Source organism: Syzygium oleosum, unplaced genomic scaffold (assembly GCF_021117445.2).
Source record: "Syzygium oleosum isolate NSW1041296 unplaced genomic scaffold, Sole_v2.1 Sole_v2.50, whole genome shotgun sequence".
NCBI lineage: Eukaryota > Viridiplantae > Streptophyta > Magnoliopsida > Myrtales > Myrtaceae > Syzygium > Syzygium oleosum.
In genome coordinates this window covers 1,207,634-1,279,722 of record NW_026607534.1, presented here as the reverse complement: position 1 = coordinate 1,279,722, position 72,089 = coordinate 1,207,634, and the positions used below count along the sequence as shown (strand labels likewise).

At 37.6% G+C, this 72,089-nt stretch overlaps 4 protein-coding genes across 8 annotated transcripts in view; all 4 read right to left on the bottom strand.

Moving 5' to 3' along the window:
- Positions 1–20,028: 20,028 nt before the first annotated feature.
- LOC115689494 (uncharacterized) lies at positions 20,029–23,547 on the bottom strand. The gene is made up of 3 exons (XM_056307093.1): positions 23,149–23,547; positions 22,833–22,925; positions 20,029–20,392 (listed from the first exon to the last, which is right to left on the bottom strand). Exon 1 carries the CDS (start codon positions 23,446–23,448, stop codon positions 23,188–23,190), a length of 261 nt encoding a protein of 86 aa, XP_056163068.1. The 5' UTR covers positions 23,449–23,547; the 3' UTR covers positions 20,029–20,392; positions 22,833–22,925; positions 23,149–23,187.
- Positions 23,548–27,274: 3,727 nt separating this feature from the next.
- Positions 27,275–32,818, bottom strand: LOC115689493 (uncharacterized). 2 transcript variants are annotated; one of them, XM_030615542.2, is made up of 6 exons: positions 32,671–32,818; positions 30,803–31,027; positions 30,554–30,730; positions 30,209–30,433; positions 28,418–28,546; positions 27,275–27,832 (listed from the first exon to the last, which is right to left on the bottom strand). In XM_030615542.2, exons 1-6 carry the CDS (start codon positions 32,761–32,763, stop codon positions 27,602–27,604), a joined length of 1,080 nt encoding a protein of 359 aa, XP_030471402.2. In that variant the 5' UTR covers positions 32,764–32,818; the 3' UTR covers positions 27,275–27,601. The 2 variants fall into 2 exon arrangements, with proteins under 2 accessions (XP_030471402.2, XP_030471405.2); XM_030615545.2 differs by having other exon boundaries at positions 30,803–31,022; positions 32,671–32,805.
- Positions 32,819–44,320: 11,502 nt separating this feature from the next.
- LOC115689492 (putative acyl-activating enzyme 19) lies at positions 44,321–66,284 on the bottom strand. Of its 4 annotated transcripts, XM_030615538.2 has the most exons (17): positions 65,751–66,283; positions 65,020–65,493; positions 61,658–61,854; positions 60,410–60,601; positions 58,770–59,480; positions 58,017–58,681; positions 57,403–57,478; positions 57,219–57,305; positions 55,188–55,231; positions 51,871–51,979; positions 51,243–51,302; positions 49,143–49,227; positions 48,990–49,054; positions 45,950–46,009; positions 45,382–45,426; positions 44,649–44,740; positions 44,321–44,584 (listed from the first exon to the last, which is right to left on the bottom strand). In XM_030615538.2, exons 1-17 carry the CDS (start codon positions 66,085–66,087, stop codon positions 44,344–44,346), a joined length of 3,540 nt encoding a protein of 1,179 aa, XP_030471398.2. In that variant the 5' UTR covers positions 66,088–66,283; the 3' UTR covers positions 44,321–44,343. The 4 variants fall into 4 exon arrangements, 3 of the variants coding, with proteins under 3 accessions (XP_030471398.2, XP_030471399.2, XP_056163105.1); XM_030615539.2 differs by lacking the exon at positions 45,382–45,426; XM_056307130.1 differs by lacking the exon at positions 65,020–65,493.
- Positions 66,285–71,421: 5,137 nt separating this feature from the next.
- The window catches only part of LOC115689500 (non-specific phospholipase C3-like), a 3,278-nt gene continuing 2,610 nt past the window's right edge, over positions 71,422–72,089 (bottom strand). The window contains exons 3-4 of the mRNA XM_030615554.2: positions 71,976–72,089; positions 71,422–71,888 (exon numbers count right to left, since the gene is read on the bottom strand). The exon at positions 71,976–72,089 is cut by the window's right edge and continues 57 nt beyond it. Of these exons, the coding sequence (XP_030471414.1) occupies positions 71,554–71,888; positions 71,976–72,089 (449 nt within the window). The 3' untranslated portion in view covers positions 71,422–71,553. The remainder of the gene's footprint in view (positions 71,889–71,975) is intronic.

Genomic DNA, 72,089 nt, shown 5'->3' with positions numbered 1-72,089 from the left:
CCGTACAATCTTCCACCCGGTATGTGCATGAAGACACCTTATATTTTTTTGACATTGATCGTAACTGGCCCGCAAAATCCGAAAAAGTTGACAGATGTTTATATTCAACCATTGATTGAAGAGTTACAACGGCTGTGGGATGAAGGTGTCGTTACGTGTGATGTTTCTACTAATCAAATATTTGTAATGAAGGCTGCTCTTCTTTGGACGATAAATGACTTTCCAGCTTATGGAATGTTATCTGGATGGAGTACAACTGGGATCTTAGGATGTCCGATATGTTTGGAGAGATCAAAGTCATTCAGATTAAGACATGGTAAGAAGCCCAGCTATTTTGACTGTCACAGATAGTTTTTGCCGACAAATCATATATTCAGAAGGAATAAAAAAGAGTTCATCAAGAATAAGATTGAAAGAACACATCCACCATTGAGGTTGACCGGTGATCAAATTTGGGAGCGAGTGCAGGACTTTCCAACTGTTGTTGAAAACCCTCATGGCACAATTATTGCGTACGGAAGTACACATAAGTGGACTAAACGCAGTATATTTTGGGACCTACCATATTGGAAGGTCTATCTTATTCATCATAATCTTGACGTCATGCACATTGAAAAGAATGTTTTCGATAATGTCATAAATATTGTGATGGATGTCACTGGAAAAACAAAAGACAACTTGAATGCAAGAAAATATATGAGAGATAGTTGTAATCGTCCAACACTAGATGTAGATGCAAGCAGCAGGGGACCAAAATCAAAAGCAGTTTATACATTGGATAAGGAGAAGAGACGAGTCGTTTGTCAATGGTTGAAATCTGTGCGGTTTCCTGATGGATATGCTTCGAACATCGGAAGATGCGTTGATTTGAACGAATGCAAGTTGACAGGTTTAAAGAGTCATGATTGCCACATATTTATGGAAAGACTAATTCCAATAACTTTCAAGGAACTTCTACCAAACTTTGTATGGGACGTCATTACAGAGTTAAGTAATTTCCTTCATGATATTTGTTCAACAGTGTTAAAAGCATCACACATGGAGAAACTAGAGAGAGACATTCCAATTATTTTTTGCAACTTAGAAAGGATATTTCCTCCATCGTTTTTTGATTCAATAGAGCATCTCTTAGTTCACTTGCCTTATGAGGCCAATGTTACAAGTCCTGTCCAATTTCGATGGATATATCCATTTGAGAGGTAAAATATTTTTTAAAATAAATTTCAAAATACTTTATTATATATTATGTTCTGATAAACTTCTTTCTATTGCAACTAGGTTCTTATATCATTTGAAGAAAAAAGTGAAGAATAAAGTATGTGTTGAAGCTTCAATTTGTAATGCATATATTGTGGAAGAAGTGACAACATTTGCATCATACTATTTTGAGCTGCATGTACAGTGCAAGAGGCGGAGAGTAGGAAGAAATGATTAGGGTCCCATTGATCACAATTGCAAATCATTCTCTATTTTCAATTATCTCGGTCGACCAAGCGGCGCATGTAAGTTTCGTAGCTTAACAGGCGAAGAACGGCAGGCAACCCATACATATATTTTACGGCAAAAGAACACTACAAGTGCCATAACTTGTGTACGGCGCTCACTTTGGTGCCATAAGTTTTTTTATATCACTTTAATGCTAAAAGTTTTTAAAAATGATCACTTAAGTGCTAAATTTTTTGAAAAATGATCACTTAAGTGCCAACTCCGGTGCCGTACACAATTTTTCGCTAGAAATCCGACGTGGCATTTTTTTTATTAATTTCTGAAGCTAACGTGGCTCGCAGGAGATTGGCACTTAAGTAATCGTTTTTCAAAAACTTTAGCACTTAAGTGATCCAAAAAAAACTTTTGGCACTTAAGTGATCGTTTTTCCTCCGATTTGGCATTTAAGTGAGCCGGCGAAAATTTTTGGCACTAAAGTGAGCGCCGTACACAAGTTATAGCACTTATAGTATCCTTTTGCCTATATTTTACTGAACTGTCTAGAAGTGGAGTCATATTTCGAGTAAGTGTACATTTGCAAATATATGTATTGCGTGTCAAATATTTGCTAATATATAAATGTAAATTGTTAATAGGATTTTTCAAACTTCAATATATGGACTACCACCAAATGAGTTTGACCGTTTATGCGATGAACAATTTGCAGCATGGTTCAAAACCTACGTAAGTTACCTATGGACCAAAACCAAGTTATTAATATTTTAAACATTATTTATGAAAATATATATTATTGACTTTGCGTGTGTAACCTTAGGTTCACAGTAATCATGATCAAGTTGAAGAGCAAGGATTGTTATATCATCTGTCATGGGGTCCAAAGTCAAGAGTACGAACTTGGCCAGCATATTTCATAAACGGGTATAATTTTCACACTCAAGAATATGGAATGAGAAAAGCAACAATGAATAGTGGTGTGTGTGTTCGGTCATCCAATGGTAGCAGTTCAAAAGATGATTTTTATGGCTTGTTGGATGAAATCATAGAGATAGCGTACCATGGACCATTAATGCGGCTTGTGTTATTTAAGTGTATGTGATTCGACCCCGTCAAAGGAATGAAGGTGCATACGAAGTTTAATTTAGTTGAAATTAATCACAAGAAAAGGTATATGAAATATGAACCATTTGTGTTGGCACAACAAGCAATTCAAGTATATTATGCATCATATCCTAGTTTGAAACGTGACAAAGCTGATTGATGGGCTGTATGTAAAACCAAAGCATGAAGAAAAATCGAGGAACACTGGAAGGATACAGCATATCAACAAGAGAAAGTTTGTAACACGGTTGAAACTGAGGAATATAACATTTCAATTTTACGAGATCCATGTGGAGCAATGATAGATGTAGATCTAACTGAAATTCGCGAATCAAATTTAGAAGGTGTTGCAAAATCTGATTTTGAGACAGATGATGAAGATGATGATGAAGATGACGATGCTCATGAAGAAGATGAAGATCAAGACGAAGACGAAGGTGAAGATGAAGATGAAGATGAAGATGAAGATGAAGATGAAGATGAAGATTATGATTTTTGAGACTTTTTACTAATTATGTCGTAATTATTATTATTATTATTGCAACATGAGTTTATTGTTGTTGTCATATTTATTATTATTATTGTTGACGTAATTATTAGTATTATTGTTGTTTTTGTTGTTGTTGTTGTTGTTGTTGTTATTATTATTATTATTGTTATTGTTATTGTTATTGTTATTGTTATTGTTATTGTTATTGTTATTATTATTATTATTATTATTATTATTATTATTATTATTATTATTATTGTTGTTGTTGTTGTTGTTGTTGTTGATTATTATTATTGCTATTATTGTTATTATTGTTAATGAAAATTTATTGTTGGGAAAATCGTCGCTAAATGGCGACAAGTCAAATACTATTCGTGCGATGACATTTGCGATCTTTTATTTTCCATTGGATTTGGATCGTCGATAATTGACAAAATTAGCGACGATATTTGCGACATTTTTATTTGTTGAATTGTTAAAAGGTCATCGCTAATTTCATCGGAAAATTTTTTATTTGATGAATTGTTAATATGAAAGATCGTCGCCGTCACTATTCCGTCGCAAATCAGTGACGGATTTGAATTCGTCGCTAATTTGCAACAGAATTAGCGACGAAAATAAAGTCTCGCGGCACTTGCCCGACTATTTTTATTTCCGTGGCTAATTAGTGACGGATTTAGCCACGGAAATGAGTTCTCCCCGCTCACTCAAGCCACGGATTTAGCCACGGAAAGGAAGCCTTACCCGACTAATTTTTTTTCCATGGCCAAACCACGGATTTAGCCACAAAAATGAAGTCTCCCCCGCACACCCGAATATTTTTTTTAATCCATGGCTAATTAGCCACGGATTTAGCCACGAATTTGAAGTCTCTATGCACACCCGAATTTTTTTTTTTAATCCGTGGCTAAATTGCCACGGATTTAGCCGCGAATTTAAGTCTTACGGCACCTTAAACGATTAATTTTTAATCCGTGGCAAATTAGCCACGGATTAAAAAATACAGGTCTGCACGGAGACTTCAAATTCGTGGCTAAATCCATGGCTAATTTGCCACGGATTTAGCCACGGAAAAAAAAAATTTCGAGTGTGCGGGGGAGACTTCATTTCCATGGCTAATTAGCCATGGATTTAGCCACGGATTAAAAAAATATTCGGATGTGCAGGGAGACTTCAAATCCGTGGCTAATTAGCCACGGAAAAAAATTAGTCGGGTAAGGTGCCGAAAGATTCAAATTCGTGGCTAAATACGTGGCAAATTAGCCACGGATTTAGCCACGGAAAAAAAAAAATTCGGGTGTGCGGGGGAGACTTCATTTCCGTGGCTCAATCCATGGCTAATTAGCCATGAATTTAGCCACGGAAAAAAAATTAGTCGGGTAAGGTGCCAAAAGACTCAAATTCGTGGCTAAATCCGTGGCAAATTAGCCACGAAAAAAAAATTAGCCGGGTGTGCGGGGAGACTTCATTTCCATGGCTAAATCCGTGGCAAATTAGCCGCAGATTTAGCCACGGATTAAAAAATAATTCGGGTGTGCGGGGAGACTTCAAATTCGTGGCTAATTAGCCACGGATTTAGCCACGAAAAAAAAAATTAGTCGGGTGTGCGGAGAGACTTCATTTCCGTGGCTAAATATAGCCACGGATTAAAAAAAATATTCGGGTGTGCGGGGAGACTTCAAATCCGTGGCTAATTAGCCACGGATTTAGCCACAGAAAAAAAAATTATTCGGGTAAGGTGCCGAAAGACTCAAATTCGTGGCAAATTAGCCACGGAAAAAAAAATTCGGGTGTGCGGGGGAGACTTCAAATCTGTGGCTAATTAGCCACGGAAAAAAAATTAGTCGGGTAAGGTGCTGAAAGACTCAAATTCGTGGCTAAATCCGTGGCAAATTAGCCATGGATTTAGCCACGGAAAAAAAAAATTCGGGTGTGCGGGGGAGACTTCATTACCGTGGCTAAATCCGTGAAAAAAAATTAGTCGGCTAAGGTGCCGAAAGACTCAAATTCGTGACTAAATCCGTGGTAAATTAGCCACAGAAAAAAAAATTAGTCGGGTAAGACTTCCTTTCCGTGGCTAAATCCGTTTGCCATGGATTTAGCCACGGAAAAAAAATTAGTCGGGTAAGGTGCCGAAAGACTTAAATTCGTGGCTAAATCCGTGGCTAATTTATCACGGATTTAGCCACGGAAAATAAAATTGGTCGGGTGTGCGGGGAGACTTCATTTCCGTGGCTAAATCCGTGGCAAATTAGCCACAAAAAAAAATTAATCGAGTAAGGTGCCGAAAGACTCAAATTTAATTTGCCACGGATTTAGCCACATAAAAAAAAATTAGGATTTGCCGTGACAATTTTATAGTTCGATTCTAATTTGCCGCGACAAATTTAAAATTCGTGGCTAATATCGTCGCAAATTAGCCACGTAATAAAATTCGTGGCTAATTTCCGATGATATTAGCCACAGATTTGAATCCGTGGCTAATTTCGGCGGAAATTAGCAAAATGGTGTTGTCTTCATTTGCGGATACATCATTTGGGGTTTTTCTCCTCTCTCTCTCTCTCTCTCTCTCTCTCTCTCTCTCTCTCTCTCTCTCTCTCTCTCTCTCTCTCTCTCTCTCTCTCTCTCTCTCTCTCTCTCAGAAAATGATCGATTTTCTCTTCTCTGTCTCTTTCTCTCTCTCGATCAAAAAATTTAGGGTTTTCTCTTCTCTGTCTCTCTCTCTCGATCGATCGATTCTCGACGGATTCTAAAGAGTCGGCGACCTTCGGATTCAGCGTTCTTCAGCACGATTTTTTCTTGGACAGAGGAACCCTTTGGCGGACGCTGGGAAGCGCGAGGACCCAGTGCAAGCGCGAGGACCCGGCACAAGTACAAGGACCTAGACCCAATGCAACCTCGACGACCGCAAGCACAAGGACCCAGCACAACCGCGAGGACCCACCGGATCCATCTTACGAGGATCGTCGTCCGAGAGTTTTAGAGGAGGTACGTTCTCTAAATTTTTTGCACTTTAAGTCTCGGGCGAGCGCTGTTTTTAGATGGGTAGGGCGGAGATTGTTCGGTTTCGAATTATGTGGACGTTTGATGATGCTTCTTTTATGTTGTGTCTGCTGCTTCTGCTTTTGCTTCTGTTTTGGTTCTTCTTAAGTATTGTTCTGTTTGTGGTCACTGGAATTAGCTTTCAATTTGCGGCGAATTTGATTCGACTTATCTCGGGTTGAATGTATTGTTCTATTCGTGATAACTAGAATTGTTCTGTTAGTCGTAACTGGAATTTCCGGCAAATTTGTTATGTTCGCCGAGTGAAACGGGCTGAAATTTGGTCGGATTTGGGTTGAAATTTGGTCGAAATGGGAATTTGGTCGGCAAAGTGGAAACGGCCCACTGATCAATACTCACCGCCTTTGGCCGTGACACATGTCATTTTTTGGCATTTCGGAGTCGTTTAGATGAGTTTTTGAGTAAAAAACCATTTTGTGAAAACAGTAATTTCGGTTCGGTTTGAGTTTTTTTTTTTTTTGCGTTTCGGAGTCGTTTGATTATTGTTTTATTTATATCTAGGTTTGAAAATTGAAACCAATCAAAATTAGGCTACTGAGATCATGTCATGTAGGCTACTAAAAATTGAAACCTTCATTTTTCGTGGAATCTAATGTAAGAGTTCAATAGATGCCAGAGATAGCAACAAATAGTTGTTTGTAAAGCTGTAATTTCTTTATGGAAATGGTTGGGTAAAGCTGTAATTTCTTTATAGCGATTAGAATAATGTGATAACGAATGTTGTCAATGTATATAAGCTTGTTGATGTTTAAAATCAACATTAGTGCACATGAGTTTTCTTCTTAACATCATGTTGCTTCACTCATGTTTTCTTCTTAGATAATAATCATCAGAAAAGAGCTAATATTTAAGTGCTTGTTGAATGTTTTTGTAGACAGAGGTAACAACTGTTATTTGTGGCAAAAAAGAGCTAAAGAAGCTCGTAGACATTTCTGGACAGCTTGCTTTTTTTCAGAGGCGATAGCAAGTTTGTTTCATTTTCTCAAGTTTATCTCTTGCTCTCTAAAACAAAACGGTAAGCTTCATGACGTACGTCATTATGTGTCCCTAATACATGTTCATATTTTTTAAGATATTTGTCTAACCTTCCAACTTGTTAGTATAAACGTGGAGGTCACATGCGTGGTGTAGCTTTACAAAGAAGACCGGGCCCTTCCCCTTCCTTGTCCTCGTCCCCGTCCCCGTCCCTTTCCTCGCCCCCATCCCTTTCCTCTTCCCCTGCCCTTTCATCTAACCCTCAACCACTATATGCTGATGGACAACATGGACACATTGGCCCTTCCTCCGACCCTCAAGAACATATTAGGGGACACCTTGGAGACATGCGAACTGAATCTACTTCAGTTCCATCTCCTTCAGTTCCATCGCCTTCGGTTCCACCTTCTTCTTTAGTGCGACACTTGAATGATGAAGAAGATAGCCGATTCATGATATGCCCATGTAGATATTTGTAAATACTTCATTTTTTTAAGTACATGTAAATTATTATGTATGTCAACTGAATTGTCCATGTTGCAAATTATCCGTATGCTTCATTGTCCATATCGTTATAACCTGTTTGCAGATTCACGGATGTGACGTATGTTGTGAGGAAACTTAATAAAATAGTCAATAACTGTTGGATGGGGCAGTATATTAGTTGGAGCACCGCTCCAAAAGAAGTAAAGGACTTGTGGTGGAATGAGTTCAAGGTAAGTTTTGTCCTTCTATTTTCTCACAAACTAAGTTCAGCGTAACATATTCATGGTGCATGGTAATGGATATGTGACCCTCATAATTGATGTAGCTAGCAAGGATCACCTAGAGAGGGGGTGAATAGGTGATTTTAAACAATTTTGATCATTTTTTAGCGGAAATGATTGATCACGGTAGAGTCTGAATAAAATCCAGATTCAAAACAGTTTATATAGACAGTGCTCTTGGTGTGCAGTATGTAAAGCAAGAAATAAGGGATAGAAAAACTGCATACAAGTTTATAGTGGTTCGGCTTATAGCAAGCCTACGTCCACTCTCCCACGCTGACAGCCTACTGGTTGGATTTTACTATGTAATCAAGAGAAATTACAGATTCTGAGTGACAACACTCTTGTGTATAATAGGACTCTCTATCTAACACACTCACTCTTACAAAGTATCCCTTAAGATCTTAGTGTTTAGCTCAAGAAAGACAAGAGAAAGGATCGAAGTATGCTCAGACTTGGACTTGTTGATTCTCGATTTCGTTCTACGCCTTCCGCTCCTCGTAGATCTCCATTTATACTCCTCCACTTCCAAACAAGCCGTTGGACAGTCTTCAGAGGATCATCTTCCAATCTTCATCTTGGACAGATTTGTATAAAATGGATTGAGTAGCCGTTTACTGACAAAATCTGAATCCCGCTGATTCTGGTCGCCCATACAATCAGAATCTTGGTTTCCATAAGTAGAGCTTTGTCCGTTGTAATGCATACTTGTCATAATGTTGGGCTGTCAATCAATTATAGCCTTAGATTGAGACAATCAAAACCTTCCTTCTGTGAAATTCATGCCAGATTATTAGCTGTAATGTTTCGTTCCGAAAGAGTTTTGCTTCTGCGTCTGAAAAACTTCTATGTCTGCCTCTGCATAACTTCTGCGTATGCATTTCTTTCAGAACTTATATTAGTGGGGTTCTTTTAATAAGATATAAACCTATTTCTCATAGGGTCTGAAGTTCTTTGAAGACTTAAAATAGAGTCTGAATGACTTTTGTGGTAAAGTCTGAACTTCTCATTTTGAGTTTGAACTTTTAGTTCTGAGAACTTGTAAAGTCTGATATTTCCTTCTGAACTTCCAGAATATATTAACCTGGAATGGAATGCATGTCAGATTCACAAGATAAACATAGAAAGTTTTGTCAGCTTCAAAATTCATTAGGAGTTTTCCTCAATAATAATAAGTGTACAGTTATTTTTCTATTTATTACAGCGGAAGTTCAAGTGGGATGAAGCGGAAGAGAAAGAAGTTAGAAGAATTTTTAAGAAGAAAGCTAGTGATCACATGCGAAATGTGATGAATAGAGTAAACATAAGTCAAGAAAAGCCGGATTTTATTAAAGCTGACAATTGGACGGAAATTAAGAGAACTTGGGACACCGAAAAGCATAAGCAAATCAGTGAACAAAATAAGAAGAATCGAGCTTCTAGTTCTAGTGAAGGGTCTGCCACATATGCTGGGGGCTCTATCAACATCGGGGAGCATAGAAAAAGAATGGTAAGTCTGTTAAACATGTTGTAAGTTAATTTAATTCAATGATTACTCATTTATGTTTATGTTTTGTAGGCAGATCAATTGGGGACGGAACCGATATTTATAGCTACATTTGAATGCACATTTCAGAAAAAAGATAAGACATGGACTGGTGATCGAGCAAAAGCTATTAAGGTATGTAAGGTTAATATTTATGGTAGTTATATATATGAAGTTATTTTATTTTCATCTATATTATTAATGTAGAAAAAATATAATGAACTTATAATGAGCACTGCTGCTAGTGGTGGTGATGGTGTTGCTACGTCCGAGCCATTGGTTGACAATATGGCATTATGGGTGGAGGCATCGGGTGGAATAAGAAGAGGACAAATATTTGGGATGGGATCCTTGTCAAGGATATACACAACGCAGGCTGCTGCAACTTCATCCTCCAATGCGGCTGTTTCAAGGAGGACACGACATGAGGAGCAAATGACTCAAGAATTGAGCCAACTGAAACATTTACTTGTACAAAAGGATGAAGAAATAAGAGGAACGAAACAACAAATGCAATTGATCTTGCGACACCTCAACCTCGATCATGATGAGGTTCCTCCTGTACCTCCCACTAATCCAGTAGGTGATGGGCACAATGATGAGCGACACAATGATAATGAGATTGCTGATGATGATGATGATTTTGTCAGTCCTTGCTAGTTAAAATTTCCAAACCGGAGGGTAAGCTTGCTTCAGCATTATCTATTTATAGGACAAGTTATTAGTTGTTGCATTTGTTCAATGCATATGTATCGATTCTGTTAAAAGTTTAACAACTGTTCATGTTGAGTTTTTGCACATGTACACGAGAGACAATGGACTAATCAAGCTAATGCTCGGCTATCTCTCTCCCTTGTTCACGCACGCACGTGCATTCAAGAGGAATAGAGAGATCAGTGGACTGTCATAATAGCTTACTTACCTTCTGTAGAAAGTATAGAACATGAGACACTCAATTGTTATCCGTTTCTAACTGATAGGATTTTGTTCTCTGGCAGCTTCTATCTAGGAACAAAGTTGCTGGGATCTGAATTACTTGGCACTGATTCTTTGAAGAATCTTTGGAATCATCAAGATACCATATTGTGTTGTTCATTGAAAGTATCAAATATCTGTTATTTGTATTACTCGAAATTGTTAAAAGTGAATTTTGCCATGTAATTAGGAATGATTAATGACGGTCTTCCTTTTGGTTTGGCAGTCTATTCTAGTATTCGTCTTTGCAAACCAGGCAGGACTTGACATGTTAGAGACCACTTTGGTGGCTCTACAAGATATCACTTTGGATAAGATATTTGATGAGTCAGTCTGCAAAGAATTGTGCCCTGGGTTCACTAAGTTAATGCAAGAAGTACTTCTATCATTCTTTTGCTACATGACGATAAGCGTTCGTTTTGCATACATGCCCTCTGGAATTTGCATGTCGACGATGGGGCGACATGTCTCGTATGAACAAGCAATCGCTTGGAAGGTCCTTTCTGCGGAGGAGAACACCGTCCATTGCCTCGCTTTCTCTTTCGTGAATTGGTCTTTTGTGTGAGCATAGCCTCATCTATTCTTTTTTGAACACTCCTCTTTCTGCTGTTGAATAGATGTGAAAAAATTAAGAGGGGTTAGGAGTTTGATATTGTGATGTCTTCTGTTTGCTCTGCAGATGGACAGGACATCAATTCTTGGAGACACTATAGACTATGTGAAAGAACTTCTTGGCAAGATCAACAGTTTGCAACAAGAAAGCGAACTGGATTTGAAGCAGTTGAATGTGTTGGATCCTCTCAAGGATTTTTCATACAAATTTAGTGCTTTGTTCCATTTCTTTCTTTTTTGTGCTTGTTCTTGTCTTGACTGTGATTCTATCAATGTTAAATATAAATTCTATAATTGCTGTTAATTAGATTTAAAATCGAAATCGTCCCTAAACAACATTCGTCTCAGACTTCGTCGCTAAATAATTCATAAAAATTCGTCGCCAAATTCGTTTCGGAACATTGTTCATGGCAAAAGTCAAAATTTTTCGTGGCAAATTAGTAACGAATTTTGCCACGAATATATTCGTCGCAAAATACTGACCAAAAAAAAAATTGGTGGCAAATTAGCCACGAATTTTGCCACGAAATGTGTTCGTGGCAAATTAGCGATAAATTTTGCCACGAATAATTAGCGACGAATTTTGCCACGAATAGATTTCGTCGCAATTTCGCGACCAACAAAAAAAATTTCGAAAACAAATAGCGACGAATTTTGCCACGAATATTTAGCGACGAATTTTGCGACAATTAAAGTTCGTGGCAAATTAGCAACGAATTTTGCCACTAATAATTAGTGACAAATTTTGCGACGAATACAGTTTGTGGCAAATTAGCCACGAATTTTGCCATGAAGAATTAGCGACAAATTTTTTTTCGTCGCAATTTAGCGACGAAAATTGAAATTTTCCGTCGCAAAATTTTGCGACGACCTATTAGCGACGAATTTTTTTCCATCGCTAATTTCGTCGCAAATTCGTTTAGCGACAAATTTTGCCAAATTTTTCGTGGCAAAATTCGTCGCTAAAACCAACTTTTTTTGTAGTGTTAGGAGTGGTATTGCTTTGATCAATGAATGTTTGATGTGGAAACACCCTTACCGTGCCTTAGGTTAATTTGAATTCCATAGGAGGATTATCCTTGCACAATCCATTGCATTTCATATATTGGGGAATCGGATCTTTGAGTCAGAAGATCGGACCCTCAGTTATATCAATCGTCCATAGCATGTAGTAATCATTAATTACCAAAGTTTTATCTTAGTGATTTTTAATATTACTTGAACAATTTCTTGATTGCATATTCAAATGATTGATTATGTAGTGTCTTAGGCTATGCATGTCATATTAGGTTAAGGTGCATTACATTCGCATGCATACTAAAAGAATACAAAATATAGATTTACATTTCATATAGTCGGCATTATAGAACTAATCTATTGATAATTATATATTATAATAATGTTCATGACATTTAAATGAATGCATGTCATTAGCTTTAGGGCTTGAGTTATAGTGTTGCATATTGATTGGATTTAATTAATTAGTGCACATTGTATGACATTAATTTAGGAGTTTATCCTAATTCATTAATGCATATTGGGATAGGATGCATGTAATCATAACATATTCATATCGCATTTAGGAATTTCGATCTATTTTTTTCATGTTGATACAAGAAAATACAAAAAAAAAATTAGCATTGCGTTTAATTCATTTTAGAATTAATTCATGACTAGATTTATGTTTATGTCTTGCATGCTTGCTAATTAACTTAAGATTACATATTTGATGTATAATCATACATTACTTTAATAATAAAAAGATTTGTCATCTTGCACATAGGATTTAGATAGCATTTTTATTAATCATGTGGTAACTTAAGTTATACACGTTAATTTAATTCATGCATGAATTGGAATTAATGCATGTTTGTTCATCCTAGTCATCTTGCACATAGGATTTAGATAGCATTTTCATTAATCATGTGGTAACTTAAGTTATACACGTTAATTTAATTCATGCATGAATTGGAATTAATGCATGTTTGTTCATCCTCGTCAAGTTTCGTCTAACATATAGACTTTAAGGGTCAATTTGGTCTTTTTGCTAATTAACGAAGAAAAGAACAAAAATGTGCATTAGTGTTCTCATATAGATTGCATTAATTATAAAAATTAATTCTATAATGTTCATATTGCATGGTGCATATCATTTAGTGAGGTACTTGTCATCTAAGACTGATTCATATAAATGACATTTTGAATTAATGCATATTTAGTCTCATAGCATGTAATTTAGAATTCATTATGCATGACATATGGTTATTTTGTTCATTTAGAAATTTAATTAATGCACATATGTTAATTTCGGCACATAGAGTTCTAGAATTCATTTGTGAAATTTTCTTAAATTATGCATGTTAATTAAATGGGAAAAATATAAAAAAAAATAATGTAGAATGCATACTAATTAGTCATTGATTCATGCATAATCATGCATAATATTCATGCGTTTCATATGATTTTGCATATATCATTTGCATATCTCCTTTTTGAGTCTAAGTTTGTACAACCCCTTTTTTTGGTTAATATCACAAAAAATCCTAAATTGGTACACCTGTGACAAATTTACCTCAAACTAATTTTTGACCATCAAAAACCCCAAAATGGTATACTTGTGACAAATTTACCCAAAACTAATTTTTTTACAATCAAAAACCTTAACTGGTACATTTATAACAAATTTATCATCCGTTAGTTTTTGTTAAATTTGATTAATACCACAAAAAATCACAAATTAGTATACCTGCAACAAACAGAGAGTAAAACCCCAAACTAATATACCCGTGGATATTCCGTGATTTATTATTGTGATATTCCATACACGATAGCATATCTAGTTTGGTGAGATATTCCGTGATTTATTTTCTTGGTGTTGTAATTTTGTCCAAGTGTTTAGTAAAGAGGTTTGTAAATCCATTATGGGATCAGTGGAGGGCGTGAGAGCTTTAGAGCTATTACTGGGAATGATGCAGCCCATATTCAAGACCAACTTTTTCGACCAAGAAGGTTAGCAAATCTCGACAACTCTCATCGATAAGCAAAGACCTCATCAACGATTGAAGAACCTCATTGATAAGCGAGAAATCTCATCTTTGACTTCGTCATAAATGCTTTGTCATTAGCCATACATTGGAAGCTTGCAACAAGATTCTTCGAGATAGCCACAAGCATTGGAAATATTGTGTAGTTTCTCTATCTTGTACCTAGCATTGTTGGTTGTTAGTTTTCGTTTTGCCTTGTTAGTGCCCCCTCTTTCGGACTTCATGTAGATTCGGATTCGGGTTTTCTCTTGTCATTTCCTTGTATTTGGTGATTCGAAAAGTAATACAAACTCTTACCTTTACCAAAAAAAAAAAAATTGGAAATATTGTACTTTTAATAGCCTCTAGTTTCTATGTGCTTTTTAATAAATTCTAGTTTCTAGATTTGACTTTACAATCTTGCTTTTCTTTTCTTTTTTAATATGAAAGGCCATCAAGTTTATGTAAAAAGTAGAATGAATTTGATTAATGAAATTTGCTTAGTACAATTCTCTTGAACCTCAAAGGTTCAAACCCTTTGAAAACCTAGAAGAGTTTCACTCCGTCTTTGAATAGTCGAAGCTTTTGAAGTCTACATCCTTGAAGAGTTGCAGCCATCAATCTAGAAGAATTGATGCCATTTCAACTTCCTTTGAGGCCTAGAAAAGCACCCACCGAAGTTCATATCCTTTTCACTTCCTGACCAATCACAACCGTCCCCTTTCATCCAAAATTGACAACCCTACAGTGGTTATTTGAGAAAACTCAAAACACAAAAGTTGTAGAACCAAGAGTCTTCGTTCTTTTGACTTAGGAATCAGGTCAATCCGATCTGAATTGACAAAGTTATGCTTGTTTTTCCGAACTAGCATATAACTGAAATTCCTACTTATTTTTGTGCCGGAGTTTCTGTGTGTGCAAGTCACTCTCCTAATCCTATTGTTTGAGTAGTCAACCCTAGGCTACATTAGGCACTAGCAAAAGAAAGAGTTAATTTTGATGTGGAGCATCTAACGGAGGAATTGCAGGAGAAATAACTTCCGTGCGAAATCATTTTGTAATACTTGTTGATGCAAGTGAATTAGACTTGATTAGACTGCTACAGTTTATGCAAGAGTTAATTTCATTGTGGAGCATCAACAGAGGAATTGCCAGAGAAACGAGTTCCGTGCGAAATCATTTCGTATTACTTGCTGATGCAAGTAGATAAGACCCGATTAGATTGCTAGAGTTTAAAGAGTGGAGTAGGCACAATTAAAGTCAAATCACTAGGAATGTTGTCTCGATACCGTCTATTCCTATCTCTCATCATTATTGCATATACTTGCATATATCGCTTTTATTGTTGCATTCACACAACTGTCTACAGAAGTTTTAGAGTCCATAGTTTTTGAGGTGCTAAAACAAATCCGCACCCACGCTTAAAAATCGATACTTAATTACGTTTCAACTAATCCACCCCTCTCTTGATTTTACATCTAGAACTGACATTCAATATAAGAGCTTTGTATTCTAGTTTTCAGAAAGCGTTTTCACGTTAAAGTCAAAGTTCGAATGGCAATTATTGTCGGACAAGCGTGAACGAATGTAATTCAATCACGCGACCCCCCCTATTCGATGGACTAACTTTTTCGTATCGGAAGTGCATGATGACCTGAGGAAACTGTCACACTAACTTAGGCCAAGCAGAATAGTTAAGTGCCTTCATAGCTAGCTCGAAGATATATCATCTTCTAGTCCAAGATGTGGGTTCATCTAGAGTATTATATAGCAGGGTTTTGACGAATGGGATGATAAAATAACAATTTACGTGGCCAACAAAAACCTAAGTTGGAAAAGTTAGTCTCTCCCAATCATCTGCAATCATTGCCACCTTTACTTCGCCCTCTCTCATCATTCGAATGGGCGACATCCGAGCAATCTCTCTCTCTATCTCTTCTCTCTCTCTATGTTATCTTAACCCTTTTTCCTCAATCACATCATCTTTATCGCCATCTTTTCAACTACCATGTCATCACACGATCTAAGCGTTGAGTTATCTAATTAAATATGTGCCCAAAAAAGCAGTTGCTGTGCCGCAAGTCATGTTTAAACTGAAAGGAGAGTGATGTCGAGGGTTCGAATTTGGACTGGAGCGAGAAAGAAGAAATCAATTAAATTGAAGGTGCGTTCGCGGGAGAAAAGAATTCTTCTTGAGAGGGAGCAAATGACAAGTATTAGGGGTGATGGTAGGTCAACTCGGTCCGGATTTCCAAAAATATATGACCCGATATGAACACAAAGAGCGGGTGCGTATACATGATTGGGTTATCAAGTTTTATTAGTGTAAACACCATTTACTCTGATTGTTTTGGTTTCAAAACAAGTTCAATGACGTGTTTCGTCTCAATTCAGGTTTATAACCTAGAATTAAACTGAATCATTAGAAGCCCGTTGTTTTACTTACTACTCGAACCAAAGAAAAACTCGAAAAGACCCAAAACAATTAGCTCGAGCCAGTTCCGGTTTCAGTTCATACGATTTCCTAGGCTGTGGATACCATGTATGAGTAAGGTTTCTTAGATGTTGCACGGGTGATTAACATGTCATTGGGCAAGCTTCTACCATACACAATGTTTAACATGACACAATTGCGTGTGCGCACGTGATTGTAACTCGGATTATATCCACGATCAGTAAGTTTTCATAGGAATTTATTAGATCTCCTCATAACAGCTACTAACAATTGACCCAAAATCATTGTTGGTAGTAAACATTGTCGAGAATAGGAAACTTTATCGATGTGTTGATGACTAACGTCCTCTCACTAGTAACTATCCTTTAAGGGATGGTAAAAAGTATCAAGTACTGTGCTAAATGTCCTCACATGTATGCTTCTAGTCGGATTAGTTTGGATCTAAACATTATAACCTAAACCTTCATTATTATGAAGTGGGAATAGTGCAACTCTTTTGGACCTAAGCATGTCCGTAAATGGCTTCATCTCGGTTCTCTTCTGGGTGCCGAATCATCAAGATATAAAACTTCTAAAGGATATTCCTTCTCTCCCATGAAGACAAAGATATATGGGGAATTTGGGATGTAACATATGCAAGCACCGGGATGTCAAATAAGGAACGCAAATGTGGAGCTCGCCCACAAGATAAGGACAAGCTGCCGAGAACATCTTCTATTCTTTTATTTGGAAGTAATTATTTATTCTTTTAACTTAATGCAATGAAGCCCTAACATCAAGTGCAGTCAGTTCCTTGTACGGGAAACTACCTAAGCGACAGCCGATATTGCCTACATGGCAACTTTGGAGGTTGGCAAGAAACAAAGAACAAAGAAGTGATAGAAAGATTTAGGACTCCAAAGATCTAGGTTATTGGGACATCACGGATAGGTCCTAAACCTTTTGTTATTCATCCGGAATGTCCTGCAAATCTCATAATTGGCACATCCTGTGAATCAGTTGGGGCAACATTTCAAAACTCTATTACAGTTATTCTTGATTTGACCCAAATTTTATTACTTTGACCTCACCAGATGTTGGATACAACAAGTTTGAACTTCATTAGAATTCAAAGGTCTTTATCTGTAATTGGAAATAGATCCAAAGATTGAAACTTTCGATAAACAAGAGGGGCCAAGACCACCTCAACCCAGAAAGAACAAAAAAGAAGACCATGAACTGTGTACCAGTAGAACGAGGAGTGAGTTTACTATTTGGGAACAAACGAAAAGCATATAGATAAAAATGATATATGTCGTGCAGCACGGCGCGGGTATTTTTCTAGCATATGCATTAATCATAATGTATGCCATTTCCTATGGTGCTTTGGCCGAGATAATTGTTCTCGATTAAGAAGCAACTGTAACTCGTTGGTACATGAACAACTTGTCGCAATTCCTTGTCAATGTCGATTACATGATGCAAATTGTTCAGATTCGGAGAAACTTGTCCTGGTATTTCAGGAAGAAACATAGCTTTTCAAAGGAAAGTAAGCTGAGACCATCAGCGTGAAAGCTCCTGATTGGTGTATTTCATTAGATATTGTCACCTCATTCTATGGATACGTACAAGTGCTGACTTCTTCTTCCCCAAAAGACAAGATCAGCTGGCCAGAGGCTGCTGGTGATATCTTATGGTTTAGTAGTTATTACAGTCATACGCACCGTCTTCCTCACCCTATTTATCTCATCAACTGAGCAAATGCGGGATGATTATCGTTCAACAGGTTCTGTCTCTGGATCTGATTTCCGTTTGTGCCATCTGCTGGGGTTCAAATATCTCCTGGAGAGGGATCGACACGGGGCGAAGCATGCACGTTGGCTGGACGTGCACTGGACTTCGATGGAGAGCAGCTCGGACGAAGAATATGAGGATGAGGATGAAGAAATTGTTGCTATGGAGTATTTTATGCTTATGTCCGGAACTATGTTTATTTTTTCCCTGTTGAAATGATGTGTAGAACATAGACGCGGTACTATGTTTTTTAATTTTTTTATCCTAGTCACGTGGAACATATATTACAATATTTAGTGTGATGGAATTTCGCAGATCTTCATGTGCTTGATTATATATTTATGAGCAATTTAAATTAACAAATTAATTGGTAAAAGAGAAGATAAAAAAAATTAATCAAAGATGTCAAAATAGATCAAATATGGCGAATGTAATTTCGTCCCTACAGGCTAATGTGAGCTATGGAGATTAAAATAGATCTGTCTCCATTGACAACCGATGGCAACGAAATTGTCTTCGCCGCTACAGGATCTTCTGCAACAAAATTGACTTCACCACCGTGGGCAATCTATGACGACAAAATCAAGTTCGCCATCCCCCTAATGCTGCATCGACGGCCACACCACACTCCGTCGAAAGTCGGGTATCAACGGCAGCAAAATTCATTTTTCACCGTCGCTGTCTCTCTCTACAGTAGGTAACGCGGAGAACTTTTCGTTTCATCGCCATTGCTTTTTGGCAACAAGATCTTTCGGACCCACGACGTCAAATTGAGCAGATATCTCGTAGTGTGTTTTCAACCAAAACTGGAATTTTAGGTGTAGAAAAGTATGCTGCTCAACATTTTTCCTTAAGTCCACAAAACACCAGACCCCACAACACCCAACAGATAAAAAGAGAAAAAGAGCCTTGAAAAGCGAAATGGACGGGCCTTTCCCTACGTGTTTGTCTCGCCGCAATTTTCTTTCTCCTTTCATTTGGTAGAGACTTGTCTCCTGCTGCAAGTTGCATGCCTTAATCATTTTGTTTTACTGTAGTTCGAGCGACCCCAGCGAACAGTATTCGAAAATTGTACCGACATACAAAATACCAATATATATGTGCAAAATTGTACCGACACTTTTGAGTTCTGTTTCTGATCTGCAAAGTGGAAACATGCATACGGATCGCTTATCAGTTTGCAGGTGTGTGGTAGATAACTTCCCAAAGCCCATGGACCCATTCAAAGCCTGAATGAGGAGTGTAAGGGCTTGCTGGCACTGACGGGAAGGTACAAAGTCGACAAGAAATGAAAGGAGTTCGCATTGCGTCCTCCGCTGGTGAAGCCCCAATGTGTGCCAAATGAGGAGCATATAGCAGGAATGGAGCATATTACAGCGGATGTAATGTTTGGACAAACGTGAGGATGGCACTCCACAATAAGTATCTACAAATTGATAAGATAGAGAAGCTCATTGGCTTTGGCACACTCGAATGAGAAGACGCGACTCGATAACGGAGATCATCCGAAAGAGTAATGAAAGACCAACGGAAGACAGGTGAAGAGAACGTAACGAAAAACCTGGAAAATCCAGATCTTTCAGCAGATTGATATGAAAGAGCTCTCAACTGTGCAAGAGGAGATCAGCTGAACAGACATGTTGGATAGATTGTTGTTTTCGTTGTTGTGTCATAGACATCTTCCGCCCTGTTTGATGCGACCGCATGCTTTCTTGCGCCCACGGAACAAGTTATGTATTGTCTAGAAAGTAGATGAGAAGATTAAATCCAGGAAGAGAGTGGAGCAAGCTCTGAAACATCATTCGGCAAAGTATTGAACAATATACTTCCAAGCACAAGCATCACAAACAACTTGTTAACTCAATTGAAACTGTTCATCTGATCGGCAATTATTGGACATGCCTTCTCAACACCTATGATGCAAGAACAGTATGCCCCGAGTAAGACTTTCATCTAGGTTACATGCATAAGTATGTTTGCTGGAAATACGTAAGCCACCCAACTCACCCACCATAAGACTAAAGATCACACTACAAATTGATATATACAAGGGAAAATATGGTGCAAAATCAAAGGCAACCTCCCAAAGAAATATGCCTGCAATATTTCTTCATAAAAGATCGAAAGGTAGGTTGATAGAAGCACTGTAATGTACAATGCGCTGCCTTCACTTTCTCTCACTCATACAATCTGCAGTGTAGCAATGGAAAAGAATAGGCAATTAGTCAAAGAGAGAAACTCTGAGTGAGCAGTTCAAAAATGACTACACAAAGAATTACTCAAAAAACTGCAATTATAGAGAGAAAATGGTGTACTATTGATGACTGGCTTCCAGAAATTACTTTTGGAAAAGCATACTGCAAAAGTGCTAGCAAATTCCTCAAGGAAATATTATCCAGTGCAAGGCTTTAAAAATGAAAAGGCAGGCCAATGCCAATGATGCAGACTCAAAAAACATATTTCCTATTTAAACTACGGTGTGATGTCCTATCATGGAAATGCATGAAAACTTTGCAGAGGCAACCTTCAGCAGTATCCATGTCAAACTGAACAGTTTAATTTCGATAAATACGGTAAAAAAATCAATTAGAAGAGTGGGTGCCTGGTTAGCCCAACTCCTAGTGATGAATCCTGCTTTATGGTTTGCAACTCCACAGTGGTGTCTGACAGAGACACCAGTAAAATCAGAACTTTGGAACTAAATTTTAGATAAGTCATCAATAGGTGCTTGTCCCAACTATACTCTTCCATGTTTGTAAATTAAAAGATTTCCTATTTTAACTATTCTAGAAGCCCAACATCTATAATCCTTACTAATAGTTGAGATATAAACAAACTCGAAATTATATCGACAATGTTGAACTACCAATATCTCCACTGCGGATGGTACTGCACACTAATCTGCTGCAACACTTCTAAAACATGTATTGCTGAATGCATCTACCAGCAGAGGCTGTAGCAATCACAGGCAAAAGGAGACAGAAAGAAATAACAGGACATATGCTATGAAGAAAAGAAACAATTCTAAAGCAAAACTTTCTATTGCTGTGCATGCATGTGTGAGAATTAAAGGTGAGATAAATTTTTTAGTTCTCCAAGATTCTCTCCAGTGTCTTGTGAGCATCTAAGTTGGGTAATATAAATGTTTTCCAATTTGGTGTCACAGTCCTGACCAATAGCATGTACATGGACTTCGCCAAGTTGCCGGCAATTCAACTTAGGTAATCCAGGACAGTACTTCATTTAATTCTGGCAGAAACTTCCCATCTTAATTTTTATTTAGCTATTGCGATTCAACTTAGGTAATCCAGGACAGTCCTTCGTTTAATTCTGGCAGAAACTTCCCATCTTAATTTTTATTTAGCTATTCCTTTCTTTCATCTTTGTTATGGAAAATGGAAAGGAGAGGGGAACAAAAAAAGCAATAGAACATGTGCAACAGCTGCATCATGGAAAGCAGATGCACTGCACAGTATTTCCTTAACAGGCTTTGCAGTGTTAAATAACTTGTCAAAGCTGTCTCTAGCAGCCAAGGAAGTCAAAGACTCTAAAGTTGTTATAAGTTCATAGACAACTGAAACTGTCAAGGAAGTTCTTCAGGTAGGCAGTGGGGAAAATTAATTCCTCAGTCAATTTTGTGCCTATTTGTGGATACTTGTCATCTATTCACAGACAATGGAAACTGAAATTTTCTGCAGAATCCACAATGTGCATAACATCTATGGAACTGTGCATCTCCAAAAGCTCAATAAATTAATATAAGGAACTGTGCATAACATCCCAAGTCCAATGTGCCCTTATCAGCATCCATGTCTCAGGTCAAAATGGGGGCTTTCATCTATATGAGGTTCATTTAAGTATTTTCTTTAATATAAGTATACATAGATTCTTGAAAGTAAATAAATTAATACCTTTGTTTCGATTCAACTTCTGTCTTACTTGAATACTCCTAAAAACTCGAGAGTCCTAGAAGTATGAAGTAATTCTAAGAAAGAAAGAACTTAAGCAATTATCTGTCTTTATCCCCCTACCATAATTTAGTAATCATCCCAGGTGCAGATTCCATCATCAGAGAACTATCAGATGTTTCTCACATATAAAGATTCAGATTAAGAAATCCAGGAGACACTAAAGTGTGTAGTTACTAAAATATTTATGCATTTTCATACACGTGAAATGTTACATTTTCAGCTGTCCTTTAAACATTGTCCTGTTTTGAAATGGGAGGTAATGTCCTGACAACAGAACATATCGTGCGAGGCCTTTAAACTGAAACTTTACATCTACTGACATGGACATTGACAACACAAGAATAATAGCTCGAAAATGTTTATAGACTCAACGATGCCCGATTCCAACTAGGCAATATCATCCTTTTAATTGGCCCTCTTTTTAATCTTTTTGACGGCATAACATAAGTACACTAATCTCTACTAAGCAACTTATTTGTAAGCACATTTTGCAATACATCACCAATCAGGGGAAGCGTTATCATTCAAAGGAGAGCCAAACAAAGAACTAAGTGCAGTAAAATGCCTTCATTGAAGATAAACTAATACTCGTTCGTAGAGTAGGAAAATCTTCTTGCTCATGGTAGAGGCAATGATGCTCAAGATATAAAGTAACTAACCCAACGGTTCACCAGGAGCCCCGAAACACAACCTTCATGGGAAGATACGAAGATCCCTCTAATCAGTCACCCTGCGAGACTGCTTTGCTCTATCTGGGAATAACAACAAGAAGGAATCAATACTCGACCATTGTTGTCACAAGCTCAAACCAAACATGTAAGCAAGCAGCAATGCATGGAGTGAAAGACATCAATTCCACAGAACTCCAACTTAAATTGCACGATTGCCCAAAGACAATCAGATCATAGCAACATCCGTAATCAATATACACAAACGCAAGATCGCACTACAGGTTGCGGTCGATGAGGAAATCACCCAGGAGGAAATCGCGGTATCTGGGGTTGTCGAGGAGAGTCAATCGCGTTGATGGGAAGCGAGACAGACGGAGAGATCGAGCTGCGCTTGCCGGCACTGAGAACGCTTGAGGGCGGTGCCGCCGCTGGCGCAGAGGCTGCGGACGGCCTCCGACTCGTCGGGGCAGGCCTCGGACACCAGGCACTGGGCTAGGGCGCTGTTCAGGTGCCGGCACGCGGAAGCGCGGGCGAGGTCCGACGGGACGCGGCGGTGGCACTCGCTGAGCGCGCGGTGCAGCCGCTCGCACCCTCGACCCTCCATGGCATGACTTTTGTGCGGCGGAGGACCGCGGCGGCGCGTGGGGTTGGTTCGAGGGAGACGGATGGAAGATGCAAAATGGCCGCACCCGCGGTAGGAACGTGGCTTTGTCTGGATAATTTGAAAACTATTTTTTTTTTAAATTAATTAAAAATATTTTTATCAAAAATGATTCGACATAAATTATTATTGATAATAAAAAAATATTAATTAACTATTTTAACAATATAAATAATTATTTTTAAGAAATTATTTTTTTTGCTAAATAAATAAAGCTCCAAAGAATATAAAAAAAATATCGACTATGAGAGTCCTAAAATTTAGGGAAAATTCCAATTAAGGACCCCAAGTGGGGTCAAATTCTCAAAAAGGGGTCCAAAGTGAACATTGTGTCGAATAAGGCCGAGTCTTCATCGATCTCAAATAAGGATCAAAGTGCCAAAATGTCTCAAATAAGGACACAGGTCTCGTGACAAAATACTGCCGGCGAGAAAGATTATGTTCGCCGAACAAGAACTTTTAACTTTTTATTATTTTCTTTCTTTTTTCCTTTTGTTTTGTTCTTTTCCTTTTCCTTTTCTTTTTTTTTTTTTTTTTCCTCCGCGGCCATAGCCGCCGCGGAGTCGCCGGCCTCGCAGAGGCCGCCTCCTGGGTGGCGAGGTCGCCCTTGCCGGCGTCGGGCGAGGCCGGCCTCGCCAGTTGCAGGCGAGGTCGAGCCTCACCAGTTGCGGCTAGGTCGAGCCTCGCCGTGCCTGGGCGAGGCTCGCAACCGGTGAGGCTCGACCTAGCTCGCAATCCGAGTGAGGCTCGACCTCGCCTCGCAATCGGGCGAGGCCGGCCTCGCCCGACAACGGCGAGGCTCAACATCGCACAGAATCGGGCGAGGCCGGCCGCCGACAACGGCGAGGCTCGACCTCGCCTCGCACCGGTGAGGCCGGCCTCGCCCGAGAGCCGCGCGACCCACCGGGCCGCGGAGGGCTATGGCCGGCGGAGGAAGAAAATAAAAAAATAAAAAAAAAAAGGAAAAGGAAAAGAACAAAAACAGAAAAGGAAAAAAGAAAGAAAATAATAAAAAAATTAAAAAGTTAATGTTCCTAAGTTTTAAAGAACTTTCTCACGGCCGGCGGCAGTATTTTGGCCTACGGAGACCCGTGTCCTTATTTGAGACATTTTGGGCACTTCAGTCCTTATTCAAACCGATTAAGACTTCGCGCCTTATTCGACACAATATTCACTTTGACCCCTTTTGAGAATTTGACCCCACTTGGGGTCCTTAATTGAAATTTTCCCTAAAATTTATGTCAATCCCTCACATTGGTGTACGGACTTTTTTTCTCGTGCATTCAACTGTCGGCTCTGTTAGCTTTTAAGGGACAAAAAAACTATGTCTGCATTTTTTTTATTAGTTTTTTATTATATTTTGCACGAGTGATGCTAATGGCGCCACCTCATAAAAAAAACCTATAAATTAAAAAAATTAAAATTTAAAAATGTGAAAGAATCGAATAATTGAGAAAAAGATCGGAGTCAAATGGGACAAAAGGGGGCAGCGCATATCTCGAAGAGGGTCAGGAATTCTACCCAGGGTCGCAGCTAGGATGGTGGCCTCTCCCCTGGCCATCGACGAGGGCAAGGGCCCTTGTTAAGTGGTAGCCTCAACAAAGCTCGCCACCACCGAGCATGGGTCAGTCGACCCTCGATTGGCGATCGCAAGGGCTAACTTATCTGCGCTCGATGTCGGCGAGCTCTATTGCGACCACCATCGAACGAGGGCCTTTGCTGTCGCCCATTGCCCTCGCCCAAATTTATGCAAGGGCCAACCTCCTTGCCCACAAGGCAACAAAAGGGTGCAATGACCTGCCCCTTTGTCCTTTTTATCTACCAGGCGATCCCCCACTCTTTACCATTTACTTTCCAGTTTATTTTCAACACAAATTGATGTCACCCCTTTTGGATGCAAAATACCCAACCCTCAATTCTTTCTTTAGGTTCATTGATCTTACTGAGGCGATGATTAGAAGTTAGTTCGAGAGGATAATCCGTCACGTTGGGATTGAGACATGGCCCCTAGGGAGGGGGTCATTCAAATCCCTCAAGTAAAATAAGAACAAACCCCACATTATAACTATCAAGGTAAAGATGAATGAGCCGACTTGATATTTTGACATTACAACCATAAATAATAGCTTTTGTATTTTTTAACAGGGTTCACTGGCCAAGTGGACAAGAAAATTTATTAAAAAGTTAATAAAGCTAACAAACAGACTAACATGAAGGATGACACAATTTTGGTACTTCAATGCACAAAAAAGAAACTAAAACTAAAGTGACAGATCGACACAAGTTTTAGCAATGTCGTTATCCAATAAATAGAAATTGCTTTAGGCCCTTTTTGAGCGTTAAGGACTACAAACCGAAGAGTCACCGGATATTAAAGTGAGGAAGAAAGAAAGAAAGAAAGAAAGAGAGAGAGTGAGAAAGGAAGGAAATGGAAACAAGAAAAGTTAATAGAAATAAAGAGATTATAGAATAAATTAGGCTTCGTGTTATTCATATTTGTAGATAAAATAGGTAGTTTGAAAATGAAATGCTCGGTTGTCTCATTTCCTTCCTTTTAATCTCACTTTTGGAGAAAATAAAATATGCACCGGGGAGAAATTGTTAGTTCTTATTTTCTCTGTTAGAAAATACTCGTACTTTTATGTAAAGTTCGTGTATATACGTGATTTTCTATAAAAATTTCCATCTCTCGTTACTTGCGCTGAATTTACGGAGAAATATTCATTCTTTTGAAATATATTTTATTATACACGTATAAAATAATTGTTGACCACCACTTAGCTCGGTATTCATTCTTTTGAAATATATTTTATTATACACATATAAAAATAATTGTTGAATTATACTAACAAAATATTTCATTTTTCAAATTATTTAACAACTTTTCATCAGTCAATTAATGATGTATCATGTCAATTATTAATTATTTATTAGAGTTGTGATTTTATCATGATATATTAGTTCGTATAAAGTTATTTTCCGTTTGATTTCTCGTTAGATAGTAGGAAGTTCCAAAACAATTAATTTACTAGAAGCGCGATTTTACATAATCTTGTAATCTGAATGACCCTATAGTTTTTTCTCATTTATCATACAATTAGTATAAACTTGCGATAAAACCGTTTTTATATATCATCAAATTAAGACCGAATTTTGTCACATACTTTTGAGAAAATTGACGGTATATACTTATCCATATCCGATATTATATAATTTTCATCCCTTATATCACTAACCGATCTAATTCCCTCTATTTCCCTTTAATTTCATTTAGCCAAATAAAAGAAATATTTTCCTAAGTTATTGTTCCCCTTCATCTCCTTCTACTTCCCTCAATCCAAATACGCTTGTTGCTCTATTTCAATCTGTCTTAGGAAACTTGATATTTTCTTATAATTGCCTAATATGTTGGGGGATTAGATCAACTATATTCTGAACATGTCTGCTTCAAAATTTTTGTATGTGATACTTTTTTTCAAATTTCACTTCATTATTCTTATAATTCGATTGATCAAAAACTCGAATTTATTTATTTGTGCATCAATTGAAAATAACTAGTGAAATTAGTCACGAGTAAAAAGTGCAGACACATTTTTAGAGGCTTGGTACAATGGTCAAACTTTAGATTAAGATCTCCCCTTTGTCCCATAAAAACAAATGCCTGAACTTGCATAACTTTGCCAATCAAATCATGAACTTGAAAACTAGTTACCCTATCATTTCATGCCCGCATAAATTGCGGGCCACAGTGGCTAGTAGGCAAACCATATTCATGCATAACCAATGTTTATTCAAGAATCAAGATGGAGCTAATATGACCAACATTATAATTCAAGATACCACTATGACAAAATCCACCAATTCTGCACCATTACCATGGTACTATACCACAACATACATAAACACAACAAGCTTAAGGTACATGATACAAGCATGGAAATCGCGGAGCATTCCAGCACAGGCTTGGACCGCATATGTCGAAACCTTATGAAGCCTCGGGTCGTCCCCGACCCATTATTAGATTGTGTTCAAGACACTGTAAGACTGCAAATAACATCACAACATCTTAATGGTCTATACAGGAGGTAAACATTGATTAGAAAAATCTCTCTCTGTCGTGAGGGGAAGAGTAGTTGATGTTGGGGCCAAAAGGGATGATACCGAACGGATTGATAGTCGGATGGCTTCCGTAATAATGTTGCTTGATGTGCTCCATATTGACAGTGCTACTCATGCCGGGCACTTGGAAAATGTCCTTGGTGTAATTGAACAGATTCGGGTATTCATGAAGCAGTTTTTTGTTGCACTTGAAATGAACCACATAAACCTGTCATCAAGACGAGGCAAAGTCAAAAGATGATTGAATTGATCCAGACAAAAGATCGTCGAAGGAGTTTCACAGAAGATAGTGCTTGCAGATCCTCATAAACCTAAAGTCATCCTATTTTTTTGCATTCTGCAATGATTTTTATATGCATACACTTTGCTCGTACATTTGTTTCTCTTTCAGAAAAAAAAGAAAAAGAAAATAAGGGTAGTTCCTATAGCATGATTTATCAAGAAACTATAAAATGAGTATTGAAAAACAACATAGAAAAAAGTATAGTTTTCATTATCTTACCGAACTTATCTTTCACAACTGCTTGCCCGTAACTTTTAAGTATCATGGGCAATGCATACCACTATTTAGACATCAATTGGTCCAAGAAAAGAGCTTTCCTTAAAAAAAAAGATCATGGATTACTTTTCCCTTGTCTTGTTCTATGACAAGGGAAGTCATTCAACTAGACATGATTATCCTAGTTCTTCTAAAATGAGTCTCATACGGCTTTTTAAGCTTTAGTGCAAGCTTGTTTAAATCAAAGATAAGACCAGAACCTCCCAAATATCTCATAATAATAAGGGCCACTACCTCATCAAATCTTATCAGGGTGACAAACAACCGAACGTCCGTTTCAGAGAGTGTGTTGCCACATATATATCTTTGCTTGCCAAGTATTTCTTCACACTTGTCCAGAGCATCAAACAATTTCTTCACAGCCTGAAAAAAAGAAGAAGCAACTAATCAGAAAGATTCATTAAAAAGTACAATCACTAGACTTATGATTTGAGTAAATTAAAACTTTTCCACCCTTGCAATCTGGCAATATAGGGATTTAAATTTTAGACAACGCCGCTGGAGAAAAGATTCTCCCTGAGCAGTCTCAATCACCGTCCAAGTGAAATTAAAGGTAGTCACTTAAATAGAAAACCAACAAGTGCATGTTGATTAAGACCAGTTTTGACTTTTCTTTTTCTCTACAGATAGTGTTTACAGTAAAAAGCCCAATCCACATCAATCAAACCTGTCTATGAAGGAACCATACTAATACACCTGCCTGACAAGACGGATCAAGATTTTAGCACTAAGGTTTTGCTGACATGACATCATTAAAGACTCAGTCGCCAACTCAATCAACACTCTAAAAGAAAATCAGCCATGTGCAATGACTAGAGATAATTAGATAGTTAATTCTTGAATTGCAAAAGCTAATCAAATGGGGAAAAAAGAAGCATAAAATCAAATCAAGTTCTCTACACTTCTCTAGCTAGACCAGCCAATCAAACACCTGAATAAACCTCTACATAGGTAAGCATTGCAAACACGTCATCTAGGAATATGGTTGCTGTTATTCAGCATCAAAAGCCAGAGTTCTCTCTTGTTCTTGGAGCACTGTCTTACGACCAGCCACCATGCCCACCATGATTTGTATCTTTTAATCAACTTCCCAATATTTCATTTGCATGCACGCTGAATCACATGATAGGGCGCACACAATCTCCCGAAGGAATTAGCTGAGTCATCACATTCTCCACATGTCCACAACAAACCACCATTCCCTCCACTGCCAACGGCAGTAAGAACAAGACACTTGCCACTCTTAAAAGAAAGCACTGCAAAATCAATAGGGATGGGGCCCTCAACTGGATCCATATCCCAAGACTTAAGGAAGTGATCCATATATCCAGACTTAGGGATAGGGCCCTCGACTGGGTTCATAAATCCGGACTTACTGTATTTTATGGTGTCACCAGCATAATTTTCTAAAAAATCACCAACAACCACACCACCAATGAACTCTTATTCAGGAAAGAGGAAGCAGACAAATGGAATTTAAAGCATTTACATGATGAGCAGTGTTTTAGAAAGCCGAGAAGGGAGGGAGGTGACTATTTGTGGCAGTCAAATTTCATTTTCTAGTTTTTCTTTTTATGTAAATATCTATCTTATTATTAGACTAAAGAACCTGACATTTACACCTGTCCTGCTTTGCCCTGAGGCACTAACGAGGGTCTTTGTGTACCAGAACCTGGGGAGGGAGAATTCCTAACAAAGTTTTTATCAGAAGAAAAAGTGCTCAAAGGGAATGGTCCTCGACCTATAAGCTTCTGTGGCATAGGGGATTTCATTTTCTAAGAACCACATTAATCAACAAATTAGCCATTTTCTATGGGACATGAAGGCTCTTATCATCAGTAGAAAGTGGTTTTAACGGGTCTCACATGAAAGAGTGCAACTGAAAAACAAACTACATGATGATTATTATTTTGTCAAACTAAAAGAGTGGATTGTGTAATTTTCAAGATTAAGTTACTCTTTCTTGCTTTAAGTAACAAATGGAATGACAATTCTTGCTTGCAAGTACAAACTAAGAGAAATTACCTCATCATAAGGCCCCTGCTTCCTGGCAAAGCCACACTTGTAGACACCATTATTGATGGCATCATATATCCATTCGTTGGTTTCATCAATACGAGTTTGCAAGTGAGGAGGATATAGGTCCAAAGCAGCATTCTCTGCTATGTGATTGAACTCGGTGTTGAACATGCGAATGATCTCAGAGCTTTCATTGCTTACAATTGTTTTGAGTTTCTTATCCCACAGAACCTAATCCAAAAGAAAGGTCATCAGATGAGACAACAAATGAAAAAGATCAGAAAAAGAAATGCTGATTTTGAAAAGAAAGAAAGCACAAATAGCAGCACTCGTCAGCAAAAGGTCACTTACAGGGACTGTAAACTTCCCCAAGTAATTGGTACTAGCTAACTCGTAAAGCTCTCTTATACTTTTTGCGCCATTAAGAGGATCTGGTTCAGCTCCAGGTTCCTCAGTATCTGAAGAAGGAAAAACCCATCCCATATGCTCATCACTTTCCTTTGTTCTCTCCCACCGAGGTTTGACTGACTGAACATGTTTGGAGATCCCAATTTAGTAAAGTTAATCCCGATTTAACTCTAAACCTATAATGCAATTTACCGTGAAACTGATGTCCTTGTCGAGTCCTTTGATCTTCAAGTACGCAAGACATCGGGAAGCCCACGGACAGGCATATGATATATAAAGATGATACCGTCCAGATTCTGCTGGAAACTGTGAACTAGGATCCCTCGAAATAAAATTACGAAATGTGGAAGCCGTTCTGAGAAAAGCACCAGAATCGGCCATCTCATCAAGTGCAGACCGAGCCATCTGAATACTGCTCTGGGCACTCCATAGGAAAACATAATCAGTTAAAGAGTCTATCATCTCAAAACTACAGTAGCAGCTACAATGGAAAAAATAAAAGAGATCTTACAAGCGATTAAAAGATTTCTTTCCTTACAAATTCACCAAATGATTAAACAACTTCTGAAGCTGCTATTGTGGAAGTTTAAAGCTCAAAACACCAATAGAAAAACACATGGATGAAGTGGTATCTTTATTTTAAGGATTATTCAAGAAAGTTTACATTTGATTCTCACATAATCCACACAGTTAGGTATTTATCTAGAAAGATTTTTACACTTCCGGTTAATTTCTAAGGCAATTTTCATGATAATTCAATGAGTAACTCAAATGACAAACACTTAAACAGAAAGAGAAATTCAACCATACGGTTAGCTCAAATTAATGGAAAAAAAAGTGTAAACGAGCTTTCTGGAATAAGTTGATGGAATTTTATGCAAAAATTTTGCTGAACATGTGATAAAAGTCACTAACACCAAATTCCAAGCATTTGGTGCCTCTTAACTATTCAGTAAGGTTCTAACCCAAAAAAGGGTATTCAGCAAGGAGGAATCTAATAATCGTTAAAAGCTACAAATGTCCAGTAAAATTAAAATCCACTATCTCCCTTCGGGTTTTTCCACCAACACTGCCCCTCGATAATCTCCAACATTGAAGTAAAGCTAATTCGAAGTGACAAGGCTCAAGTTCCTTCGACATCTGCAGACTTCCGATCAGCATCTACTACACTTCAACCTTTACTATTGCAAAGAATCATAAAAGAGAAAAAGAATATGGAACATAAAGTGCAGGCGAAGCTAAGAAGCAGCGTCAACACCCAGAAAAGTTGCCATCAACCGCCAAAATTCACCCCGACAGCACAAAGTTGCAATATTGCAAATGGCAATGACTGCCGAATTGCCATTGACAGCAACTTTGTGGCCCGTGGCCGTAGACAGCCTCCAACTCACAGTCAGCAGAAACTTCATGGGAGTTGACATCGACCATAAACAAAATTTAATGGGTACAACCGGGTGTACGAAACCCCGATTTGTCCAGACCGTAGGAATCTGCTGGATGGGTTTGAACCCGATGGACCATATGCATTTGGGTGGTGCCCACAACAATGGCTCCACGATCCACCGCTTAAAACCAGCAGTTTCAAGAAAGAAACCGTTTTGGCCATCAACACATGGAATTTTCCCATCCATTCTAACCAAACACGAGATTTTTTCCTACACAGCGATCCAAAATCAAAAGTTCCGATCACAAGCTCAGGCACCCAGTGGGTAGCAAAAATCATTCATTTTTTCAAGAAATTCAGCACCCCTCCGTCACCCAGTCACATGTATCGATCACGGGTGATCAGCTAGCCAAGCGCAGCGCAAAATTTAAGTACCCGACAGGCCGACGCCGACCAAAACCCCCACCCACCCCCCCACCCCACCCAAGAACTCTATCGAAACGAGCAGGACCGATGGAAAAAGACAGTCGATTGGACATCTGCGAAAGACACCCGGTCTCAGCGGAAGAAACACAAAAGAACTTCTCGTCCGACGTTCGATCGCAGCAGTTCGAAGACAGATTCAGCTTCAGCAGAGGACGACACGACAAAGATGGGAGTGAATTCAGTTCGATACCTTCGACGAAATCTGAGCGCAGCGGGAGAAGACGACGTTGGACTTGGGACCTAAAGCAGATGCTACGTTGGGCTTGAAACAAGATGCGAACATGGTCCCGTCTATTTGTACTTCGTTTACGGCAACGCTTGGTACGACAGATGTGGAGATCCATTTGTCTTGTTACATCGACTTTTTCTACGGCCGCGGGCTGTGTCGGCCTGTCGCCCGTGTTCGAATCCAATTACCAATTCGCATCATTAAATTAGAATTTAATTTATTTTAAAATTGCATTTGTCTCTCGTACATTTCAAATTTCTTAATGTTTATACTTTAGGAAAAATGACAAAACTAATGATTCTGAACTTTGACCTAACGTGTAATGTCATCTCTGAACTTTTAATTTGTTCAATATAATCCTTGAATTTTAACTTAACGTGCAATGTAGTCCATGAATTTCTGGTACATGTTTAATTTTTTATCCAGATTATATGTAAATGTTCATGATATCTTTTCATTAATTCAAGTTAACAAACTTTGCTGATTTGGCTTTCAATTTGATACGTTTGAACGGTGGACCAAAAAAATAATAAATATGCGTGAATTATTCACTTAAGATATACAACTCAAATTAAATTATAATAATCATTATAAATTGTTCAATTTGGAAAAATATTATATATGTTATTTGGTGACATGAATTATTTTATATCACGATGGAGTATTATGTCTCGGCATGAGCTCATGCCCTACCTCACAACATCCTCAAACATTAGCTTCATCAGCTGGTTGGCTATCCTGAATAGGCTGTATAGGCTAGGAAGGAGGCAAGCACAGAATATCTTAAAGTGGCGTGCCTCATTGGACGTCACCTGTCTTTGTTCCATCTTTTCCGAATAACATAAGCAAATTCATCATAGCTGTTCATAGGGGCGGTCACCCGCTTCTTTGCGTGAGCTTGTACCTATAGTAAGTACAAAACATAGCAAAACATGCGATTTAACGAGACCTAAAGTAGACATTCGTAAACATATCTAATAAAGAAGGGATAATTAGTAAATAGTCCCTGAGCTTTAGTTAAATATGAAATATGATCCTTACATTTTTAATTTATTCAATGTGATCCATAAACTTTATCCCAATGTGTAATTTGGTCCATACACTTTTAATTTGTTGAATGTGATCCCTCAATTTGATCCCTAGACTATATGAAATTATACAATATTATTATTTCATTAATTCAAGTTCAAGGACAACATTGAATATTTACAAATAGTCCATGGACTAAATTGAACATATAACAAAGTTCAAGAACCATATTCAACAAATTAAAAGTTTAGGAATCACATTGTAAATCGGGCCAAAGTTCAAGGATCATATTGAACAAATTAAAGGTACGGTGACCACATTGTATATTTGGTCAAAATTCAGGTACCATTTGTGTTATTTTTCCAATAAAGAATATATCTAATAATTTGACCAAAAAAAAAAAACATATCTAACAAAGAGCATACGGTGATGATCTCTCCAAACTTCAGGTTCAGCATCAAATAGTTTTGTTTCCAGACTAAAAGAATTACCCCGTCTGCTCTTACAGAGATCAAAAACCTCATTGGAATGGTTTACCACGTTGTCATAAGCCAACAACGTTGTCTTAACCTTGTTTCTCATCATCTGATGGTGAAGAAATGCATCAATTATAAAGTATGTCTCGTCTCTCGCCGCTAAGCTTATTTTCCTCGTCGGCTCCCTTTTTACCATCTCAACCCCTAAAAGAACACGATTTGCATAGTGCAAAATGACTAGAGTGCATCAAATTGCAAGTTTCAGGATTTAGAGGAATGGAGTAAGCTTTTAGGACTCAATTTCACAAAAATTACGAGTTCTAAGACTTGTCCTACCATTTTTCTAGAAAGAGAAAGATTGAACAAAACCAAGAATTGGAGAAGACGACTGGATTGTTTCTGGAAATGGGAACATGTATAATCATACATCTCCACTCAACATCCCCACCCAATACCAATTGGGATGCAAATAAAAGACTGGGAGCTTGAAGAAGCAACCCGGCTCGAAATTCATGGGGCCAAAATGGTTTGGCATTAGAGCAATATACGTTCTTTGTCAATTGGTATAAGAGACAGTAAGGGGGCGCATGACAACGATTCTGTACTCGAAAACTGATTCTGCTCAGAAATGATTCTTTTTTATTCCGTACCCAAAAATAATTTCTAAGCATTTGAAGGCATTGGCGCGTTTGGTAACGCTTGTTTCTCTATTTTTTGTTCTTCTTCCTGAACAAAAAGAACAGAATCCATTTGATTATTTTATTTTTCTATTTCCTGGAATAGAAAAGTGGCCAAGAAATAGATTTGGAGCAGAAATAAGAAGTAGAAAAAATATACTTATTTGTTCCTAGAAATAGAAATAGAAATAGAAAGGTCAAGTCCTCAAGTCGCGACCTCGCTCCTCCTCCATCCTCCGTCGCCCGCAAACCGTCTCAAAGCAATGGTCCGGTCCATTCTCGGCGGAAATAATAAAAAAATTATAAAAAATTAATTAAATTTATAAAAAATGAAAAAATTCCAAAAATTCATAAAAATCAGAAAAATTCTCAGAAAAACTCATAAAACCCATAAAAATTTGAAAAATTCCGAAATTGAAAAAATTAAAAAAAATTCATAAAAAGCTTTCGGAAAATAAAAAGAGACAAATTTCGGGAAAGTGAAAAGTTTTAATAAACTTTTCCCCAAAAAAAAACAAAAATAAAAAATTCACATAATGGCTATGAATAAATTAAAAAATTCCGAAAATTCATAAAAATTAGAAAAATTTCAGAAAAATCCCATAAAAATTAGAAAATTAAAAATTCCCAAAATTCATATAAATCAAAAAATTCTCAGAAAATCCATAAAAATCAGAAAAACTCAGAAAACCCTTAAATATTTGCAAAATTCCAAAATTGAAAAAATTAAAAAATTTCATAAAAAATTTTCGGAAAAAAAAAGAAACAGATTTAGGGAAAGTAAAAAATTTTAATAAATTTTACCCCAAAAAATATAAAAAAATTCACATAATGGCTTAGAATACCCGCGCCACCCACTTTGAGTGAAATTTAAATTTTTGAGGTGCCCAAGTGGTATTTTTGAAGATTCCTTAGTTTAGAGATTAAGAGGGGTTTTAAACCCGTAAAAAGGATTAGACAAACCAATAAATCATGCTTATTGATTTTTTTCACTTATAACTTGTACTTATAGTTAAATAAAAGATATAGATTTGAATGCAAAAATTGGGAATAGAAATTTTGTGCGCTTACTAAACGCATTTCTTCTTTTTCTATTCAGAATAGAAATTTTGTCAGCTTACCAAACGCATTATTTTGCTCGAAACTCTTCCGGGAAATAGAAATAGAAAACACTATTTCTGAAAAAAAATTGTTCCCAGAAATAGAAACGTTACCATACGCACAGTACCTGCCCAAAATTTCTATTCTTAGAATAGAAAAAAGAACAGAAATGTGTTTGGTAACTACACAAAATTTCATTTTATTAATAATATTTTAATAGTATTTTGAAATTTTTAATATTTCTTTCTTTTTTTTCTTCTTTTTTTTCATTCTTTCCCTTCCCTTCATTGGTCATGGCCGATCGCCGGCGCCGACGATTGGCCACAGGCCAGGGCCGGCGAGGTCGGCCTCGCCTTGGCTGGGCGAGGCCTCGCCGTCATGGTCGTGAGCTGCCCTCGCCGACCCTGGCTTGTGGCCAGTCGCCGGCGGCCGGCGAGCGGCAAGCCGAAGAACAATAACAAACCAAAAAAAAGAAAAAAATCAAGAAGAATCAGAAATGGAAAAATTGTTTCAGAATCAAGAAACTACTTTTTTTTGCTTCTTGATTCTGTTCCAAAACTGATTCTGGGAACAATTTTTTGCAAAATTGTGCCCGGCAAAAAAAATTTAACAAACGGATTTCTGTTCCCAAACTAATTATTGGAACAAAAGAACAGAAATTTTTACTATTTGACAAGTTGCCAAACGGGCCCTAAGAGTTCCTTAGTCAAATGCCGTTTAAGATCACCTTTTGTGTCAGAGATTTTGCTAATCAGTGATCAAGTCAGAGCTCGAAATCTAGCTAAGTCATTTAGGGCTTTAAAATAAAAATGGGGTAATGAAGTACCTCAATTTATGTTCTTTTCACAATCGAGCACCTAAACATTTTTTTGTTCAATCAAGTACCTCAATTTTTCAAATTTAACTCAATGCGAGGGCTCGGTTAAATAAGTTGACATGTCATGTAATTTTGTTGATACGACTCACTTACTTGGCAAATTTTAAGCACAATTAGTAATATGGCTTGCTCACTTAGCAAAAATTATGCCATCTCCATTTATGTAGCGGGTGATGAGGAGCAAGACGGTGCCCACTTGGTTTAATTTAGCTATCCAATATGGATCTGTTAGCGACATCATTTCAAGAGGCTATACTAGATGCCAATATGGATAGTTAATGGCTATTTAACGACATTAGTGTCCAAGTTGACATTTTCCCGCGGTGATTTTCACAAAGGGTATCATTTAACCCACGTTTACAAAGCTGAGGTATTAGATTAAAAGAAAAATGATTACATACTCGATGGAAAATGGACAAAAAATTTAGGTATTTGTAGTGTCGTTGCCAAGACGAAAGGAAAAGAAGAGCATCGAATCCAGATTGTGACATAAAGCAATCAACTCGAGCCGCCACGCCCGGCGCTCAATGGTCGTTGGGGAGAGGATTGCCAACACACCTGCATCGTCATGTCGCTGCTGACAATGGAAATAGTCACTGAATCATACACAGAATCTCCTTCTGGATATATGGAAGAAGAAATGAAGTTTTCCTTCGATAATTGGGCTTGCGTATATTATCTTTCTTAAATCAAAATAGATGTCCATTGTGAATGATTTCTTGACTTCTTCACTTGTTGCTAGCTAAGTATGGTGGTTCTAAATATTGGGTGTTGATAGATATGTACTTTAAAAGAGTGAGTTTGTCATTTCAAGGAATAAACCCAAAAAAAAAAAAATCGAAAGGTTGTCGGGATTGACCTTGAAACCGGTTCGGACAAGCAGGGTCGGTTCCAAAGTCCAAAATCTGGAAACCGACCATGTGCGGGTAAGTTTCGGGTTCTATGATTGGACCAGCCCAACCTTGAAACCGCTCACCCTGATTTTATTTAACCCAGAGCGCATAAGTAGTTTTAGCAAAAATAAACGTTCTAGGTGACATGTGCAAGATGATTGGTTTAAATGCATTAACCAGAGGTTGAGGTCCGAGCTAAGGTTACTTGAGGGATGGATTAGCATCCCACGACGGCCCTTAGGTACGATAGCTCTTTGATTAAGTACTAATTCACATTTATAATGCATTTTCCTTAAGAAAAAGCATGAAAATTGAATTTTTGACCAATACACGATTAGGAGGAAAGATCGCTTCATCTTGTGTATTGGGTGGCCTCATAAATGTGTGAGATAAGATTTGACATCGCATATCGTGTTAGAGGATCAAAATCGAGCACAGTAATTGAACAGTGACTTGGAAGTTGAGAGCGATGTGACATAATGATCGAATATGCAATGATTAAACATGACATTTGAGTGTAACATGCATCTCAAATATGACATACACACGAATGGTAATCGAATATAATATGCATGAATGACATACATATTGATGTAGGATTTGAATATGCTATGAGTGAATGGCATGGCAATTGAATATGCTATAGGATAAGCGAGTGGCATCCTTGATAATGTGGTAATCGAATATGACATACGAATGACATGCATGTGACATGGAAATCAAAGACGACAAACATGTGTGAATGACATGCATGCTGACGTGGCAATCAAATATGATATGTGTGAATGACATGCAAAATGACGTAGCATTTTAATAAGACACGTGCATACTGATGTGACAATCCACTGTGGCATTAACTGAATAACATGCGTAATGACGTGACAAGCAAATATCGCATGAGCAACGCATCAATTGATTATGTTTGATGTGTTCAATGTGTTTATGTGACATGACATGTAGAAACGCGTTAGTATAATTTTGAAATTTGTGTGGAGTCACGTTTTGAAATTGAATTTTTGAACGATATAATGATGATTTGCATGCACGGGGCCGCAGTTCGTTAACTCGAATCATGTCTATTGGTCATTAACCTCCCGTCGCATCACCATAGCTATACGCCCAAGTTCAATCCCTTCGATGTCACATCTTAAGGGTTGGATTGCAAATAAGAGGTCTATTCTAGCATGTCGAATATTCAACCATCTTATATCAACCTCCACAACTGTAGAGTTCATATAATCAACAACAGAAACAACATACATTCTAGCGAGGCAATTCGAATTTGGCAGCATATCGGCCTAATTTAGATGTAAGATTCAATTTTGTCATTTCGACATCCTAGCAACAAGCATTACTTGATTTCGGTAGCATTACGACATGTTTTCATTCTCGAGTTTTGAATTCGGCATGATGATAGCCTAGGAACGTGCGTGATTTCTATTGCCAATCGGGCAGCATGATGACGTATATTAGAAACTAAGATTTGAAATTAGCATTATAACGACCTAGCAATTAGCATGGCTTCTATTCAAAATTTGAAGAGTGAAGGCATCAGGACTGACCTTCAGTTAGGCTGATCCGCTTCCGAGAGAACACGCAAAAAATCTAGGGGAAAGTGTTAGGAAAGTCCTAAACCTTTTACATTGGTGTCAATCTAGTTTTTAATATTTTTTTATGCCAATTGGTTCTAAACCTTTTGTCTTTGTGCCAATTCAGTTTTTTCGACTAATTTTGTCCAAATATTGCTGACATGGATATTGGCCGGTCTACGTGGCACCATCGGCGTTGACTAGACAAATTTTAATAATATTTTAATATTTTTTCGATTTTTAATATCTAATTTTTTTTTCTTTTTTTCCTACTTTTCTGTTTGTTTTCCTCCTTTCTTCTACCTTTGGCCGGTAGCTAGCCGCTTCGCCTCACTTGGGCGAGGCCACCGTTGCTCAGACGAGGCCGCCGTTTCCCGCCACAAGCGAGGCCCGATCGATCCTCGCTTGGGTGAGGGCAAGCCTTGGTGATGGTCGGCCTCGCCCTAGCCAAAGACGACGCCCCGCGAGGCTGCCATGGCTTGGGCGAGGGCCAGCCTCTCCAGATCTGGGGAGGGGAGCCCTCGCGGGGGCTTGCCCAGGCCAAATCTGGTGAGACCGGCCCTCGCCCAGGCTACGGTATCCTCGCTAAGCGTCGCCTTCCCCTAGGCGACGCTCAGCGAGGCCACCATAGCCTAGGCGAGGGCTGGCTCCTCGCCAAATCTGGTGAGGGGAGCCCTTGCCGGGCATGCCCTTGCTCAAGCGAGGGTCGGCCTGGCCTCGCTTGTGGCGGGCGACGACAGCCTCACCCAGGCGAGGCTAGGTAGCCGGCCATGGCCGGCCGGTGGTCGGTGTTCGGTTACTAGCCAAAGGTACAAGAAAGAAGAAGAAGAAAAAGAAAAGAAGGAAAAAAAAGAAAAAATCGAAAAAATATTATTAAAAATTATCCACGTCAGCGTCGACAGTGCAACGTAGGCCGATCAATGCCCATGTCAACAACATCCGGCCAAATTTAGTCAGAAGGATTGAATTGATACAAAGATAAAGGGTTTATGACTCAATTGACACCAAAACAAGGTTTATGACTAAATTGGCACAAATACAAAAGGTTTATGACTTTCCTGACACTTTCCCCAAAAATCGAGAGAGTCTTTCAAAATGAGAGCTTTGGAGCTTTTGGACGAGTTTGCTTACGAACAAAATTATGAAATGGGGCCTCAAGTGCCTTAGCAACCAAGTTTCATGAGTTGGACTTAAACAACGGACTTAAGCTTCATTTGTTTCGCAGAAAAATAAATAATTTGAAAAATATTTTTTTGAAAATAATCGATTGAAATATTTAGTCAATGGAAAATATTCTCATCACTAACAACAATATATTTCTAAAAATATTTGTGAACTATGAAAATTTTTTACATTCATTCAATTTTTTTAGGCGATACAAGTGATTTTTTTAGGAAAGTATTTTTCAAATCATTCATTTTAGCGAAAGAAATGGAGCCTTAGATAAATGATTGATTTTTTTACGTATTAGTAAATATTATGTTTGGATTGGGTGACCGCCAAAGTGCTTGGTCAATTAGGGCGCGCATGGAATCCATTCTGGAGTAGAAATTCTGCTCCATAATGCATTCCGGAACAGAAATGCGTTTGTTAAAAAATTTCCGGAATGCATTCTAGAGTAATTTTTGCATTCTTGAATAAAAATGCGTTTGTTAAAAATACTTGATTCCAGAATCCATTCTTGATTCCAGAATGCATTTTTTATTCCAGAATGAATTTTGGGCAAGAAAAAGAGAAGCTACTTTTTGTAACTTCTTTCTTCCAGAATGCATTCTCCCTATTTTCTCTTTTTTTCTTACTAAATTTTTTTTTTCAGAAAATGCATAAAAATTGAAAAATTTCAGAAAAATTCATAAAAATTTTCAGAAAATAAAAAAAGTCAGATTTCGAGAAAATAGGAAATTTGGTGAATTTTTTTCAAAAAATATAAAAAAATCAAAAATTTCAAAACTTCACAGAATGGCTTAGAATACCTTTGGGCACCCACTTTGAGTGAAATTTAATTTTTTTGAGGTGCCAAAAAAATCAAAAAATCAAAAATTCCAAAATTTCACAAAATGGCATAGAATACCTTTGGGCACCCACTTTGAGTGAAATTGAATTTTTTTGAGGTGCCCAAAAAAATCAAAAAATAAAAAATTTCAAAACTTCACAAAATGGCTTAGAATACCTTTAGGCACCCACTTTGAGTGAAATTTATTTTTTTTGAGGTGCCCAAAAAAATAAAAAAAATAAAAATAGATTTCTGTTCCAGAAATCAATTTCTGGAGCAGAATTAGTCATGTTTTATCAAACAGATTTCTCTTCCAAAAATCAATTTCTAGCAAGAATTCCGGAAATCAATTTCTGGCAAGAATTTGATTTCTGGAGCAGAATGGTTACCATTCGCGCCCTTACTTGTTGATAAGTGACCGACTTGAACATAAATTTATCAATGTTCAATCAAATTATAAATATTTTAGAAAGCTTGTAGAAACTTTTACCAATCACGACATTTTCTAAAACGTACAATCTAATGTATTAAAAGAAACTTACCAACGGACTGAGATTCATAATTCAACGAAGTCTTTCTTCCCTTCCCGTCAGATTTACCAACACTTTTAGCAAATTACCAATAATCTTTCGAGGATCATGTACTAATGCTTTCGGAGAGTAACCACTTTGATTGAACATTTACTAGTCCATTTCTCATTAAAGGGAAAATGACACAAATGATCCATGAATTTAAGCCCTATGTGCAATATGGTCCTTGAACTTTTAATTTGTTCAATGTGGTCCATGAACTTTAGCTTAATGTGCAATTTGGTTGAATTTTTAATTCGTTCGATGTGGTCCTTGGACTTTTGATACATGTTCAATGTACTTCTTGAATTTAAAGGACTATATTGAACATTTTCATATAGTTTAGGGACTAATTAAAAGTTCAGAGATCACATTGAACATTAGGTTAAAGTTCAGGGACTATATTAAATAAATTAAAAGTTCAGGTACTACATTATACTATTTGTGTCATTATCCTCTCATTTAAGATATACTATGGGCCCAATCCAAATCAACAAGGCTCACAAGTTTGATCTAGCTGATTCAGGCCTAGCCCAACCCCTATCTATTAAATACTACATTTTTTTTGTGATATTCCAATATCCATCTATCCTACTTATATATATAGTACAATATAAAATGAAGAGAGATATCTCAATTGTTTTTTTCTTCCCCTAAATATTTTTAGTTACTTATTTTAAAAATATTGTGTCCATGGACGAGTGTGTAAATTCATAATTTTATTTTATTTCACATTTTTAATAATAAAATTTGGACATTTTCTATCCTACAACAACCTTCTTAAAAAGATTTCAATTTTCAATTTTTTTTTTCCATCAATACAACTTCTTTGTATTGCGTATTTTTTTTTTATCAATAATCTACTCTCACTAATAGATAATTTAAATATTTTGTCATAAACTTAATCTTTCAAATATTAATTTCACGCAATGCGCGCTCACATTTGCTAGTATATAAACGGACAACTTCTTAAGGAATTCTATCCATTATAACCAATCTTAGCAACCTCTAATCTATTGCTAACTTCGCAGTTTTAGTCTTTTTCTTGAACTCAATTTCGTTTATATAAATGAAAAACATAAACTTTTGAAGAAACTCTAGCCATTCAAGGAACCTTAGCAAGTTAATCTATTGCCAAGTCAGCATTTTTTAATCTCTTTCTTTAACCCAAGTTTGTTTTTATTCTCTATCATTTTTGCCTGTGGACTTGAAAATTTGCCATTATGACCATTCCTAATTAACTGTTTCCTTAATCTATGCTAAATTATTTCATTTATTCATATCAATTTTCATTCTCTTTGTCTCCTTAGCCGAATGCCCTATTAGTGCCTACCATAATTATCTTCATTAAGATAATAATATATTCATCTTCTTAATGTAACATTTCTAATTCTCTTGTCATTGTTACCAATTATCACATCTTAATGTAGCCTTTTATTCTCTCTCTTCTTCCTTTGACACAAGGTCTTCAACTTCTGCCATTTTCCCCTATTATTGTTAGTGGAAGACGTAGCGAAGGTGGTGACTGCACATCCTGACATCAAGAGTAATCAACACATGATGTTATTTCTTATCTCTAATTCTCATCACTCTGTTTTACCTCTTGAAAAGCGCGAAAATCGAACCCCACACATGTGATACTAACATCCTCACCCCGCAATCCCTTTATCAACAGAACCGCATGCCTATTGGCTTTTAATATTCATTTGTATTGTAAGTATTTCCTCTTTCCACAATTCACAATTTTGATCGACATACATGACTTATCCTAACATATTATTTTCCCCAAATGATGTGAGGGGCTTTAAATTTCCTCTTTTCCACAATTCACAATTGTTTCCGTTGAAGTTTCCTTTTTTCTAATGAGAGAATTATATTATTATGTACCCATTGGTAACACCATATCGACTCAATGTTTTCTCATTGCTTATTTTACTATTCATATCTGATGTGTTATCAAATCACTGAAATGACAGCATCTAAAAAGTCCACGAGTTTCTCTGGTAAAAACAAAGGAAACTCTGGCACCCTGATTTTAAGAAGGCCATAATTTTTTAACCGAGTGAAATAAGAGGACCCCCATTGATGATCTTCAAAGTTCATTTTATTCCAGGAACTAAACTCCGTATTGTTAAGATTAATTGCTGCGCAGAACGAATTTTTCCGTACTCCGGATCCTGAGTCGACGACTATCAAACCTAGGTCGCTGCTCTTTGGACCCAAGTACCCTTCACACATTGGGTCGTGGACCATGGCCAATTAGACTCGGGGCTATCAAAAGTTGCTCCTAGTCACAGCCAGCCGGTCTCGAGTAGCCCAGCAGGATCCAGCACACCTCCAACGAGATTCAGGCTGCCACCACCACTCGGAGCGGAGATGCAGCAAATGGGTGTGGCGTAGATTGACATAGCACCATAATGTTTTATCACACTACTCAATCACTGAACTTTGTGATCCAACAGCTATGCAATGTAAATGATCGTCTCTGCAACCAACGAAAATAATGCCACCAATCATCACAGGTGAAGAAAATACATCTCCTTCCAGCTCCAACCTTGCGAACTCTTGAACCATGCACCTATCCTCGATCTGCTGGTTCCTTTCCGTTGCTACATCCTCGTCAATGCGAAGCACCACCACAGATCCCGAGCAGGTACAAATGCAAACCAGCCTGAAAAAGCGGTGATGTTATAAATTACAAGCATTAGGCCAACGAGCTTATGTAGTGTCTTTACCTGTCAGCTGAAAGTCGCAAATGCTCATCAAGATAAGCAGAAGCAGTTATTGGATAGCCAGCATCGTATTCCCAGTATATCTCCCCATTTTCCTGAAGAATCCCCAATAATGATGAGAAAATATGACAGCAAATTGATCAAAGGTCACAGTTTAAGAATAGACTCGGAGAGAATTTCCATCTGAATATCACTGTTTTGAATATCCAATTAAAGAAAAACTGATGAAAGTAGGCTGTGCGAAGATAGTTGTGGTGCTGGGAAGTTTAATAACGGGTGACATGCAGATTGCAGAGGTTTGAGGTTTGTCTTCAAGCAACGATTTCGCCAAGAAACAGCGATAAAGCGATTAGAGAAAAAGATAATCACAAGAATTGTTTTGTATAGTTAAATGACATAAGAACATTTTTAAAATGTGGGGGAAGATGTTTTCCTTGACGCAAATAATAGCAAAAGATTCTTCCAGTATTCTGAAACTAAAATAAAGTTTTCCAAATTGGAAAGTTCAGTAGGAACTAGAGAAGAGACTGGTACTAGGTGGCAAAGCCATCTATATGCAAAGCTACCTGCAAAAGTCTTCAGAAGATTGTGATAAAACCATAGCAACTAATGCATATATTTACCAGCTAGCACTAGAGACTTGGTTAATAGACTTAAAAACAAATGATGAAACTAGATCGATACAAATTCTTGGACAAATCAAGTTGAAGTGAATATGATAAGAGTTCGACCATACTGGTTCTAGTGAAAGAATACTTCCACTTCTGGAGCAAATAAGCACCTGCATACAAGAGAAATCCTCACTTAGATCAAGAGCGAAGGCGGTTCCTTTCCTTATTGATTATCCTGCTCCTTTCGGTTTATTTCATGCTTTTTCAAAGATATCCCATATTTGAAGATAGTAAAGTAATTCATCTAGCAAATAGAGGTTGACGATGGATGAGACGAAGTCTAAACCTTTGGGTCACTTTTTCTCCTCATTGTGCCATACTTGTTTATACCAAGTAATCTCTTCCATTGTTGTTATTTGATCATGTTATCATACTGCATCCAAAATTGCCAATGCTGGTGCAGCACAACATGCAAACGTAATTTATTTGTAGATGAGTAAACTGATGGTCTTCTTTTTGTTAAAATATTTCCTGCAGTATGGTTTTACATGGATTCTTTAGCTCATGTTACTTTATTGCCTCATCGCGTCCTTACAGGAAAGTTGTCCACAATTTTCCTTACATGCTACCCGGGACACATCTTGTACATAGAATGGACTTTGCAAAACATATTCTCTAAAGGAAGTGCTTTACCTGAGTAGGGAGAACAGAAGCAATGCTGGCTCCAGCAAAAATAGGACCACCAGTTCTCCGCTGTTCAAAGTTAACAATTAGGATAAGATTACAAAGCAGAATGCATTTAATAAATTGGAAAGGCATTGCAAAGTGAAGCAGGATAACTTGCATCCATTTAGTAAACAAAATGTCATCCACAATGGTAAAATCAGCAGCCTACTAAGGATCAATGGGACTGTCTAAGGATTGGAATTGGATCGAGGATCGCAAGATCCCAGAAGTTCGAAAATGATCAAGTAAAATATAAATGATCTTTGCAAAATCGATGAGGAGGCTTTTGTGAGATTAAAACTACAAAGCAGTACTACTTTGAAGGCCTACATCTTCTAGAAAAGAAGTCAGGACTTCTATAACCTAAAATACCAAACACATCACAAATTTAAAATATTAACAGGAAACAGATCAGTAAAATCTATAGGACCATATCGATTTCATAATTTTATAAATGCTGTAATTATCTTACTAAACCGAGATCCTACCTATGGTTTGGGATCATAGCATCATAAGATCCTATGATAAAATTACAGATTATCATCTGGCAAATGATGAAAAACACAAGCTTGACAACTTGCATGAAATTAATCTTTATTTATTTTCTCGAGTTTTTGTTCATGGTTACTGTAGCTGAGACTTAATTTTGGTTTTACGGGGTCGGTTGTGGTCTTTAATTATGTTTGGAGAGTCCTATGAATAATGGTTTTTATCCCTATTTATTAGTCTTGAAGAGTTTTTTTCATATTAGATTATTTTTCCATTATAGAATAAAGTTTCTTTAAGAAAGTTGTTCTTTCCTTTCCCTGGCTTTGACAGCCAGAAGAGAATCATTTAGATTGTGCATTTCCTTGTGAATGATTCCTATTTGCTCCTTCAATTCCATCCTTGGTGTTATACACCTTGTTGGGGTTTTCTTCCCTACATCACATATGGCTGTAGATATGGTTCACATGACTGCTAAGTGGTGGTGTCCACAGCTATTCGAAAATTATCATTTCTGTCACTGTGAATTACACATCCTAGCAAGTCAAACCTTCCTTAAGCATTTAGAGATGCACTTTGTAGAAATTGTAGAATTCGGTATTGTAACCATGTGATCCAATTCAGTATTCAAAGGTGGGAAGAGAATACGAGCAAGATCATGCAATTCCACAACAATCAATTCATAATTTGATTGGATCCACAACTTTCTAGCGAATCACCAATTAAGTGCAGCTTGCTAAAACGTCACCATAGAATTACAAGCTAAGCTTCATGGTTTTTCTCTAGTCTTAGTAAGTAAGGAGACTTAAGATCTAAATGGACATGATTCTAGACTGGATTCTAACTACATTGCCAACACAACTATAAGGGCGGTCCTTGGGGCTTCTTGGACACCCAATTAATTTCCACCAGGTGTGAGAGTCCAACCACCCCATCATACATACACCAGGTTATTACCAAGGATATATAAGCCTGTGCTCCTGGGTGTGGTCACAGAAAATGCTTAAGTGGGGTAACTTGAACCTGGCTTTGCGCGAGGAAGACAAACATGCTAATTACTTGAGCAATCCTTGGATTAATTATATCGGTGGTTTTAGAAACTCAAATTAGAGAGATCAACCCATGAAAACTTGCGAGACATTCCCATCTTCCTAATATATGGAAGGATATTCTACTTCATCTTCTCATTGGTAATACTTAGTTATAATACTGCCCAATTATGGATGAAAGCCATCACATAGTTACATTATTAACCCTTCCCTAAAGAGGAACACTGTAGAAATATTGCCATTTCACCCAGAAAAAGTGACAATTTGACAATTAACATTTTATTCACAAGCTAGCATTAAGTTTTTACAATGAAAGTCATTAAATACATGATATGTAACTTCTTTTTCTAGATTTTTGAAGTTTAACACCTGTTTTCATTGAATTTTGCTTCATTTTCCAGCTATCCTACAACTGTTTACCAACTCACAATAGATTCCAAATGTAAAAAAATGAGCCTTTCAATTTACGCCTTAATTTGAAACTATCACTGCAGCTACATTTGGCCTGGACAAGGGACTGACAACATGACCAACATAACAGAGGTAAAACACGGGAAAGTAAGCTCTCTTGCTGAGACAATATATGGGGAGGAGAAGCTATGACGCACTGTTTATTAATTTGCAAGGACTAGAGTGACTCTGGACCCTGCGGAGCAGGCATTTCTATTGCACATCAGGGTAGGTCCATGATGCAGGGGAAACAACACAAACATAGATTGCCAATTACTTGAAAAGAAATGATAAGACCATCTATATCCGTGAGCGTTCGTATGCCAACCCATATTTATGTCTGCTTACTGCTCGTGCATATAAATGCATGTTTATACATCTCTGGGACTTCATCTACAGATGCAACTACATGGAACAACAACATGGACTTGTCGCGGGACTACCCAATTGAAGCACATTAAGCCTATCCTACTCTCGAGCAAACTGTCACCCGAAGTTATCAGCTGAACTATCAATGCTCTAACTATGAGAAGAAAATCTGTTGACAAATTTGTTTTCACTGATGCGACATTTGTCTGCTTCCATAGAAGTCAACATTTCAGGGATAGCGAATGTTTTATAATGGATCACAAAAAAAGGTAAGAACCATAGTATCGAGCGCACAGATCTGCAGCCATGGTGCATTAATCAGATATGCAAAACTTATGATACCATAAAATGCAGATGTATAGTCTCTGACACATTGCACTGATCATTCTCTCGCTTGATAGATTCTAGTACATTAGAATCACAACAGCAATAACTCAAATTATAGATCTCTGACACATCGCACTGATCATTCTCTCGCTTGATAGATTTCATTAGAATCACAATACCAATAACTCAAAAACGTAATGATCATCAAAAGTGAACTTTCCAGAAATTCGCATGGGCTACAATCATTTGGACTGCTGACTTCTATCAAGTGAAAAACTTAAAAAAAGAAAAATCCAAAAACAGTAAGTAAGAAAAATAAGTAGTACCTTCCAAATAATGGATCCAGTGGTATCTAAAGCCACAACAGATCCATTAACCAAGCAGCAAATAACTGTTGCAGAACATGATAGTTTAGAAAAATACCACATAAATTAAGAAAATGTAGACAAACAATCAAGTAAAGACATTTCGCAGACTACCTAGACCAGAAGGAGAACACACGGAGAGAGATCCGAATACTGGCACTTCAAATTCGTATAGCCAGAGAACATAAAATGGTACAGCCTGCACATTTCATGTTAACTTCTGGATCAGAATCTCTTAAACATGCTAGGGCCAACAATCGTATGATTAGGCAAGTTTATAGTTTAGAGAACACAATATCAAATAGCACAAATTGGAATCACTGCACCCACAACAACAGGCATATCTACTGCAAACTGGCCACTATAACAGGGTAAAGAAAAATTCCAAGCCACCACAGGATCATTGCATAAATAACATCAACACTGGCTACTAGCTTACCTTCTCTTACAAAGGAAGAGCTATTGAAAGATGATGGCTACCTCAACTCATTCTGTTCATGTAGCTACTAATTCCAACATGGGAAAATTATTCTATTAGTCCTAAACATTCTGTATGGAGTGCAATTGATTTCTAAATGTTTCAAAATACGCAACCAAATCTAAACCTTTTGAAATTCATGCAATCAAATCCTAACATGGCCGTTGGTGATGTCAAATCATCAGAAAATTGGAATTTTCAGCGAATTTAGCATAATTTTAATACTATCCAAGCCCTAGGGTTTTTGTTGCCTATTGGTTATATGCCTTGATTTTGGACTATTAGACTTAGATATTACGTGAAATCAAGGAAAAACCGAGTTTTGAGTAACACTCTGAATTTGGTCATGAAATCTCATAATTGTATCACAAACTGACCAACTATAGGTGCCTAAAATCGTGCATCGGTTGTCCTTGACTATCAATTTTAGTTTTTTCATTCTAATTTCATTGAAGTGAATTAGAATCTCAAGTTTAACATCTAGGATTTTGGTGACTCGAATTATTACTTCAAATTATTTGATTTGGATTGTTTTGCTGAAATTAAACTAGTAGGTCTCATTACTGTAATAGCTGCGGTATCTAAGAATGATTAAACATTCATCTATCATTTGTGGTTAAATTTCAGATTTAAGCACTGATTCTAGTTTTACTTCTGGATCAATCTAAATTTAACATTGAGTTTTATTTACAATCAACACTCATAATCAAGTCATACTCTCACTAGACAACAAAAATCCCCTGCTTTTCTTTTACACAATTATGGTAGAAACCATGCTTAATTTGGTGAAGCAGATGGTTTTCCCATGACTAGATGCCACAACGGCGATATTTGTTAATTGCACTAATTTCAAAAGGTATAAGAATTCACTGCATTAATTTCAGAAGGATTAGTACCTGATTGCACTTTTTGAAGCATTTAGGACTCTATTGAACCATTTTTAAGAAACTCAGAAAAAAAATTATAAAATTGCAAAAGAATTCTTTTTAAGTTATACAGGTTTTAAAAGAAAGAATAAATTCTTCATAAACCTTTCAAAAGAAAGAAAAAGAAATAGGTCATGAAAACCATTCTATTTTTAAAAGGAATAATAAAAGAATTCTAAAAAAGAAACCCAATTCAATTATTTGGATTAAGAGAAATACCTAAATTGTGTGAAACTTAAAAAGAAAAAGACGGCATGATCCATAATTGGATAATTAATGAAATGTTCCATTCAAATTTGATTGACGGATTTCTCATTAACTAGCTGCAGATGTTGAACAACTTTATTAGGTGGATAAAAAAAGATCCTCAGAACTCTAACCAATGTTCTTCTTAACTTGAATGAAGAAGACTTATAAGGCGGTCCTCCCACAAAAGACAGTCATATTTCATATTCTAGAAATTTAACATTCTTCCCTACACAGATGAATGCAAAAACAACTCAAGTTTCACTTAGGACTCTGCATACCGGAGGTGGTGTAAATCTTGATATCAAAGATCCCAAGATTGGTCCCTTCACTGTATAAAAATAGCCAACCATTCCACAATAATCATTCTAGCCAGCAATCATCTAGTACAATTTTTTTTAATCAAAGTTTTAACTATATCTGTTCTGTCATAAGCAGCTTGGGATATTTATGATTGGAGGTGGTCTTTAATGGCATTTGGAGGTAAAAAGTGGACAATTCAGCATCTGCCATCTAGGTATTCAAACTCCAAGGAAACAAAAGGGAGAAAGAGTTCATATGTACCTTGATACAAAGAGCTGTTACACGACCACTAGTAGATCCTACATAAAGAGTGGTACGCACCTGCATTGAATCAATTGAATTTTAATTTTCTCAAGAATGGTTTTCAAGCAACTACATGGTAATCAAGGGAAAACTTATTATACTGGGAAATGACCTATTCAAAGATATGTAAACACTTTACATTTGAAAAATCAAGAAAAATCTCAAGCATCAAACATGTCAAATATGACAGTTAAAATCAATTGAACCAATTGAAAATAAATCACACAAGTCCTTAGGCCATATTTGGTACAAGGAATGGAATGGAATCATGATTATCTCCTCCAAGCTTTTTCTCTTGTTCAGACGTATCGTAGAATTGAATGGGGCATTCCCAATCTCTCGATATCAGGAATTGGCAAAGAAGGAAAGCAAATTCCTCTCAAATTTGCCTCAATGCAGACACAAACACACACATATTCAATTTTCCAGCATATCCTTTGACATTTTGTTCTCATTTTTTTTAGGACTATCTGACATTCTACAGTATCCCCTCTGGATGTCCATTCCATCCGATTCCTCATACTCAGAAAATTGTAGATGTTTCACAAACAAATCACGCCCTAACAACAGGAAATGCCAGATTCACCTCGTCAATCGCAGGTGAACCAAAGATACTCCCACCACAGCTAATATTAAAAAGACATTGATGATTCTTGTAGTCAAGAGCATAGAGGTTATGGTCGTGAGATCCACACCTGCATAAATCCTTTTTGTGTCAATTGTTTGAAGCAACATATAGAGCATCAAAATTGATAAAAGACAATAGGACAAATGAAAATACAGGCTACTTAGGATAGGGGAACAAACATAGCATTAAAAGAGCATATAATGCAGTGAAGATGCAATTAAAAGGGAGAATAAGTGCCACTAAAACAACATGGCCTAGAAAGGGAAATCGAAAGTCTTAATATTTTATTTGATAGAACCATGTCAAACGGTTGGGTGTTGAGTGCAAGAAAGATTGGGTTGGAGATCGCTATCTTGTGAGTATCCTTTCTGTTTTCTGGCTGGTTTGGAAAAAGCAAAGAAAGCAAGCCTTTTAAGGAGAAGCGTCTTCAAGCCCTGTAATTTTTCATGACTGGTTCAAAACTAATGATTTTAGCATAATGGAATTACTTGCAGATGCAAATGCATTGATTGACAATATATGCTTTCTTTCGTAATTAAGCTCTTTTGAATCTTGACCTCCTTTTGTACGTGGGTTTGCACCCGTTTAGCACCCTATAGTGAATTTCTCTTTATCAATGAAAAGTGAGCTTTCTTGCGATAGCCCCCACAATACCGTACACACTATCCTCCTTATCGAGCACCATATCCTCAGCAAGAGGCACAAATTCAGAAACTTCTGGCATCGTCTAGCCCCATTCTCATCTGAACTGCTTCAGCTTATTTGTGGTGCCATCATAGGCGTGGGTGCTCCAAGGATTTATCTTGCCCCCATGTTGATGGAGTCTCGAAATATATTAGAGAAGGATAGAATTCTTTTAGTTGTTGGATTAGATTTGAATTCAATAATGGGTGTAGTGTTCCTCTCTGACAAAAAAACTGGTGCACAGACATTCATCTTTAACATTGTTATTCCACTCTTTTTTCTCTCTCTACTGACCAGGATGCCCTGGTTTCTAACGTCTTGTACGTCAACACCAGCACTGTACTCTGAACTCCCACCTCAATTTATATTTTAGGGAGCTTGATGTGGTCCGCACATTCATATCTTTCTTTATAGCCCAAGGTAAAAGGTATTGGAGAAGGACAGACTCATCTAGAATTTTGTTAAATGCAGAGCCTTTCTGTTAAATCTTATTATTTAGCCATCGGAAGTCTCTCCATTGATTCCTTCAGACAATTCATGCCATTTGGCTTCCTTACGCGCCCCTGACGACATCCTTTTCTGCTGGGCAGCTACTTGGAATAGAGTTCTCATTGTTGAGAATCTCTGACAGAAGAACTTTTAATCAACTGGTGCTACTTATGCAATGCACATGAAGAATGTAATTATTCTAGGATCTTCAAGAGAGAGGGAGAGGGAAACAATAAAACTACATCTTTACTAAATGACTTAATGAAAAAGTACATAAGATGGCTTTGCTTATAGAGAATGAGAGACACTAACAAAACCCTAATGTCCTTCTTTATGACCACCTATACTAACAACTAGCTAATATCCATAGATATATACTGACACTCCTCAAGCTGGAGCATCCAGGTTGCATATGACAAGCAGAACTTTCTTCCATAGTCTGTGACTAAAGCGCTGTGCAAGCCAGACCTTACACTAGATAAGGGATGTAAATAAATCAAATGGATTTGAGACGATGACAATGGTGCATGCCGGACCTTACACAACAAACTGAATGTAAACCATATCAACACCAGATTTGACAAAAGAGCTGAGGAGACAAATCGAGATCGAAAAGTTGACACCTTTCTCTTCCTTGAACAACAAAGATAACATCGAGAGACCCAACTCACGAATTGAGGCAAACTGAACTTCATCAACCCACAACTCTCGACTCTGGCTGCTCGACAAATGTATGCTTGACTCTTGAGCTCACAGCTGCCTGGAAACTTGATGGAGGCTTCACTAGGCAATGACACTTGCAATTGATGAAGAGTCTCACAACGAATATCATCCACATTAGGCTTGTTGAGAGTTGACCAAAATTGGGGAACTTTTTGAAGATAAGGCGCTGCAGATTGGAGCATTAACACACCCTAGAAAGCCTTTTTTCTTTTCTGGAAATTGGAGAAGACGACAAAATAACAAACCTAGGACCAAAAACAGCAAACGGATGAGAACAGTAGCTTGATTGTGACGGAGAGGTAGAACCAATAACCATGACCGAGAATGAATACATGACGGAAGGACAAGAGAACAGAGAGGCTCTAGTCTTCACCAGCGATAAGGATCTTGGCAAAAGATTGATGAGGCGGCAGTGAACAACCACAACTCCCCTTGACTACGATGGAGACAGAGAAACCTCTGGCTCATGAGAGAGCTCTGCTCTCAGAGACAACCAAAGAGACCGCAACAAACACGAAATGATGATGTTGCTCTTGAAGTGTGGCTGCTCTTGAGGTTGACGAGGTAGAAAAGATGATGGCAGAGATGAGGTTTTTTTTAAAAGACTGCCGGCTAGAAGAAAGACAAAGTAAGAATTTTTGGAGTTCAAGATTTTATTTTTATCTTTTGTTGCCTCAAATCCCATTTTCTTGGTGGCTCTAATACCATGTAAATATTTTATAATTTTCAAGAGGGAGGAATAAAGAGAATTAATAAAGACTACATCTTTACTAAATGACTGACTGATAGAGTACATAAGATGGCTCTATTTATAGAGCCTGAGAGCCTGAGAGACAGTAACAAAACCCAAATTTCCTTATTTATAACCACCTAATAACTACCGCCTAAAATACATAAATATACTCAAGTAGAGAACATACCTATCATCGATTTCTTTATCGGGTGATGCTAACAACTGTTCTAGAATAATCTCAAACCTTGAATCATTGCTTTGGGCCATGCAAATCAAGGAAATCTTCCATTTTGTCTCATATGGTGCATTTTGGAGGGACTATAAGAAGAGTCCACAGCTTCTTTTATCTTTATGGTTTTTAGTCTTCTTTGGTTTCATGTTGTGACTCTTCTTTGCTATAACTCTGTTATTTGAGTTTTGAGTTTTCTGTTTCTTGTATCCTGTTTAAAATTTTGTACTAGAACAATGTTTCTTGTAATAAATTGTCTTTGCTTACAGAAAAAAGAAAATTGTGGTACAGTGTCACAGCCTGGCAATAATTCGTGGGCAGATATCTCGTATTAGTCACCCTTTCTATGTCCAAGGAATAAACATGCCAAAATACAAGTAAAAGAAAAAATTCATTAACAGAAAGGACTGGAATTACCATATCAATTGCCGTTGCCCATCTGCAACTGGCTGTGATTTTACCTATGAAGCAAGGAAAAGGGATCTGCTAAACAAACATAATTCAAAATAAAGAATATAATAAGCATATAGAGCGAACGTTCTAAAGAAAGGAAATTTCAAAAAAAAAATCAAGCAAATGCTTGATGGAAATTGTGTGCAATTGCCCAGTTAATGGAGTAAGGCTAGGTGTCTTGTTTACCTTTAGTAAAAGATCAGTACAACAAACATAATAAGATGCCTCCTAAATCATTACTAATTTATCATTATCACAGACAGACATTGCACAATACTTGAATTACAAGACAAGGGTATCCAACATGGGACCACAGCCAAAACATAAAACCATATGTATACTCTGTTTTGACAAGACACATATGTCAGTTGCACAAGAGTTTTTCAAGCACTATACGCATGCCTGTGATGCAATTTTGCTCACAAAAGCTTTGTGGCATGTTCTCATCCTTCATCATGACAATGTCAAACCCAGTGCATCCCATTGTCAGTATCAAACTAAGCGTAGCTTGCCCTCATTATTTTTTTGTTGTTGTCTTTTCTCTGTTCTTTTGCTCCGTACTAAAATTGATGTAGGGGAACCCTAACAAGGGACCTTGATACCATTTTGACAAAATCGAAAAAGTACAATGCAGCAAAAGAACAAAAAAGAGGGCTACAGTCAAGATGAATGACGCCTCAGAATCATTCTCCCATTTGGAAAAAAATCAAGCTCGGCCGTAGAAACTTGGACTACTTCAGTGTAAATCTGTAACCGTCTCTTCCTCAAGAAATTGATGTGCTTGTAATAGCTGATGCAACCATTTTAGTAGGAACTTTCTAGGCATGTTACCCGTCCTGGTCAGCATCATTTTCCCCTCAAATTCAATCATTGACAGCACCTTATTTAGGTCCATTAGAAAGTCATTCGATGTCTAAATTTTGGACAATGAAGACATTTACCATGGACGTACGTTGGCAGCCATGCTGGAATAGTGGAATAAGGAAGAGAATTGATGGATGTCATGCAGTGAATTTAATCTAGTAAATGCATAAGCAGCCAAATTACATTTATGTTTTAGCAAGAAAGATGAGGTACTCTCTCTCTGAAGCAAGTGATTATGTCACAAGGGCGAATCTCTCCCTAAAGCAAGTAATTATGGCACTTCATCAAGGATAAAGATCACCAATGGAGGTAATGTAGTCTAGTTAGAAGAATACAAGAATCTAAGAATGCTCACGGACTGGGTTTATGGTGATGGATCAAAGATGGTACACATATGTTCTGGAATCAGTATAGATTAGATAGAGGTGGGGACATATTAAGCTCTTTCGCAGTATACTACTGATGATTTCTTTCTAAAGAGAAGGACAAACAGTAAATCATCTGTTCCCATGATGTGGCTGGTCCAATAGTCGCTGTTTCACTTCTTTTCTTTGTTGGGGATCAATTGGATTTACAGAAAATGTAATGTTGTGGAATATTCTGCACATGGCAAGAATTGGAACTTGGAAGCTGAAGAAGAAAGTTATATACCAGGATTCTCTCTCCAACTTTTGGCTCCCATGAAAAGAAAAATGATAGCTTTTGAAAGATTTAAAAAGACTCATCAGTCTGTTTGACAGACGCATCAAGTTTAGCTCTCTCTTTCGTATATCGAGAGAAATTAATTCTCTTAAGATATCATACTTGACATTGTAGATTCGATAGCTTGTATCTTCTCTGAGAGCTTTTTGTTATCCCCTTAGTGCCTTCTAGTGAAGCTTTCTTATTTAATCAGTGGAGGAGAAACGGATTGTATCTCTTCGACAGATTGCATATGCAAGGCAACTACTTTGAAGCCACTTAAAGCAGTCATAGGTACTACCAATTACATGAGATCTGCTAATCCTAAAAATGATTCACGGTGTAACTTGTGCTTCACCAAAATTTGTACTCTTGTGAATTTTCGATGGCGACTGCCATCCCTCAATTAGTAAATCAATGAAAAATGATACAAGTATAAAACTGTCATACCTCACCACCAGTTTGAAAAGTCCAGCAGATTTTACCATTTGAGAAATCAACGAAATAAATTTTCCCTTCATAACATCCAACTACAACCTGAAAAGACCAAATAGAATCAAATCAATCGTTGTGTCTATAAATCAGGTCTTCACAGACACGAAGGCAGATTATGCATGCAAAACTAAGGACAGACCTGAGAAAAGTCACTTGTAACAGCAGCCGAACATTCAATTCTTCCATCTAGTTTAATCTCCCACAGAACATGACCACTATATGATTCATGTTAGTATCAACACTCAGAAAATTATCAGTCTATTAAAAATGGATCATAAGAATTAAATCACACATGATTATGATGAATCCATGTTTGAAGAGGACTAAAGGCCATCTAATCATTTATCTTCTTCTTGCCTAATCTTCTAACTGGCCAGCCTAAATCAGTTTTTGATTCGGCTTGGGGTTATCACTTCCCATTAAAAATGGACCCAAGATCAGCGAGCTATTCATCCCATTCATCATGGGTAATATCAAATATGAAAAGGAAACAAATACAAAATTATAACCGAATATCATTTCTTTAATGTTAGCACAATTGGAACACAAAAAAGAGTAGCTGAGATAGATCACGTCATCACAATATCGGATGATTATTTCTAACATGCACTAATTGACATGGCTTTTTCAGTTAAAAATAACAGTTTTGACATTATATTGACATATTATTAAGATTGGAAAGAAGTGCGAAGTAACTTCATTTAAAGCATTTGGATATTTCAGAAGTAGCTGAAAAATAAAATATGTGCATACCTTTTCGCATCAATACGGACAAATCTTTGTGAATGAGAGCCAATAAACACACAAATCTCTTGGTCACGGACCACAAGCAGTGGCGATGCATCAACACAGGACTCCATGGGAGCTTTCCATACTTCATGCATCAAACCTTTTAAGTCTCTTGAGAAATCTAATTGCAAACTCTGTTGATCTACATCTTTCACACTGTTTTCATCTTCATACATAACCCTATTGCACCGGCTTAAGGAACATGGCTCTAACAATGACATAGATTTCCATGGACCCTCAGGAGTAAGATCAACTTCAGAGCTGAACTTCAAGCGCTTTGATGTAAGCTTGTCATTCTTGGAGTCCGGTGAGATAGTCCTCGTCAATCTCCTCTCCTGTCCAAGGCCAACAAGCTGGAATTCACTTAACTTATCTACGTGGGAGCTTTTCCTCTCATTAGCTTCAGAATTCATTCCCAAAGAATCGCTTACATTGAGATCTACACTTCTTAATCCTTGCTTTTCTAGAAGGATAATCTGTAACTTAGATGGAGTAGGGAAATCGTAGAGTGACTTCATGCTAATCCCAAGATTATGAGAAGCATGAGCTGCAGCAATAGAATTACCGCCTAAGGAAAAGAAATCGTCATCATCAGAGACCTCTTCAATCATCAAAGCATCACAAAAGGCCTGACAAAAATATGTTGCAGGTTACGTTTCTGCATTGAGCAGTCATATAGTCAAAGAAATTTTCTGTGCGAGAGGTCAAAGAGAAAACCTTTTTTATAACTTCCAAGACGTTGCTACTGTCAGTGTCAATATTATCTTTGGAATGCATCATGACTGAAGCAGACAGAAGCTCATAATCCACTTTTCCACTCGAAGTCCTAGGAAATGATTCTAGAAAGACGAAATGGTGTGGAACCATCGCATAGGGCAGCTTCTCAACCATCCAATGTCTAATGGATCCGGATACTTCACTGGGTTTCTTCTTTTCATTCAACAATAGAAATGCTTCAAGCTGCACAAGTTCCTCTGGACCTTTGTGACAAACCACAGCAGCATCAAGAACAGCCTCATGTCCTCTAAGCATACTTTCAATTTCCCCCAGAGCTATTCGTTGACCATTAATCTTCACAATATGATCTTTCCGCCCAAGAAAAACAAAGTCACCGCTTGCTAGCTGCTTTGCAAAATCACCAGTCCTGATGAATAATTGTCTTTGATGTTCTTCATCAGAACGGTAATGGGATGAGTTGTGGGGCAATTCCACATAATCTAAATGGTCTGCAGATAATTCTGACATGTATCCACTTGAAATGCAGACACCACCAACATATACCTCTCCATGATTTAATTCACCATCTTCACCAACAAGCACAACTTCACAATTAGATATAGGAAGACCAATTGGAACATTGGATAATTTCTCTGCTTCCAACATCATCGGCAACCTTTTGCAATCAAAATATGTACAATCACCAGCCACCTTCAAGAAAAGTCAAATACATTTACTAAAATAATTAAGTAATTGATTTTCAGAAAAGTCAAGAAAAGTCCCGCACACTGATGGAGACTGTAAAAGTTTAGCTGGCAAAATGGGCCTAATTCCAAAAAAAACACCAACTTTACCTTGAGTGACAATTATGGCTTGAACTTTTTTTTGTCTCATAAAAAATCACCAACTTTCACTTAAGTCCCAAATCTGGCCCAAACAATTTGAAAATTTTACATCATGAGGGCCAGATTTGGAATTCGAGTAAAAGTTGGTGCTTTTTATTGAGACAAAAAAAGTTCGGGCCAGAATTGACACTCAAGGTAAAGTTGGTGCTTTTTTTTGGAATTAGCCCGGCAAAGTGAGACAAAATAAAATTTATGAAGCAAAGTGGTATTGAAGACAAACTTCTTTTGGAAACTTTTTTTTTTATTTAACTATGGTTTAAAACTGCACATGCAGAGCGTCAAGATCCTTTCACAGTGAACAGTATGAAAAGAGCTATATTGCTTCTCTAGTGTCATATCACAAAATAATGCTGCTTCTGATGGGAGAAAAAAAAATGGAAACTGCATAACAAAAGGCGGGGCAAAAGTAGCATTGATATTTTTAGGCTTCCACTGGGAAAAAGGAAAAGAGAAAAGGTATTTATTGAATCATTCTGTCAAGAAAGTAGAGATGTAAAGACACACAAATTGTAAAAGTACCATGATATGAAAAACATGAGGCGAGACTCATAGGATGTATACACTGTCATTCTTTTGCAAAACCAATCTCATCTTCTAAACGTACTTTACAAACCAATAAAAAATTTTATTTCCAGATACCATATGGGAACATCATAAGAACTTTACCCACAAGTAGTTTAAAGCTGCTAAATTGATTTTTAGCAAAAAGAAAAAGTGTGAATGTTGATTCCAGACCTCAGTACTTCCATACAAATTCAATATAGTGGTCTTGGGTAATAATCTAGTAAGTTCCTTCCACAATGATACAGAAAATTCTTCACCACTGAGCACTAATAACTCCAATGATCGGGGGACTCGACTTAGCATGGCAGGAATGATTGCCTTCATCAATGATGGAACAGCAATTAGCCTGCTGATGTGATAAGCCTGCAGAATGGAGATTAAATCTTACTAACAAGTGAAAGAATACATATATGGACCCTTCTGACAATACATCATACTTATTGTAAGATATTAAGAATACATAATAAAATGGGAAACTTGGGCATGCTCACTGCCATATATTGTCCTGATATAGTGAAATAAATTCTATACTCCCTTCAGAAGGAAAGGTTAATATTATCGAAAAAATATCCATCAGTTTTATCAAAGTTGTACAAAAATGAAAAACCTACAAGAGAACTAAATATTAGTCACTAAATATAAGAATACTTGCAAAGGAAGTTATCCTAAGTCAGTAATACATTTCCTGTAACCTCTCTTAGTCAGTAATACGTCTTAGTTTATCAAAAATGAACATTCCATTCACGATCAAGCTATTACCCGTAAGTTTCACATTATTTAATTTGTAAAATCCTAGTGAGATTCAGTGAAGTTCAACTAGATTGATGCAACTTATATTATTTTCAGCACATTGGACTTTTCCTTTTACATTTTGGCCCCCTAGTGTTGTATTTCTGGATCCATCCTGCCATTGGTATCCCACACTTGGAAGAAGTTGAAAAGGAATTACATATATGCATGTAAGCATGTATGTATGTATGTAAGTATGCATGTGTGTGTGTGCGCGCATGTGTGCATGTGTAGAACAATCAATTCTTTGTCACTGCAGTAGATAGGGGAGAAAATCTGATTTCTTTCTGAATTAGCCTAAAAGCATTTCCCAACTGAAAGTATTTTCTGACACAATGGAAACTTACAAACTATTTGAGATGCTAGTAAGTAATATGTCAATAAAACAAAAGAAAAAAGAAGTAGAATGTCAAGTACAAACTGAATAAATTAGGTCAGAAATGCCACACTTGGTTTAGTAATCAATTCATGCAACTTATATCCACGTAGAACAAAAAAAACCAGAAAGATATATTTTACAGCGAGAGGTTGTGACTGACATATTTGGTAATGAGGAAAAGATAGAAGAAAAATCCCAAGGCAAAGCACCCTAAGAAATAGAAACAAGATACTAAAATAAGTACCTCATACCTCAAGAAAATCAGCAACAACTAAAGCATTGTGCTTTAGCTTATTGAGCGGAGGAATAACCAATGTACAAGCACAAAGAATAGAAGCTAAAAATTCCTGGAGGTGGTCAACAAAGCTTATTGATGTCTTGAACAGCAGAAGTTCTTTTCCATGCAAAGGATAGAGTCTTTGCATCCAAGAAAAGCGATTTAAGAGACCTGCAAGAGAGAAGAAAGGTATGATTACTCTTTACAGAGTTATCCGATAGCAGAACAACTTCAAAAATGAAAAAGAGGTCAGCATGATAATTCCTTTACAAGTGCCACAATATTACTTGCAAAAACATCACCTACATACACAAACAACAAATAAAAGGTAAGAGAAAAGGAGCCTTGCACACACAATTCAACCGTGAAGTGGACAATTACTTCTCTAAGGTTAATGTGAAGGTCATCTATTCCTTGTAGATTCCAGGTTTTTCAGTTTCATCATGGAGTAAGATTTTAGCAAAGTCCATAGCCATGAGATGTTCTGTCCCTATTGAGAAGTTTGAAGGACTGAAAGTATTTAAATCACCGAGTTTTAAGCAGTTGTTTGCTTTCCGATTGTGTTGTGTGGTATTTAAGAAACAATAGGCATGATGTTAAGTCAAGGACCTTTAATCAAACTTTTCTCTTGATGCTTCATCAAAGTTTTCAATAATCTTTCATCATCTTGCAACCTAAATATACAATCACTGTTCATAGGTACTGTGCACATTGCATACATAGTACCTTTAGACTTTCTTTTCATTCTATCAGAGCTTTCTCTAGCCTCAGGTTTATGGTGAAAGTCTGGTGGTCTGGGGCATAAAAGGTAGGTGGCTCACTGCTGCTCGAATTGTGATGCTTTGGCCTTCCTCCACTATAGAAAATTTTAATGATTGAAGGATATACGAGCCAGCCAATAAAGAAGAATAAAAATAATATCATTAAAGGAAAAGTCTCTTTCTCCCATGTGCTGCTCTACCAGTATGGTGTCTTCCCTATTCCTATCACCATGTGTCAAAATCATCGGTGGTTAAAAAGTTAAACCCAAAAGCTTAAGCTATTAAATGAATGCATAATCCAATATTTAAATGTTGTAATACTCCCCCCTGTGCGTAGGTTGAGTTTGGCCTAAGCCTTTTGATTCACGAAATATATGATTGACGAGACAAATAAAAGTCCTAGAAAGGTTTAAACTCCAATTTTACTACTCTGAAATTAAGAAGAATTTATGTGGGATCACTGCCACTTATTCTAAAAACTTAAGCCAGTAGGGAAGAAGACAACTACACACGTATAACATATTATACATTAGTTCAAAGCCTTCAACAATCACTTCTTTGAAACAGCATATTCAATGAGTTCAAATTTTGTTTAGTTGAATGTGGCTGGTAGATGGTATACCGCCAACAATGATACGATACGCGGACTAAATATGAAACTTGAGTAATGTAGCAAAACTTATTGCAAAAGTGAATCCTTTAGGGATGTTGAGTCCGTGTTGCAAAAAGGTAAAGATATTGAAAGATATGTCACCCTCAAGGATACATTGACAGAACTTGAGAGTGCACTGATGTTCTTGTGCATGGTCGAGGTAGATCAAAAGTTATAGGAGGCTCAAATATGATGGCAAGACTATAGAGGACCTCATACATCAGGAGCTAAAAAGGCATTATAGTGGAAGAATCACAGAAATACAATTCTTATAGCCACCCTAACCAGGATGAAGACTTTGTTCCCATTCACATCGGAGCTTAGTCCAGCTCAGTCAATGGTGGATATAAACTACAATCAAATCTCACAAGAAGAAAGTAATTCCAAGATAGAATCATAGTATACTACTCTCTGATGCACTTCTTTCAATTTCTCTAGTTGGAAACAACTCTAGAAAGTTAAAGTTCCATCAAAGACAGCAGTCTTGCATGGAAAGTTTATTTTGGTTTTCAATCCAGAAAATGAGCAGACATTTTGAGAAGCGGACACAGTATTGTTGTGGAATGGTCACTTATGTACAGAAAAGAACGATGGTCCTATACATATTTGGCCCCACCATTTCACCAAAGCTTTTGAAATGGCTATAGTGCTTTATGGGTGAAAAATCTCATCCAGAATAAAAGGGTAATAGCAGTAGAGTAGGTAATTAGATAACCAACCCAAGCAAAGAACCAAGACATACTGAGGAAGGGAAAGAAATCAACTTTACATACGTATGATTAAGACGAGGTCAAAAAACCGCTCTTTATTCAGGTAGTATTGCTGGTGTGCTAGCCTAGTATTCAAACTTCATAACTGTAGCTATATTCTCCAGCAGAAAAAATGCAAACCCAATTTCAACGTTGGCAATCAAATGTCGATCTTTGCAATTTCAACACTTCCAGTGGGTCATGTAGTGATTACCTTCGCATTTTCGTGGGGAGCACTCGTGAGAAAAAAATTTAGAGGGGAGGAAGAGGAAGGGTCCACTTATCAAGGTGGCAAGCTGATAGTTGGACCAATCAAGGCAGACCTTCTGATCATTAGATACTAGTTAACCAAATTGGGAAACCACCAAAATCAGGAAAGGTAGTTTGGATGGGCATCAGGTTTCTCAAGAGGCACCTCCCTCAAATGGCTGCATAGAGCCATCATTGAAAAATACGTCTATGAAGCCTAAAAGTTTGCAGATCTCTGGGACAATAGCAAGCAGATGACTTTGACGCACCAAATTCTTATGATTTCAGCTTGTGAGGAAAGTACAAATGGGAAGGGTAAACTTCTTTCTTCAGATTAGGTTGTAATGGATCCGACTGAACTATCTGGGGCTTTATGTGTCAAAGAACTGTTGGAAGGCTGGCAATCAAAATGAGTTATGCTAAGAGATCCATCTGACGGTTCTAAAAAAGTAGATGCTATCAAGTGGTCCAAGGATAATGAAAACGTTCACGAACAATTTTTTTCATAACTACCTCATTTACCCAAACTGCAATACCAAAGCTAACAAAAACATTTTTCTCCTGAGAGAGCAGTCTCTTGTGCTTGGGTACTACTGAATATTATCAAAGCCTGCCAGTATTACAGAAAAGGGGAGCCGTCTCATCATTTACCGCACCAGAGTTGTTGTCACCTATTACAGTGTCCCTAGGACATGCTTATAGTGACTAGCGTTTCGATAGTATGAAGATGAAAGGAAAAAACACAACATAGATTATACAACAGAAGCCAAAAGCCACAGATGAAAGCATAAGGCTTCTTTAAATTGACTCTCACTAGCACCAAAGATAATGCCGAATAATATGATTTTACTTAGGGGGCAAATAAATGAAATACTACAATTCACGATATGAAAATGCAAGCAAACGGAAAAAGCAAACTGCACACCTTCTTCAGTGCCACAAACTCCTTTAGGCTTTCCAGTTGATCCCGAGGTGTACATCAAATAACAAAACAACCTTCTTTTCTCCCGTACACAAGGCCAAACGATATTTCCATGCCTACTAAGTTCTGTGGTACTTTCTTCCATGGAGAACAGCACTACAGGGCAACTCCCAGATTCCACTATCCAATCTGTTTGCCGACCGTGGCTTTTACCAAATGATGACTTGCATGCAATAATGAGCTCAACATTAGAACGAGAGACAATCGACAACATCCTTTCCTTAGGCCACATCGGGTCAATAGCTAAGAAAGCTTCCCCACACCTCAAAACAGAGAGAACAGAGACAATGTACTCCACTGAAGGAGGTGTATAGATTCCAATTACTTTCGGTACATAGACATCCCCTGACTCCATCAATTGAGCTGTACCTGGTCTGAATGTATACGCTGCTTCGTCACCACTACGATAACTTTTACCTAGAAAAAATTTGAAATATCATTTCAGCTGCTTTCATTAACAAGGCCATCCATCTCACAAATCACCGCCACTAAAGAAATTATTGTCACAAAATCCGACCTTCACCGAGGATCATATACAGAAGCAACCTTCTAAAGTTGAAGACGCACCGTGCAACACTTATCACTTAAATCGATCAACAGTCATTTAAACCAAAGTTCTAATGCAACCGAATGTCGGCATGATATACAGAGTTAGCACGGATGAAACTCCGCACCTGAAGGTTTGATGAGGTCGGGGTCGTCACCGCCGTCGAGTACGTTGCGGAGACGGGAGCTGAGACAATCGACGGCCAGCGACACGTCGGAATAAGCAAAGCACTGGTCCCCGGGGTAGAGCGGCGGGGACAGGGACCGCGCGCGCCCATCGCAGAACCGATCGACGCCGCCGGCGGAGAAGCCGGAGCCGGCCGCAGTCGTCTGGCGCAGCTCACCGGGAACGACGGCGCCGCCGTACGCGTGCACGAGGGCGATTTTGCTAGGGTTTGCGGACGCGGCGACGGAGAACGCGTGCGACAAGCAGCACCGGCGCGGCTGCTGCTCCGCCTCGCTCATCTGCTTCCGCTGAATGGGGAACTCTGGTTCCTTGGGTATGTATATGCTCTATCGTCCCTATTATTGCATTCCGTAGCCAAAAGATTCGAGCTCGAGCTGGCGAAGCGAGGGATTTGAATTCATCGATCGCCTGCTGCTCTCGCTGAAGCGGGATTAACCGAGAAGGATGAACTAACAATGGCCGTATCGCTGAGAGGTTCTTTGGACGAGTGCAGAAGTTTCTCACCCTTCTAGAAAAAGAAACCCCCAGAAGACGAGGCACTATAGGTGCGTTCGTAATAATTTAATATCACAAAAAACCTCAAATAGGTAAATATGTAATAAATTTATTTTAAATTAATTTGATAAATATGTGACAATCTATGTTAAATCTGAGTCACCTTCCTCAATAGGAACATCAGCATGACAGGATTGCATAGAATTTAAAGAAACTCACGATCAGCTCCGACACATGCCAAAAATTTCAAATCCTACGGATGACGCGTGGTAGTTGACGAGTGTATCAGTTTGGGATTTAGTTCTTCATTTGTCACAGGTGTATCAATTTGTGATTTTTCGTGATATTAATCCAATTTGACGGAAACTAATGAAGGGTAAATTTATCACAAGTGTACCAGTTTGGGAGTTTTTATTGTCATAAAATTAGTTCGGGGTAAATTTGTCACAAATGTACCAGTTTGAAAGTTTTTATAGTTAAAAAATTAATTTAAGATAAATTTGTCACAGCTGTATCAGTTTGAAATTTTTCATGGTATTAATCCTTAATAATATGAGGCGTTTTGGACCTAAGCATGTTATTAAAAGGCTTCATCTAGGTTCTCGTTCGGATCTCGGATCACATGGATATAAAAGAAGTAGAAAGTATTCCCTCTTATTGGCGAAGACAAAGATGCAGGGAGAATTAGGGATGTAAGGACATGTTAAAATAAGGAACACATTCATGGAGTTCGTCTCACAGAATAAGGATTGATGATGAAGGTCCCGCAGGAGCTGCAACTCCCTCTATTTGGTGAGGTTACTCTTAACCACAACACCAAAATTCTAAGGAACCAAATAATAATAATAATATTTTGGAAGAATTCAACTATAGTTTTAACTTCAAATACACAAGAGACGATAATAATATTTTGGGATAAATACAATGGAAAATGCAATTAAGTTCTAAAATTTTCGAAAAATACAATCAAGTCCTAAAATTTGTCACAAGAGTGCAATCGAGTTCTAAAACTTTCAAAAAATGTAATCAAGTCCTAAAACTTATCACAAGAGTGCAATCGAGTACCAAAACTTTCAAAAAGTACAATCAAGTCTTAAAACTTGTTAAGTTGGAGCAATCAAATCCTAAAACTTATTAGCATTTTCCATTTGTCAAGTTGGACGGAGTTAATTGAATGATTTGATTGCACCAACTTGACTAGTTTAAGGACTTAATTGTATTTTTTAAAATTTTAGGTCTAAATTGCACTTTCGTGATAAGTTTTATGACTTAATTGCATTTTTTTAAAGTTTTAAGATCAATTACACTTTCGTGACAACTTTTAAGAATTTTAATACACTTATAAGCAAAGAGGAGTCGCCACCGACCGATTTATTTCACCTAGGTTAATTGGACATCTAAAGTACGGGAAAATTACCCAATCAATTCTAAACTTATTGTACGAATGCTAATTCAGTTCTAAACTTTTTAATTTTGTCAATTTGGTGCTAAACCTTTACGCGGAATTCTAATATAGTCATTCTGGCCAATTTTTCTAGAAATTGCTGATGTGCGGTCCAATCATCGCCAGCAGTCTTACCTCACACATTGCCACTTCGGTGATTTTCGACAAAAATTGGCCGAAAGGACTGAATTGAAATTTTACGCAAAAAGTTTAGGACTAAATTGACATCACATAATATATTTAGGACTTATTCAACAATCTCTTTCCGAAAATACCTAAGCAGTTATAGGGAAAATTACTACCTAAGAGACGTGCAAGGTGATTGGTCTAAGAGCGATAATAAGAGGTTGAGGTCCGGAGTTCGGTTACATAAGGGACGGATTATTACCCAACAACACCCACTCGATATCACAACTTCTTGATTAAGACCTAATTCACATTTACCGTGCATTTCCTTAAAAGAGTTTGTAAGTGGAGTTTTGGTGGATATGCAGTCGAGCGAAAAGATCGCATCAATTTGCATATTGAGTGATCCCATTATATGTGAATGTGTATTTCATAAATAGGTTATGCATAACGTGTGATTTGGAAAAGACACATTGAAGGAGGCATGATAATGACTTAGAAGTCAAAGTCGAAAATCCAAATGCAATTTTTGGAATCTATGTGGAGTCATGTTTTAAATTTGAATTTTTGAATAGTATTTTTCATATAATTTTAGGCAATTTCAACATAGCCATCATCCTGATAGCCTAATTCAAATCTAATAAATAAAATCGTCATTATGATAGCCTAGAGGGATAACTAAGTACTTTTAGACTAGAGATTTCAACTCGACATTACAATGGCTTAAGAATGGTTTACTATTATTCAAACGAGCACATAATGATGTACTTTCGATTAAAAAATTCTAAACAAACATCATTATATCCTAACATGCATTTCTATTGAAAATTGAAATCGAGGGTGTTGGGATTTACCTCGAATGTGCAAGAACCTGGAAAAGTGTCAGATCGTGACCAAACCGAGAGAATTTTAAGATAGCGCCGCAGGGATTGGGACCAAGACTAGGATCTCCAATCTCCTCTCAAAATGAGTAGAATTGAAGGCTATTTATAGGTGAAATGGGCTACCTCAAGATGGGCGGACATGGTAGCATTCATATAGAAACACACATTTTCCTTTCGGCCAGGTCAAAAGAGAATCACAATTGAATTCTAAATCATGAAATGAATGATCACATGCAAGGGACCTTAGTTCATGGGTTTGAATTGCGATTTACATTGGCTTTTGACCTCCAGTCACATCACAATAATCTATGCAACACTTAAACCAAATCCCTTTGGTATATGACCCATGTTGGCTCACAAATGAAAGGGTGTATTCCAATGTAAGCACTTCCGTACATTAACTACCTTATATCCCTTCTAAACGACGAAGGATCTGTTTGATCATCCGGATTTCTAGTCAAGATGAGATTAGATAGGATCAAGAATTTGGTCATATCCTATCTGTTATTTAGTGAACTACGGAATTAAAGTCGAATAAGCAGAGGCAAGGCGCGGCTGAGATTGACTATGTTTTGGGTTTGTCGTTAGTGCTGGGAATCTAGTAAGGCTTTGATGCATCTTTTCTTTCTTCGCTTACTTTTCGACGTCATTCCTTTAAGGGCCTCTACCCTCATACTCAGCCGTTGTCCAGTTTCTTGCCACTGCCGCGTCCCCAAAGTGCTGCTACTCTGCCGTTCAACGACGTGGCCAGCTCTCACCACTGTAGCTTCACCCGATTTTCCGGCAAGTCGTTACCATGCCAAGCGAGCACCATTGTCTCGACGCCCTCCTTTGATTTGGGCCATGCCTCCTTGCTTCACATTAGTCCTCCGCCATGCTAGGAACTCCTTGCAATGTCTCCATCTTCGGCCATCTCTCACTAACAGCCTCGCCTCCGTTCACGGCCCAATCCTACCATTGCTATGACTTGGACTCGACGTACCCGCCACTTGATTAGTCTTGCCTGTCGAGCTCTTCACCACAACCTAACCTTCCCAGCACTATGACCAATTTGTTCGTAAAGGTCGTTGATTTTATTAGGTTGTCACTCCCATTGCATTGCAGTATTTGCTTTGGTAGATTTTATCATGACGTTTCCACTCAAGTTCAAGGCCACACTTGACAGTCACCGCTGCCGAAGAGGCAGTCCGGTATGGCGGAGAGGCGGCTGGGTGTGGAGGAGAGGTGTGGTTGTGGGAAAAACATGGTTCTTCTCGTATGCCGCTTTCTTGAGAAATCCTATTTGGCTGTATCCAATCCCCACGAGATTTTTTCATCCTAGCTATATCCCCCCATATTCCCTTTATCTTGTCCTGGACAGCTACCAAACACTAAATAGGATAAAACATATTATATCCTAACTTTTATCTAGACGACTAAACGCAGCCAAAGTTTATATCATCAACAACTGCAGGTTGCATTCTAGCATAGCCAACACTATGATGGCCTAATTCCACATCTAAGGTCCAAAGCAGTCATTATGAAGGTCTAAGAACATGCATAATTTGGTAGCAAAACGACACATTCTAGGACTTGAGATTTCATTTTAGCATTACGACAAACTTAAGAAAATGCGTTTTTGACTTTTTACACAGGTAGCATACTGACGTATTCTAAACCTTAAGATTTTAAGATCGACATTACGACGACCCAAAAAAATGCATTATTGACTTTTCAAACGGCCAACATAACAATGTATACTGGAATCTATGATTCTAAACGAGCATTACAACATCTTAACGTATGTTTTTATTTGAAATTTGAAGAGAGGGCAATGGGGACTTACCTCAAGAGCCCAAAAACCTTGGTTCCAATGAAGTGTTGAGGAAATAACTCGAGACGAGAGAAAACGAAAGTACCACTATTAAAATAAGAGAAATTCAAGAGAGTAGTAACAAGGCGAAGACCCAACAAATCTAAAGGATGAAAATTGGGGGTATTTAAAGGTCGAGGCGGCCACCTCAGGTCGAGGTGTGCACACGTCAGCTTGAAGCATGCAAATTTCTGATCCTTTTAACTTCCCCATTCGATCATCCGATTCGAGTGATTTTTGCAAAGTTGGAACAGTCATGTCGAGATATTTCCCCACAGCCCAATATTTATAACTAAAATTGGAACTTACGGATCCAAGGTTTTGGCCCATCCAGAGGCTTAAGACTCGAGTTTATCAATCGGACGCCGTTTTGGTGACTCAACATTTTCAAAAATCATACCACCTTTTAGAGGTCCGGAAATTTTCGTTCAATTCCAAAACCTCTAGGCGTGATTTTGTGCTCCCGGGCCTTTTCGCTAATTGGAAAAATTTAACCGAGATTTGACCGGCGATAACTTCCTCATCCAATATCTAATTAACCCGACTTTTGTTGTGTTGAAACGCTTGTCATCTCTAGTCTCATTATGTGCAATTGATACCCGATAATCACAAATTCCCAACACTGCGAAAAACGGATGATAATGTCCGTAGGGTCAAAAATTGACTGTCGGATCCAGATAGTAATATGGATTTCGAAGGACTTTGTTTTTGTCTTGTACATGATCGGTCCATCAGAGGTCAGATCTTGATCAACCGTATATAAAACTTAAAAAAGATTTTAGGATCGAAGACGAAATTTGAGATGTGAACAATCTTAACGAAAATTACCAATCATCTGTGGAATAATTTATTACCAAATAATGGATTTGCCAGTAATATGCTCCAGATGAGGCACATGAATCAAATAAGCAGAAAAGCACAACATTGCCAAATAACGGATTCGTCAGTTATCACAGATTATGCAGGAAAATAACTTTTGAGCAAAGTTTTTGGTCGTTCCTCTGGTCGATCTCTTTCCCAGAACAACAACCTCGTCTTCTTCCGCACCAGTTTCTATGGCTTCATTGCAGTGATCACAAAATGTTGCATGTGCATCCTTCACGTACTTAGCTGCTTCGCCGACGGTCATGTTCTCCACTAGCTTGTCCGGATAGATGTCCTTTTTGTGATCCCCGTTCAACGTCGCAGCCATTTGCACCAGGATTTGTTGAAAATCATTTAGCTTTGCGTCTTCTTTAGCTCCGGATTCTCTTAATTTTGCGGCATCGGATAATGTCACTGCAAATGTATATGCTTTTAGTACTCAAGTTTTGGTGAAAGTACTCGAAATGATGTGGAGAAGTTGATGTATGATTCTGAGATTACCTGGACAATCTGTTCTTGGACTACTTCTGTTCAAGACCACCTCAAAGGTGCCCGCCCATTCATCGCGTTTTGTCAGGAAATTCTTCAAGTTAAATATCTTTTTCACCGTTGCTG

What these genes read in the sequence shown, in the direction of transcription:
- LOC115689494 (XM_056307093.1), bottom strand. Translation starts at nt 23,448, where the DNA reads ATGGAGGGTCGAGGGTGCGAGCGGCTGCACCGCGCGCTCAGCGAGTGC.
- LOC115689493 (XM_030615542.2), bottom strand. Translation starts at nt 32,763, where the DNA reads ATGTTCGCATCTTGTTTCAAGCCCAACGTAGCATCTGCTTTAGGTCCC. An exon ending in GCGCTCAGATTTCGTCGAAG is followed by an intron (nt 31,028 to 32,670) that starts GTATCGAACTGA and finishes TGGAGTGCCCAG; the next exon opens with AGCAGTATTCAGATGGCTCG. An exon ending in TGGGGAAGTTTACAGTCCCT is followed by an intron (nt 30,434 to 30,553) that starts GTAAGTGACCTT and finishes CTTTTGGATTAG; the next exon opens with GTTCTGTGGGATAAGAAACT.
- LOC115689492 (XM_030615538.2), bottom strand. Translation starts at nt 66,087, where the DNA reads ATGAGCGAGGCGGAGCAGCAGCCGCGCCGGTGCTGCTTGTCGCACGCG. An exon ending in TCTTGGAAGTTATAAAAAAG is followed by an intron (nt 58,682 to 58,769) that starts GTTTTCTCTTTG and finishes TATTTTTGTCAG; the next exon opens with GCCTTTTGTGATGCTTTGAT. An exon ending in GGGCAACGGCAATTGATATG is followed by an intron (nt 51,980 to 55,187) that starts GTAATTCCAGTC and finishes GGATTTATGCAG; the next exon opens with GTGTGGATCTCACGACCATA.